Raw genomic sequence first — 72,089 nt, 5'->3', positions numbered from 1 at the left:
TCCTATTTTTTCTAACGCCAAGACTAACACGTGTAAATTTGGGTTTTTTTTATGTCAAGCAATATTGCTAGTTTTCTTCTTTAGAACCAAGATGATTTCTTTCTACGTGGTAATGTGTTCCCGTTCCCCATGTACACACATTGTTTTTCTATGTGACCTCTGATTCTCTTGTAAGCTATACAATTTTCTTTCTTCGTTTTGAAGAATTCAGGGTTTCCAGAACTACTAGATTTTCACAGAAAATAACTCAAACATAAGTATGTGTTTGAAAGAGCTCTTCCTTAGTGGTTTTGGATAGATCTACGTAATTTTTGTTTTAATAGAATTCATCGCCCCGTTGTGTCGACGCCAAAATGTATTAGCTAGAAATATCATACAACACACCAAAATATAAATAAAGCTAGTAAGATAAACACAAAGAATTAAGAGAAAGCGTGCATTGTTATTGGGAGAAGATAACTTGTTGTCTTTTGCTTAGAAGCACGAGTTCTCTATTTATAGTTATCACCAAGGACATACCATGCCCGTCAACGATCCAATGTTATACAACAGGCCAATAGGTTGGTCACATGTAGGGCGGGGCTAAGGGTTTGTACATCTTTACGGCCCGGAGACTTAAGTGCCCAAGGTGGTACCCAAGTTTTAAAGTGTAATTTTTTCTTCTTTGGGTCATATAAAATGAAACCATAGTAGAATCTCTTTGTTCTAAAAAAAAAGGTAAATTTTTTTTTTCTCTTTCCTTGACTTTGACCGGGCAATTTTCACCAAAAGGCAAGGCGATTCTGCTTCATTTTCTTCCTCAATTTTGATTCTCTGCTGGTGTTTCCTCCATCATAGATGATGATGACTGTTATAGGAGGTGTCTCTCTACCTAATTCCTTCCTTAAGGTAGAGGGATCTATTATGGTAGGACCTCAATCGGGTGTTTCTAGGGTTTTCAGGTCAAATATTGTTTGGTCTGAGTTTTTTTGTGAATAAGAAGCGTTGATTCTGGATGGTTCTCTTGAGTTTGAAGATCTTGGTAAGGCTGATGGTAAAAGGCTTGCTGATATTGTTTATAATGATGTTGAAAAGGATCTGGATCATTGTAAATATATGGTTATTGGAGCTCTTGTTGGTCGGAAATTACCTTACATGTTGGTGAAGAATACCTTACAGAGAGCTTGGGGGTTTAAAGGTGCGATCCATATGACCATTCATGGTGAGTCTCTATGTGTATTTCAATTTGAGGATGAATCAGATTGTTTAGCTGCTATTGAATATGGACCTGTTTATATCTCACAACAACAAAAAAAATTGTCGTCCATGACATGCTTTGATTGAGAAAGAAATTGCATAAACGAAATTCGTACCTACTTGGGCTAATCTCAGGAAGATTCCATTACATATGTGGAATGCTAAAGCGATCTTTAAAATTGCAAGTCTAATTGAAAAGACGATTATGATGGATAAGCTCACGGCTACTAGAGCTATAATGAGTTTTGGATAGGGGGTTGATTGATATTTCTGTGGATTATGAGTACCAATCATCTGTTCCTATTTACTATGAAGGGAAGCATGTAGTAGATGTGTAGGTGGAGTATCCATGGAAGCCACCTAAATGTTCTGACTGTAATTGTTTTGGACATGTAGCTACTAAGTGTCCTTGGGCCCAACCTAAATAAGTTCTTGTTGAAGCGACTAAGAACACCATTGATAATGATAATCCACAAGCTTAAACTGCAAAAGTTTCAAGAAGAGCCACTTCTAAACTTATTGTGGAGACTTCTAAAAGCACTGTATCTCCAGAAGGAGCAAGAGGTTATGGAGGAGGGTGTTATTTCCCCTGGTGGTAATAAGGAAAATGTCTTCATGGAGGCTGTAAATTGTTCTGATGTTCCTATTGCTAATAAGTTTGATGTTCTAGTTGAGGATAATATACAACTTCAAGCTGTCGATGGGGTACATTCTAGTGTAGGAGTTCTTCCTAGTACAACAACTTCTAGAAGTAAATATGTTGTTGGTACTGGTACTGATGGTCAACAACGTGCTCCTATAAGTGGTGTTTATTAGAGCACTGCTCGGTCGAACTCGCAAGCGTTGCTATCTCAAGCTTGTTTGTCAAGTTTAGTTTCCAAAACTATAGGTCTTGATTTCTAGTCTACTTATAGCTAAGTCTTGGATTAGGATAGAAAGTGTAGTTGAGCATTAGACTCCTCGACGTTCATCGATTGAATACGAAGAACTACTAAGGGGAGCTTGTAGAACTTCATCAACAAAAGGTATGTGGAGACTTGAACTCATCTATCACTCAAAAGTTTATCTACTTTATCTCCTATTTGAGACAAAATTCGTAGCTATATAGACTCCAATTATGCACATTTGATATTTCTAGTTGAGTTTGACTCACTTACATATTTCTCGAAATATGTGTTGGTAAGCTTTCGCTTTAACCAAGTTCATCTTATATTCTTGACGAAAGTCAAAAGATGATCATGTGAAAATCTCCTGGTAACATCTTACATGATTTGTGTGAGACAATCATTTGATGTAGACTCAAAATGTTTCGTATTGATCATTCGATCACTTGAGAGTTATTTTGAAGCTAATAGTTTGTGTGAGACAGCTATTGTCGTCTTCCGAGAATATTTCAAATGGTTGAAATGAGAGCTTAGATAAATTGGATATAAACACAGTAAGCGTACTTGCATATGTGTAATCCAAGTCCGGGAACCATGGTATGCATACCCGTAGGAGTACTGATTGGTTTAGTAGAGGTCCGGGAACTAAGTATGCATACTGGTACGCGTACTGGCGTGAGATTCAAGTTCCGGGACTTTACTGAGTTTGGTGGTATGCGTACCCGTTCGCATACTGGCGAACCCAAACTTAGTCCGCTCAGTAAGGTATGCGTACCCGTTTGCATACTTGAGTGGGTTATGTTCTACAATCGATTTGTTCATGAACTAATACATTTATAGAATAAGGAATGCAATCTTTTGCAAACCGTGGCTATAATGTTCATGACTTGATTCGAGTGAATCAAAATCGATTTTGCTTCAATTGTGTCTTGTATACTTCTATGAGAATATAAACAATTGAACAAGTCTAGAACTAGTTTCATTTGAGTCGTTTGAACTAGTTATGGTTAAGATGAATAAGGTTGATATGAAAGTGTTCATATGGATAACTTCGGTTAACTATTGTTGAGCCAACAAAGTTGTACACGTTTAGGTAGGGTTATTCATATCTAAATGAAGTCACTTTTCATTTGTGTGTAACAAGCTAAGTTTGATTTAACGATTGAAAGATATTATCTTGAGTTTAATAGGTTTTCATCTAACGGTGAATATTGAATGCTTTGTTACCAAGGTAACAATAATTGTAAACCCCGATTTGAAGACTATATAAAGGAGAACTCTAGAAACTGGGAAACATAATCCCCACACCTCCTATGTGATACTAGTTGCGACTAGAGTCGAGTCTCCTTTAACCTTAGGTTTTTCCAAAACCCTGTAGGTTAACAACTTGAAGACTTCATTGGGATTGTGAAGCCATACCCAACTATTTTCTCTATAGTTGCTTGTTCTGATCTTGTTGTTTTCTATCGTGATTGAGTACTATCTTCTCTAAGATTTGCTCGAGATTTAATCTCCCATAGGCAAAATAAAAAGTAGTCACAAACATCTTCGTCTCATCGTTTGTGATTCCAAAATATCTCGTTTCGCTACCATACGATTAAGATTATTACGAGGTGATTGATATTTCTAGGTTGTTCTTCGGGAAAATAAGTCCGGTATATCAATAGGTTCATGTTCACCTTGATTTATCAAAATACGGAACAAAACACATAGGTTTATTCGTGGGAGAATGAGTTATCTATTCAATAAACTTTTCTGTGTGAGACGAATTAGTTTACCAAGTCTTCAACTTTGGGTCGTAGCAACTCTTAGTTGTGGCTGAGATCAGCTAAGGGAATCAAGTGCATAGAGTCCTGTTAGGATTCAGAGACGTAAAGAGCGCAACTGTACCTTGATTAGTGTGAGATTGGTTAGGGCTCAACTACATTCCAGTCTGATGTTAACTTGAAGTAGGCTAGTGTCTGTAGCGGCTTAATACAGTGTGGTGTTCAAATATGGATTAGGTCCCGAGGTTTTTCTTCATTTGTGGTTTCCTCGTTAACAAAAATTCCGGTGTCTCTATTATTTATTTTTCGCATTATATTTGTTTATATAATTGAAATATCACAGGTTGTGCGTAAGTTCAATCAATTGTGAATCCAACCTTTGGTTGTTGAATCGGGCTCGCAAATTCCTATTGTTTGATTTCAGATTGAATTGAGAAATTGAGATATAACTCTTTGATATACTTTTGTTAAGATTGAGTATGACTGTCTAGTTTATTCTCTTGAAAGTATATTGGAGTTAGTCCATACAGATGGCTAAGCGAAATATTGGATGTGGTTGTTAGACCCCCGCTTTTTAAGTGTTAAAAGAAAATTCCTCTCTAAAGGGGGTAATATTTCAAATTCATCTAGTTTAGGCCCTAAGAGGGTTGTACTAAAGAACTATAAGCCTGCTAAGAGGCCACTTCTTATTTTAAACGTGTTTAAGATAGGTTGCAGAAATACTAGAGGTCTAAATGATCCTCTAAACCAGCAAGAAGTAGGTAGGTTTATTAAACATAATAAGTTATCCATTGTAGGAGTTGTTGAGACACATGTGGAGTCTAAAAATAAGGATGCTATTAGAAGCTCTATTAGTAGGAACTGGTGTTTTATTGATAACTATGTTAATAATAACTCGGGGAGAATTTGGGTTGGATGAAACCCCTTGAAATAACTGTCTCTGTGTTGCATTCTGCTTCTTAGGCTATTTTCTTGATATTACTTCTAATAGGAACCATATATTTTCTATTACTTTTGATCATGGAGAGAATGATAGTACTAAAAGAGTGGCACTATGGAATGACTTGGTGGCTTTTTTTAATAATTGTGAGATTCTGTGGTTGGTCTTAGGGGATTTCAATGAAATCTTAAACTCAAATGAAATAATTGGAAGTTCTAGCAGTTCTATTTCTTCTATGAATGATTCCATCAATTGTGTCAATGATTCCATCAATTGTGTCAATGATTCTTTGTTATTTGATCTTCCTTTTAGTGGAGATTTCTTTACTTGGTCAAATAAACAGGTTGGTTTAGGTAGAATTCTCTCAAAAATTGATAAAGCTTTAGTAAATATTAAATGGGTGACCTATTTTAATTCTTCAAAAGAAGAATTTCTTGACCCTGGTGTTTCTGAGCATTCATCTTTTAGTTATTTTTGTGCACGAAGAGAGGCATCATAGCCCTCCACCATTCCGGTTTTTTAATTACTTAACTGATGATTCAGGTTTTTTGGATATTATTAGAGAGGTTTGTAGGAAAAAGTTAAAAGATAACCCCATGTTCATCCTTGTCTGTAAACTTAAGAAGGTGAAGAGGAGATTGATTGATCTGAGAAAGGAGAAATTTACAAATATTTATGAATCAATAATTGAGGCTAAGAGGTTGATGGTTAGTGCTCAAGCTGATGTACAACTTCAACCATTGGACCCCTAATATTGCTGCTGTGGAGAAGAGGTTTGTTTGTTATTATGCTAAAATGGTAAGACATGAAGAATCTATGCTTAGGAAAAAATCTAAAGTGCAGTGGATGGAGCTGGGTGACTCTAACAATCATTTTCTTCATAATACTTTTAAAAGAAGGAGATGTAGGAATAATATCCTCACTTTAAAGGATGATTTTGATAATACTCTTGAAGATGATAACGAGACTGCTTTGGAGTGCACAAATTTTTTAACTTATTTATTTAAGGGTAATAATTATAGGGGTACTAACTTGATGGATGTTGATTTCCTGCAGTTTACTAATGTTATTGGTGATGATGATAGAGCTGGTCTTAACATAAATGGACAGTTTCACTTCTGTCTTTGTTAGTGCCACAATCTCCAAGATGGATAGTTTATGCCTTATCTTATATTCTAACAAGGCCCCTGGTCCAGATAACTTTACTAGTCATTTTTTCAAAACATGTTGGTCTATTATTGAAGGTGATTTTCTCAAGGCTAATCGGAAAATTTTCATCTCAGGAAAGCTTCTTGGTGAGGTAAACAGTACCTTTTGAACTTTGGTTCCAAAGGTTGACAACTCTAATACAAATGCTGATTTTCGCTCTATTTCTTGTTGTACTGTTATATATAAATGTATTACAAAAATCTGAGAAGTGATAATGAAAAAGGTATTGAGAGATTTAGTTAGCATGAACCGATCTGCTTTTATTTCTAGCAGATCCATACAAGATAACATTTTACTTGCTGACGAAATTATTAGAAATTATCATAGAAGTATTGGGTCCCTTAATTTTTTTTAAAGATTGATATTCGGAAAACTTATGACATCGTTAGCTGGGAAGCCATTGTTACGTTCCTTAAAATAATGGGATTTCCTGATCAGTTTACTTCACGGGTGTTTACTTGTATATCCTCTTAAAAAAATTGTTCTTATAAATGGTCGTCATATGGTTATTTATCTTCTAGTATAGGTCTTTGCCAAGGTTATCCTCTCTCTCTCTACTTATTTTTCATTGTTATGGAAATCCTTAGTTTATCTTTGCGGCATCAAGTAAATATGGGTAATTTTGAATTTCATGTAGGTTGACTCAATTTACTGATTTATGTTTCGCCGATGATGTTTTGGTTTTCTTCAAAGGTTCTTTCAAAGATGATTATTCTCTCAAGTATGCTTTGGATGATTTTAGTAAGTTCTCTAGGTTGGAATTAAACATCAATAAGACTTTCCTTTTTCATCTTTTCTTAATAGTTGTGTGCTGGATCAGATTATGTAATGTTTGGGGTGTAGTAGAGGGGAATTACCAGTGAGGTATCTGGGGGTCCCTCTTCTTTCTTCTAGATTATCTTACCAAGATTATTTGCCTTTGATTTCTAAGGTCACTAACAGAGTTAAATCTTGAAATTCCAAGCATTTGCCTTATGCTGGTAGATTATTGTTGATTAAGATTGTGCTAGATGGTATAATTTTCTTTTGGTTATCTTGCTTCATTTTACCTAAGAGATTAATGAGATGAAATCTATTTGCAAGCATTTTTTTTGGGATGGTGCTGAAATGGGGAAATAATATCATCCCATTAGTTAAATGTAGTTTGCAAACCTTATGATGAATGGGGTTTAGGAGTTAGAGATATGGAAATCACTAATATTGTAGCTAACTTAAGACGTATGTGGGACTTGGTTAGTGATAAGACTATCATCTGGACAGAGTGGATCCATGTTAACATTACAAAGATTCAATATTTCTGGACACATAATGTTCCTCATGATGCATCCTGGTATTGAAGAAGGATTCTAAAGCAGTGAGAAGTGAATAAGGACGTGTTCATGCATATTATTGGAAATGGAGAGAGAACTAAGTTTTTAATTAAATTTTTGGCATCCTAATGGTAAATTAGTTGATTGGGTTAATAAGGATACAATTGGTGAGCTCTGTTATGGTTCTGACTGTCGAGTGGCATACTTTCTAGACAATAAGGGTTGGTATTTTATTGATGGATGAATTGCAACAAACTATTTTACAACTCAAGGAGGTGGATTTTGATCTGTCTGTGGAAGATATGGTTGTATGGAAGCCTAGAAAATCTAGGGAGTTTACAATGAAAGATACTTATACATCTCATATACCTAGATATTCATTGTGTGAAAGAGTCTTATGTGGTTTAAATCTCATATGCCTAGATATTCCTTCATCACTTGGTTATGTTTGCACGGTAGACTGAAAACTATAGATAAAATGGTGAAATGGGGCTTATTATCAGTTGTTACCTGTGTATTATGTGAGGAAGGACATGAAACTGAAGAACATCTGTTTCATTCCTGCATTTTTTGTGGTGGAATCTGGTTGGATTTATTGCTTAAAATGGGAATTAATAGAAACACTTGTCGGGGCTGGAGTGAGAAAATCAGTTGGTTTGTGCAAGCTTTTGCTGGCCAGACTCTAATTGCTAGAGTGAAGAAACTGATTTTTTTAATAGCTTATTTATCACTTGTGGAGAGACAGGAATGTTAGAGTGTTTCTTGGTAAATTTTCTTCTGCTGATCAAGTGGGTTTCTTAATTCTGGAGGATGTTAGTGTTAGAGTTAAAGTTAGCTCTATTCAGTGCAAGGATGTAGATAACTTTCATTTTAGAAGCTTTATGGACAGACTTAGAGTCAGCTGTCAGTTTTTACCTCCATCTATTATTACTTATTTCTCTTGGTTGTTTCCAGACTCAGACTTAATTATAATGAACACCAATGGGTCAAGAAATGATCATTCGGGTGGTTGGGGAGTTATTTTAGAGAATTGCTCTGGCATTGTCCTGGATGCATCAAAAGGAGACGGTCCTCCTACATTTGCTAATGCTCATGAACTAAAGGGTGTGGAGATGGGATTGAACCTTGCCATTGTGAAAGGTATTAAGAAGATTCATCCGGCCATGGATTTTATGTATATCTATAATTTGATGGTTCGGAAGATAGTAAACCCTCTTGGAATTTGGTGTAGGATAGAAAAGTTAAGACCTTTTTTTTAGGTTCTAAAAATTTCGCATATTTTTCATGAGGCTAATAAAGCTGCTAACACTAGCTATCTATCACCCTCTGTTAAATGGATTGATGCCAGTGTGTAGGAGTTTTCTCCAAAGATTTGTGAGATAATTAGAGAGGATAGGGAGGGAAAGTTGTACCTTCTTAGGTAGTTTGTTGTTTTGGTTTCTTCTTCCTTTTTCCCTTTAACCCCAGCTAATTGATCCAAAAAAAAATTTTGGGGACCATGTTTTTTTTTTGGGACCATGATTTTATTTTGAGTAAGAAATTTTGAAGTAAATATAAGCCATCCCTTATCCAAATATTTATATTAATACCAAAATTACCCTTTCTAATAAACTTTGTATATTATTAGTTAGTGTAGTGATTAATTGAATTTAGTTAAGTTAAAGTGAGGTTATATTAATAGATTGGTTTTTTATAAAAAGAAGAAGAAGATGGAGAAAAGACATTTTTTGAGATTGGTGAATATGAATTGAGTTATTCGAGTGATGATAGTTCTTCCGAAGCAAAACCTTCATCTCCTAGAGTATTTGTTAATGTAGCTTGAATTGACCAAAACTTTACTATAAATGAAAATTTTCTAAGTAAATTCCGGCTAGGTCAAACAAGTTCGGATAGAATATCTAAAGAACAGGTAGTTGAACTCATTTGGAAATGCAGTTCGACTAATGTTTTCGAAGACGCAGGTAGCCGAAATTTTCTTTAATAGAGTTTTTGCTATGTTCGGCTATCGGGTTCCATGACAGGCAACCGAACTTTTTTTCTAGAGTATGTAGAGGTGATGTTCGGTTTCCAACATAAATTTTCGAATAAACCGAACTCAACACAAGAGTTCTCAGAGTGAAGTTCGGTTAAAAGAAAATTTCTCGAATAATCCGAACTCAACATATGTGTTTACAGAGTAAAGTTCGGTTAGGGGAAAAAATTTCCAACTGACCTAACCAACCGAGCTCAACATATTGGTTTCCAGAGAAGGATTCAATTAGCAGATTTTTTTTGGCGAACCAACCGAACTCAACATTTGTTGATTTATACAAGAGTTCGGTAAGGGGATAAATTTTCCAACTAACCTAACCAACCGAACACAACATATTGGTTTTCAGAGGGGAGTTCGGTTAGAATATTTTTCTTTGCAAACCAACCCAACTCAATATTGTTGTTCTATACAAGAGTTTGGTTACGAAAAAGATTTTCATTATAACCGAACTGTTCTTCGTGTTCTTGGTTTCAGAATGTAGCAAACTAAGGTTTTTTTAAACTTCTCCTAACCGGACAAGCTACTGTCACTTCCATTTATATCCTATTTTGATGATTTCTACTCAATTTTTCGATCAAAATCGAATTAAAAATGATGAGTTTTTCAATCGAACGATGAACGTTGCGAAAAGGGGGAAGAAGAAGAGAACCATTTTCTTTCAAAACTAAAAGTTTTTGCTGCCTATCATCTCTCTCACATTTTTATTTTTTATTTTGGTTAATGATTTATTTAGAGTAGACACGTATGATTAGGTTTAGGTGGTTATTAGATTAGTTATAATCTAAATTAGGATAAAAGGTAAATTAGTATTTTTTTAACTTTAGAACACCCCTTATGAGTATAGGGAAATTGACCTAATCAAATCATGGTCCCCTCACAAAAAGCATGGTCCCTAAAAGATGGTTCAAAATAAAAAATTTGGAGTGTTCTTGACAGGAGGTTTGGGTTCAATGGGCTGTGGAGACTTAAGATAAAACGATTTTTTGGGGACCATACTTTTTTTGGGGGGGGGGGGGGGGACCATGGTTTTATTAGGCCACCTACCCTACAATGTTAAGGAATGTCCTAAAATCATATGAGATTACTAATTTGGCCCTTACCCTAATTAAATTTAACCCTAATCTAATAACTGCCCTTAATCTAATAACTACTCCTGATTAAAATTAACCCTAACTTAATGTAAAACAAAAAAAAAAGTATCTAAACCTAGCCGCACAAAAAAAATCAGTTCTTCTCTACTTCTCTTCTTCCCCATTTAAACATCGTCTTTATCGATTAATCGTCGATTCATAAAATTTTCATCGTCGATTAATCAATCGACTATAAGAATGGTTCTTCGAAAGAAAACCAACAGACTCCCAGGAACAGGTCCCCCATTAGGGCATCTAGGAAATCAACCAAGTGATTTTGAGATTCATAAAGAAGTGGAACAGCCAAGTGAATCCACAATCCAGTATAATAGACGCAGTAAGAAGCCTGATTCTGCCATGGGATCGATTCGAAGGTATTTTCCAACAAACCCATTACTTTTAATTTGATTTTGATTCGTTTAATTGAATAGAAATCATCAAAATAGGGTTCAAATGGAAGTTACAATGCACTATTCGGCTAGGACGAATTTCTAAAGAACCCTAGTTTGTTAACCGAACTTCCCGAAAGGAAGAACACGAAGAACAGTTCGGTTCTATAGGATTCAAAACTAGGTCACCGAACTGCCAGTTCGGTTAGTTCGCAAAGAAGCCTAAAACTTTTTTCTCACCAAACTTAACCAGTTTTACAACAAATTGTTTTTCCACATGTAACCGAACTATCCAATTTTTCCCGCTATTTTGAGTTTTTGTGTAACCGAACTGAGCTATCTTGTTCAGTTGGTTCGCATAAAATTCTAAAACTATTCAGTAACCGAACTTTACAAAATGAATAAAAAAATTCAATGTAAGCGGACTATGCTATTTTGCCCGATATGTTGAATTTCAATTTAACCGAACTTGTCCAACTTTGTTGAGTTGCATACATGAGGAGTTCGGTTTATTCGAAAAAAACTTTGACAAACCGAACTCTTCACTAATAGTGACCAATGTTGAGTTTGGTTTGTTCGCAAAAAATCTTGATAAACCGAACACTTCAGTAGTTGCATACATGTGGAGTTCGGTTTGTTCGCAAAAAAACTTGACAAACCGAACTCTTCGCTGAGTACCCTTATTTGCATCTGATTTAGTGAATCATTTATCGGTTAAGCTGATATCTTTTGTTTTCTTGATTTGTGGCAGAGGCAAAAAATCCAACCAACCTTCACTGGAAGATCTGAGAACTCCCACGCCTCGAGGCAAAGTACATTGTGATACCGGTAAGCGTGGAGCCAAAAATGCTAAGTATGGAGGTGGGTCATTACCGATTGTTGTCATCCAAGATGGTGTCAATAAAGATAATGTTGACAACGTAATCCAACAAGTTAATGAAGAGATCGTGGAAGAAATGGGCAGTCAAGAACATAATCAAGGTGGAGAAGATGAACCAGCTCAAGGAGGAGGAAATGAGGGTGGCGATGATGAGGGTGAAAAAGATGAGGAAGATGGAGACAAGGCTGGAGATAAGGATGATGATGAATCAGAGGAGGACTCGGATGAAGAGGACGAAGAAGAGGAACAAGTAGAAATAGTGGTAAAGAAACCTAGAAAGACGCCTAAAAGCCTTGTGATAGATATTCATACATTCCTGATGACAAATTGTGTTTTCCGCCAAAGAATCCAATATATGGTACTCCAAGAGATAGCGGAGAGGTATTGATGGGCTACAAAAACTCATGGGCTTCCAAGATCTTTGCGACAAAGGTATGGTTCAATCTTAACCACCAAGATTTAGATTTCTCGGTCATTTTAATATATTTTGACATATATTATTCTTTTGGCGAGATGGCAATAACTCCAGATGATTGTTTTAGAATCACAGGACTACCAATTACGGGAACAAGTGTTCGAGAAGGCTATGATCCCTCAATGAATTATGAACGTCTTGAAAAGTTGGTCGAAAAATGTCTAGGATGGAGCTCTTCCAAGGCACAATGTGAGTTTAGAAGAGCTGCAAAAGAGCCTAAGGAAGGTGATGAGGATAATCCGTTTGGTTCATACTTAGCTATCATGTGGCGACAAGGGAGTCCCATAGACTTCGTCATGTTGCAAACACACACCTCGCCCGGCTTGGTTCCCCATATTTCGATCAAATTCACATCAACCGTTAAAAACTTAATGCAAGCATGTGAAACATTATAGTGTAGTCACTTGAAAAACCTAAGGTCCTCCATTTTCTTGATGTTACCACCTTTGTCTACAATCTTTTTGTACTTCATGATGCGGCTTTTTTGGAACTTCTCTTCAATTCTCTCAATATAGCGGTTGAAGTAACTCTCCATTGCGTTAAACACAACCACAAAATTATCGACACATCCAAAGAGATTTTTCTTCAACCGGTGGTGAGCCGATTCTACCAAACTTGTGGCTTGATTCCCAAAGTGTTTATGGTGGTTGGTAAAAGCATAAACGAAGCGCTCTTTGTGTGGTTCCAACCATTGCTCCACCACATACGTTATTATATCCTCCGGATATTCGGGGATAGACCAATGTTCTCTAAATTCGACAAGATTTAGATAATACTCTTCTTCGGTGAGAGACCAAGTCAATGCCTCCCGTTTCCCGGAGAAGGCAACCCATTTCGCATGATTTATGGTGTATTGTTTATCGAATGCCTCTTTTGCATCCGCTTGTTCATCTTCCGGTAGCTTGCTAATCTCTTCCAATCCTATCCTCTTAGGTGGACAAAGTTGAGGCTTGCACCTATTCATCACATTGCACCATATATGAAATGTACAAAGCATATTATGTGCCAATGGGAAGACTTTCTCTATTGCATTCATCAATGCTACCTCATTATCGGTCACGATAACCCCATGGATATCATCATCTCGGTAGATCGCCTTCACTTGTTGTAGCTCCCAAGTGTAACTTGGTTCTTGCTCGTCCTTAAGAAAACAAAAGGAAACGGTAAACGGTGACTTCGTCGACGTACGACCAACAATGTTCAACAATGGCATCTCTTATTTGTTTGTCTTGTAAGTGCAATCCATTATAAGAACTTCATGGAAGGATTAAGCCAATTGAACACTCTTCGGATGAGCAATGAAGAGATGAGTTATTTTTTCTCCCGGACCTACCTTCTTTTGAACCGCGTAGCCTTTCTCTTGAGCAAAAAAAAAACAATATTTGCATTACTTGTCTATCCTTCCATTCATTCCTTTTAATTGTCTCAATTGCATTGTAAATTGTTTGCAAACCTGATACGTTATTCGGGTTATCTTCCTTTAATAAGCGAAGCATAACGAAAGGTGGAATACTCATTTTCCTATACTTAGCAATTTTTTCCATTTCTTGAGGAGTGAGCCTTGCGTCCATTGCATTTCCTTCAAGATCTTCCAGACGAGGGTGGTTATGCCGACCTACCACCTTATCCACAGCTAGAAACCATTTCTTCGTTAATTTGCTCTTGCTAAATACTAGCTTGAACGGGCATTTAATTTTCTTTGAGCATGTTGTGTTCTTCCTCGTCGTCTTTCCTTTATACTCATAACCCTTCCTCTTGTGACTAACATCGGGATCTCTACTTCTCTCACAAACCATTTCAAAACGAGTTTGGCTTTCATTTCCATTCAAAACTAGGATGCAATTGACTCTCTTAGCATGTTCTCTAGCCCAACTCTTCGCATCAATAGGTAAGTCAAATACCAACTCATTAGCATAGTGATGAGATGTATCTTCGAACAACATATTAACCGGAGAAGGTTGATCATCCATTGGTATAGGTTGGCTTTCCATCTACAAGAAATGTAAAAACATCAATTGGAATTACATTAGAGTTTGGTTAATTGTAAATTTTATCGCAATAATCGAACTCAAGGTTCGGTTTATATAGCAAAGTTGACATATAACCGAACAAGTAACAAATAAAACGTTCGGTTACTTCTTATTTTATCTAGATAATCGAACATTACACTGGAACTTCAGATTTTTTTTCTTTAAGTTCGGTTATTTACGTTGTTATTTCGAGTTTGCGAAACAATTGAACTTAATACACTAAGTAAACTCTAATATTACGTAGAGTTCGGTTATCTAGTTCGTAAACATGCATTTTGCGAAACAACCGAACTTTGTACACTAAGTTAATTCTTATTTTTACGTAAGTTCGGTTAGTTATTGGTTGCGTACCAACCAAACTTTGTACACTAAGTTAGATCTAATTTTTACGTAAAGTTCGGTTTGTTAATTTGTTACGAACCAACCGAACATTACACTGAAATCTGACAAACCTCATTAATGGAGAGTTCGGTAACCTGCGTGTTTGAAGAAAGTAACCGAACAACACTTTCAGGTGAGTTCGGTTACTTCCGTGTATAGCTAAAGCAACCAAACTGCACTTCCAGATGAGTTCGGTTAGCTGTTCTTGACATAGTGTAACTGAACTAGCCCAAATCCACTTGAAAACTTTATACTTTTAGGAAAGTTTTGACCAATTCAACATACATTATCTAAGTTTGGAGCATACCTGGACACCCAAATACTCTTCCTCCGGTTGTGGTTGATAAAATCCATCATATTCATCTTGAGATTGAGTTTTGGGAAGAATAGAATCACCATCTAAGAAATAACTCATATCCGGATCATTGTGAAGATTAACAAATACTCTAGGAAAGGATGGAGATGAAGAATTAGATGAGTTTTCATCACTTGAATACCCAAACTTAGTGAATTGGAATTTTTTTTTATTTTCCATGTTTTTTTCCTTCATCTTCTCTAACTTTATTCTCTCTAAAATTCTACTCATCTAATAATCATATCATCTTTTAATATAATCTCACTAATTATTATTAACTAAATTATTTAACTAATCATAATCTAAAATTAATTATTAGGATAGTTTAGGTATTAATATAAATAACCTAAATTTACTTCTAATATCCTTACACAAAATAAAACAATGGTCCCCAAAAAAAGGATGGCCCCTGAAAAATCGTTCTTAAGATATTAGTCGTGGGCTTATATAGGATACAGATGGGATGTGGTATCCACAAGGGTGTTCGCTTAAATTCGGAAGAAATCTGTGCGACTTACAACAGTCTTAATTCGGTCAAAAAGTTCTATACTTCCAGATTGATGATCGGGAAAATGTTTTTTTTTTTTTCATGACAATTTGGGTTGAAGGTTTTACTTTAGAGGATTTACAAGCTAACTTCAATATTGATGATGAAATTCCTCGCTCGATGCAGACTCAAGATCTCATAGACAAGCACACCAAAATGTGAGGCCATAACTTGCTTCAGAACTACTTCACTCAAGAGAAAGATGAATATGATCCTCAATATAAGATCAGCTGCTGCTTATGATGATGACAAGATAAGATGGTTCTTTACTCATACTGAGCAGGCACTTCACAGTGAACTCTACTTACAATGCCATTTTCAATTGCAACAACCAACACATCATTCATCCGTTGATAGCATCATTGGTCCTCAGCTATGCTTGATTGTAAGTCTGTAGTCATTGATTAGAAAAAGCAGTCAAGTTGCCGATAAACTTGCAAAATTTGCCAGACATGATGTGTTGTAAGGTCCGGCCCCGGAGAGTTCACCTCCCAGACTCTGTTAGTTATAGGCTTGAAGTGGGAAAAGTGTGCTTGCAGCTCTCATGGCGTTTCGCCTGGTTTAATGAATATCATTTGTTTTGTTTCAAAAATAAAAGAATTTTTCTGAGAATAGGCTTACTCAGATTCAGAGAGATAAGCTTACTCTGCTGCTTCAGTTAATGTGGTTAAATTGAAAATCTGTGTCATCCTTTGCGAAAATATGAGAGGAAACTTGAGGATTACATTACAAACATCTACAAATCCGTAAGTCCCGCTAACTCAGTACAACATAGAACTCGAACTGCTCGGAAAAAATAGTGATGGCGCCTCAAAGAAAACAAACAACAACAAAAAAAAAAGGAATCGTGACTATATATATATCAGAGTTACAAGGGATTTAAACTTACAGAGTCAAAGTGGAGGAAAACATGATGTACAATGAGGGTAATCTACTTGCATCAAGCATTTTATTCTCGCTACTTTTCAATGCCTTGCTGCAAATACTGAATCAAGTCGTAACCTGCTGTGGTCCACTTGTTATAGGCATCTACACATGTACGGATCATAAAATTCGCAGCCTCACGTTCAGTCATCTCAGGATGAAATCTCTTCCGTAGGTTCCCTATTGGGGCACCCCTACTAAAGCAAGGCAACCCACTATCTAACATCATCAGTACAGTATTGATAATCCCATCCATGTGACGTCGAGCTGCTAGATACCCTTTCACGCATAAGCTGTAATAGTGGAAATGTGAAGAGATTTTATTAGCAAAATTAACTTGTATATCAAGTGCTGAGCCAGCATGATTACAAAAATTTGAAGCAAGAAGATATGAAACAAGAAAATATAAACAAACAAAGAGTTAGCCTTACCTAAGAAACCTGTTCCATGTTTCACTTTTCATTACACCAGATGGATCAAGCAACTGAGTCATTTCGTGGCTCAGCTTAAAGTGTGCACTTTCGAAACGCATATTGCCTCCAGGTGAAATTTCGAAGATAAAACCAAAATCAATATGAACGAGCCTCCCCACACTGCAATACAAACATAGATCATTAGCTAACGTTATATCCTGAATGCCTTTTATAGCACAGTGAATAAATCATACAATGGTCAATAAAAACTTACCATACATGACTACGAATAGGAATAGTTTTTAAATATTATTTAGTCAAACAAAAGTACAACTCTTATAAAGTTTTAGCACTCAAAATCGAATTTGAATGAATGCATGGGATAGAGTGAGAGAATCATATCATACTTATCGAAAAGTAGATTCCCATTGTGCCGATCTTTTGGCTGAAGTAAAAGACTGGCAACTGCATAACCTGCAGCGCTGATAATGAAGTTATCACGAGCAGCTTCGAAACTGGGAGACCCAACGGTCCCAAAGTCTTGTTGGAAAATCTCGTACAAACCACCATCAGTGGTTTCACCCATTTGACTTCTACTCCGTGTGTTGGGGACCACCTTCAAAATCAGGTTTCACGTAGCGTTTAGATAATAATATGGTAGAACCAAAAGAAAAACAAGAAAATCTACACAACCTCAGATCAACTTCTTTTTTTTGGATTTGAGATTAGATACGCAGCACCATTAAATGATGTCACCGAGGTAGCAGTTTTATACAGTTGAAGAGACAACTATACCTCAATAATGCCTCTCTCTGGACCAGTTGGGAGCACACCATAAGGAAATACATATAGATTTAGCCCAACTGCTTCAAAAATGTCTCTAAGAAGAGAAATCACTTGAAGAGCGAGAACATCTTGCCGACAATCGTCCCCAACCTATATAATATGAACAAGATTGAAGCTACAATTAACAGGAGTAATATATTGCTATATATGGTGTGAAATTGCATGATTGTCTATAAACAGAAGAGGAGGATAGCCGAAAATAAATCCCTCCATAAGCAGATAGTTGTAACTGGCCATACAAATAGCCAAATAGGCTTACCTTGAAGATACAAGCTTGTGGTTTTACATCCCTCGGATCCCCATCCCTATCTATCACGTCAAATGTGATCATTATAGGAACTTTTGCTGCTGACTGTAGTGGGATCCCGCTATCCACCTGAATACCCCGCACTAGTTTACTAGGAGCAGTAGGTAGGTAAAGGTCATCCCCGTTCATTTGAATCTTTTCTAGTTCCCTATTGTAGCACAAGAATTAAATAGTTAAATAGTTACCATGATATATACACGTGGAGCATGCAGATCCACTAAGTAAGTACAGTACCTCCTAATACCGGCTCGCCGCTCCTCCTTAAGAAGTGGATACAATGCACCAGAAATAGAAGTGACTTTATCAAAAAAATCGAACTCTCTTTCAAATATGTCACGGGCCTTTGGATTGAATCCCTCTACAATATGCTCCCTAACAACAGGCAGTAGTGCTAGAAATGCAGTATTCTGAAAGCACAGCCAGACAAACACTACTGAGCCTTGGCAAGATATGCTACTTCAATATTTTGGCTTCATGAATAGGAGCATAAGTGAACAGAAATGCAGATGTGATACAAAACCAATCATAAATGAGAATTTTAAAAATGATGCAGGTATGGTTAGCACAAAGTAATAGATTTCTAATCATGATTTTGATTGTATGCATTTTCACATTTGAAATGCTATGCATCCTTATATGCTAGTGCACGCGCGCGCGCGTGTGTGTGTGAGAGTAAGAGAGAGAGAGAGAGAGAGAGAGAGAGAGAGAGAGAGAGAGAGTACCTTCTCAATGACTGCTGGGTCTTTCACCACTACCTCTGGGCTGCATGTCTCTCCCTGCAATTTACAGCACTCAAGAATGTTAACATTCTGTTCTTAGCTTTATAGCATGAAATGATGAGTAGCATTAACAAAATTCAGCATAATTCCCATTATCATGACAACATAGCCGTGTTAAACTTCACAAATATACTACAGTACCCACCTGTAAATGCCATATCAAAATATGGGCAAATATATCACTTCTTTGAGCTGCTCTGAGCAAATAACCTTCCACTAATCTCTGCAAAATGGAGCAAAGCATTACTTTATATAATGATAACAACATTGACAACAAGTACTAGCAACAGACATGTTGAATGATATATAAAATGTACAGAAAATTTCAGACTATAAATCAATTAGGAGAATGCAGTTAACTCACCCCATCATCATAGCGGAGAGCTTGCACGAGTTGTGGCATAAAAAAGGTGACTCGTTCAGGAGGGTAAGACTCCAAAACTCTAAGGATATAGGCCATAACACGTGGATGACCCTTATATGCAGGTGTCAGGAATTCAAGAGCCTGCGTAATCGAACAAGCTGCCCAGTGAGGCAGTTGTTGCAGAAGTACTGAATTCTCATCAACTGCCTTCGGAGTGACAAAAAATGGTAGTGCTTCAGCTATGCTGCGTATCTCCACTATGTGCAACTGCAAGTATATAAAAATCAGAAACTTACTCAATCTGTGGATAGCAACTCTTAACCAGACTAACCTGGTGTCAATAGTAATTCCAATAAATACGAGTGCCATGGCCAGAATATAGATATTTGGCACACCCATCTAACATAAGATTCAAGTAAAAACCATGAAGGGGAAACTGAAGGGAGTAGGTACCCAAGCTTCATTAGTAGGCATCATGACACTCTTAAAAAGATAAGAGGAAAGTTTAGCAGCATAAGTGTCTTAAAAAATAGTACTAAAGTCACCTCACTAATCAACCCAGAAATATCAGATAAAGGAACATGCCTGAACTAACTGAGAAACTTCGGACTTTAAAGGCGAAACTGCTCGGAACCTTGTAACTAAGGAAAAGGCAATGCGAGGATCCACAGAAAATGCAGTCCTAGCATATTCAATCCATTTTTCAGAACTAACTTTCGGTCGAAAAGATGTGTTTTCCCTGAGAAGAGAACAAGAAGATATGAAATAAATGACATTATCAAGAATTTGCAAGGAACATTCCATGAAGATCAAAATAGGCTAATACTTTGTATTTACAGGAGTTGCCCAAACTTCAAGTCTATCGGCCTCATGCTGGCATAGCATTAACAGTAGCTGTTTCCTTTTTTCTCTTCCAGCTGTGTAGTTATCCATTTTACCCCAAACAGGATGATATTGATCCTTCTTGAAAAGAAAAGAAAAGAAAAAATGAGGAAATAAGCCGCCAATACTAGATGTTCAAAATCTAAGGATATGAGAAAAGTGAGAGAAAATTGCTTCCACACTAATGCAAAACAAAAGACAATCTGCTACGCATTCCATTTCGGTATTTCATGGAAAAAATATTCATACCATGTCACTATGAGAACTTCCATTCTCACGCACCGAGCCTTTTGAAGAGGAATCTGATGGGAGAGCATCCACCCGCTCATTTGAAAGATGATGCACGAATAAGGAAACAGATTGAGCCTCACTCTGAGCAAAGTTCTTGTCGCACATGTCAAACCATTCAGGTTCATTAGCAAACCAACCCAGGGCGGCTCTGTATTATGCACGAGGAACTAACTTGAGCAATTATTTTTCAATGTTAATACATAAACTATTTGTGTAAACATTTAGTCATGATCATGCACCAAAGATATTAATTATCTTTGACAAATGCAACAATTGACCAATACAGACAGCGATTACAGCTCAAATCTTTTTGCACGCTATGAGTCATCAAGAATTAACTCAAGCGATTGAAACATGTAGAGAAATCACAAGAAGAAAGCAAAAATGCCGGTTTAAGAAGTTTCAAATCAGGAGGCTATTCAAACATGGCTGAGGGGATTACGATGATCAAGGATACTAATATAAAAGGATAAAGTTGTACAGAGCCGAAGACTGCAACTAAAAAAGGAAATAAATTGAGAAGGAAAAGAATATATAGTCACCGGTATATACAGTCTTCTAACAATTGCAGCCCTGATCTGAAATTCTGCAGATTGCCCTGCCACTGGCAAGAGCAGAATTTAAAACCAAGAAGCATCACTGTGAAAAAGGTTCCAGTAGCAACAGGATGCCGTGAAAATTGTGAAGGGAACTTGATGGTTCCTTGTAACAGCCGACCAAGGAGCAGGAGTTGCTCAACGCTATCGTGACGAACCACCTACATAAACCAGAAAGCAGAAGTCAGAAATAAGACCTCGCATCAGAAAAGTCCTGCGGTGAAGTATATAATACCTCCACAAAAGCTAATAAATGAGGGCTTAATTTTTACATAACTACCAAAATTGAGATGAACAAAATGCAACCCACAAAGTGAAATAGTTCACATCCAAGAGACATGTTCAGAACCGCCACAGAAAATTGACACAGTAAGAAAGCCACTGTTAGAAAATTTGACATTACAATGCGTGCGCATTAGCATCTTGTGTTTTTAGTTGACAGCTAATATCATGAGGGTTTCAACTGAGAGCATTGAGGAATTACACAGGTGATAAACCAGCATATAGCCCCTAATAACTCCATTGCCAAGGGGGAGAAAAGAAAGGAAAAAAAAAATCTATAATCAACTTGTGCATAAAATTAATTTCAAATGATTACGACTATTCACCTCAAAGCGATCAATAAAAAACCCAAGCCATAATCTATGAGCAATTATTCCTTCGACGGGATCTTTAGCAGGCAACATTTCCGGCTCCCCAGGTGCAAGCTGAGGCCTCAACTTTGCTGCAGGTCCAGAGTACCGAACCTCATACGCAAATAACCCTCTTTTGGTATCTATTGTCCACAACCAAGCATCAACAAGCTCTGCAAGGACAAGAGACCCCAGTTGAGGCGCAGCAGAGACTAACCATGTCCAAATAAATATGCCAGTCTCCATCGCGTCGGGTGTTGATATGTAAGCTGGACACCAGCAAAGAAGTCGTAGGAGCTGTGAAAACCCCTCTAAGTTTGATCTTGAATCAGAACCCTGGAAAGACCATTACCAGATTAATACATAGCTGTAAAACAAAATATAACGAAACAGATATACAAATAAAAAACACTGCGGTAATGTAGTAGTAAAGCATATACTGACAAGATTTGATAGTAGTAATGCAGTTGCTCTAGAACATGCTTCACGAAACAATGACTTATCCACCGCTTCACCTCTCTCGGCAGTGTTAACAAATTGTTGAAGTTGCACCACAAACTTTTTAAGGAGCATTTCATTAAACGACTCACTTGGAGGTTCCGGTTGAGGAGACACACCTGATCTCAACCTCTGAAGGCCGGCACCCAACCCCCCAAAACCCATTGGTGAAGAACCATTTTGAAACCCGCCAATGCTGTTATAAAACTTTCTCATCCCAGCAATTTCCCCAGCATGGTTGCATTTAGTAGTTGCACTATTTACCCCGGTGGAGAGCACCTCAAAGCTCAGAGCTCCAGTCAAGCTTAAGTTCGCTCCTCCTGAAGCTGCAGCAGCAGCCGCCATAACGGCAGGAACATTGGCAGTTCGTATACCCATCCATCCATCATTCTTTCCAGTACCAATACGGATCTCGGATAAAAGAGAAACCACATCGGCATTGTGCTGAGTATTCTCTCGCGTGTTTGCTTTACAAATCTTTTCCTGAAAGAAATTTGAATACCAATAAATGAAAGCTTAATATAAACTGACAACATGTCTTTCCTTCCTAAGAAAGGAGATATGTAAAAGTGATGTTCTCCATCAAAAGAAAAAGTGTGAGAAACAGAATTAACAGCCCTGAAACGGGATAAAGACGACATTTGTACAGAACTTGAAAAAGATGTTATAACATTGCAGCTGAATAACACTCAAATACTGAGGGTTGTCAACAACTAGCAGAACTTTCAAATTATTCGAAATTAGAAAAAACAAATAGTTATTAAACAAACAAAAAAAGAATAGGGAGCACTGGGAAAACACCGTTTTAATTGACAAAATGCAATATAAGTCTCCATTAGACTCAATTCTCATGAAAATCAAAAAGATCATAGCAGAGGGAAGTAAATAAATTCTAGTTCTCTCATGAATAAACTGGGTATGTGTGAGAAGAAAAGAGCCCCCTTGGTGGAACTCTCAATATTGAAAAAAAAGAAGTGGTAATGTATAATAATAAACAATGTGTCAGACCACTTTATACAGCAAAAAGAAAAATAGAAAAAAATAAAAAAATGTTGTTAGCAAACCTGTAAAAGACCTTGGCTAGTACATGGAGCATATGAAAGTGAATTAGTAATCCATTCCCGAACAACTTTCTGATATAAAGAACGCACTGTAGCTACTGAGGCAGGATCGTTGACTAGTGTAGAAGGCAAGTTATTGTTAACCGAAAATAGTAGTGAATCCAAACACGACGAATTCCACAAAACCTGTTTCCATAAATATCCACTTAGTTCAAGTACAGAAACAACTTTTTACAAAAATAATTAGGGGGGGAAGAACAACATAATAGATCAAATTTACCTGCGGAAACCTATCTTTAAGTTGACTCAACAAACTAACAGAGATATCACGAAGATGCTCCTCTCTCTGCGACATGCTTTTTATGAGAAAACAAGTATGAGCAGAGAGGGTTGCCTCCCTTTTCTCAGCTTCATTGCCAGTTTCAGACACTCGTTCCTCCTAGAAACCCAGTATTTTAAAATTGATTAATATCATTGTATCTGTAACATATCAATAACAAGCACAAAATGCAGGTTCTCCCCTGAGGTTATTAATTGTAAATTTTCCATGATAACTATTAGAAGTGCAAGTGATAAAAATGAGGAGATCAGCGAAAAAAAATTATATCCAGTACACTTAATCGTGCAATTTTTTTCTTGATCTTCATAAGATATATTAATGGTAAGGGAGAAGGAACAAGAAAATGCTGAATTATTATGATCTCGGGGACAATCAACCATAAGATCTCAAATCCTACATTCCTAATCCCCTTGGGACCCTTGAGATAAAACGTAAGAACCCTCAATGCTATACTAGGTTATACAAAAATTGAAGACTTTTTACCACCCAGCATTACATTGATGAAGAACAAAATAAGATGGAGACGCTGAGAACCCTAAATGCTTAATGCATCTTTAACACATCATGTAGTAAGCTAAAAAGAACTGAATTAAACAAGGGGGGCATTAATTTGTAAGAGGAGAAATACCAGCCATGAAACTGCTGTTTCGAAAGCTCTATGGACAATAGCAGACAAACACTGGAAGACAGCTGGCATCAGATTGGGAGTCTTCAGATATTCAAACACACAGCTAAAGGCACTTCTAGCTGCAGTGACACTATTGCCCCCATTAAGGATGCCACCATTGCTGCTGAAACGTATAATCTCCAAAAAAGCAACCGCAAGTAGATATGTTGCCTTGACTCCTGCAAAAGATTTTATGGGAAATGGGAAACATATAGTCAGGGCTTATTGTACTACAAAACTCCAATCGTAAAAGTTTTGCCAGGAAGCGACAACCAACTAGATTAAAATATTTCGTAATCGAGTTTTACGTGAAAATATTATCTGTCTCTAGAATTTTACTCAACCTGTGATCGAGCTCATTGCTGCAACCTCAACTCGGCCTCCCAAAGCAGCAGAAAGAGCAGCTCTTTGGGTTACTGCAGCTTTCTCATTGCCACTACCTCGACGACTACCAGGATTGTGAAGAGCATTAAGTTCCAACTCATCCTCAAGCCATTTAACAGAGCTAACAACCTGAAAAGCACGTAGCAATTAACAAAACTATCACATTGTCTTGGTTCTAGTAAAAAAGGTAACAGAATCATCTATGCTAATTAAAGTCTCGGATTACCCAACACTCAGATAACGTGAGATTATCATCCAACTTACAAGAGGTGGGGTTCCTTGAGCAATAAGCTGAACAGCTACACACCATTGAGCATTAAACATATAAGGTCCACCGACTGCTTGAAGAGCCATTGCGCTCATGCTTCCCACACTATTAAGTGTAGTAGAAATTGACTTTGTAGGAAGTTGATTTTTCTGAATGGGAGGTGCCAATCCAAAAAGAGCAATATAAAACCACAAGTTGCGGAACAACTTCAAAAGTGAAGGCTCAACATCTGCTGTCGGATCAAAATCAGAACATATTTCAGCAACAGTTGGAAGAAGAGGTCCCAAAAAATCTGCTCCACTCCTGCAAAAATTAGAGTATAAAGAGTGGTGAGTGTCGGGAACCGCATTTATTGGATAACATATACAGACTGCCATGTTAGTAAATGCTGGTGTTTCTTAGGTGAAAGAACCTCTATAAAATATATTTCACTGGCTTGTTCAGAAAATTCAAAGCTAGAAGGATAATCAATTATAGAGAAATAGCACTAAATTAGCACAGGAGAACCACACAATGGGCTTTGAACACAACAACATGGAGGGATTTATCAGGCTAATGGGTTATCACCTTCCACTTTTGGACTCCGCAGCTAGCCCTACATCCGAGCATAATGACAGCAAGCGGTGACGATAGTCCAATCGCAACTTAGGACTCTTAATACCACCAGCAATCAGAAGAAAACCTGCAGGAAGAGTCTAGAATGTGATTGAACCAGTGAGCATACCATTAGTAGGATAAATCATCAAGAAAGTTATATGTTACAGCTCAAAATTCATCTCCCTAGACCAGACAGTCCAAGATCATATATGTACCTCTACACGTTCTGTAGTTGCTTCTGGAGCTAATGTTTTGCTTTCAGCAGATCCTATAGTCGAGAGCTTATTTAAGTAGCTTCTTGTCATCAGAACAACTGTCTCACGGTAGGACTTTTCAAACCCCAAGCAGGCCATACGTGATACCGCATCGAGAATCTGCAGTAGTTGATATAACAGAAATTGTTTCAGGACCTCTGACTCTTGCTCATCAAAAGCCTAGTTCTTGGAACTTTTATCATAACAAACTACACAGAAGAAAAAAAAAAAAAAAAAAAAAAAAAAAAAAAAAAAAAAAAAAAAAAAAAAAAAAGAGAGAGAGAAAAGAAATGGTTATTTCAATAGCAACACTCATTCCTGGTTTTACTTCTCTACTCCCCTTCCATTATCTGACCCCTCACCCCACCCTCCCGCTCACTCACACACACATGCCCTTTTCGTCTATTAAAATATTGTAACTTTCCTAGAGGAAAGTAGAAAAAAAAAACTATTCAAACGCATGTGTTCACGGAAAAGCATTCCATACTTGAAGTCGCAATAAACTCGGAGCTGATGCATCACCCTCTTCTAAGCTTTCAATAAACAGGGGCAATATCATATCTACCACTTCCGACTTATTAACAGTAACATTTATATTTGCAAGCAAGCGTATCACATTAAGCTGCTTGACTGGGACATCTTGTTTCTCTTTGCCTTCCTGAAAACCAAGAGAAGAAAAGTAAATGAGCATAGGGATGTTAGAAAAACTGTACAGCAGATATACAGACTAAAACCACCATACATATATATCCACAGTATATTTTTATCCTTATAGATAGCAGGATTCATTGGTTTACAATGAAATAAAGTAGGCCACTGTATAGTTAACATAGGTTTACTGTCTTGAAAACAAACTTTCGCCCAATGCGGGACTTGGTATAGTATATAGCTGATAAATATCGCATCTACCCATATTCTTCCTGTTAAAAAATAGTTCACTTAAAATCGTTTCGTCTTCTGAAATAATATCAGATTGGTGACTTATTGGATCCTAGGAATGAGTTGGTAACAGGTCTCACTCCATTCAAGTTCTTGAAGTGTTCTTTAAGAGAGATATAGCAAAAGTTTCTAAGGCTGTCGGCGGACGGCGGAGGTCAAACTGATTACTTTTGTGGTTTTCTCCATTGAAGTTGAGATGTGTCCACAAAATCTAGGTTTTTCTCTAGAGGATGTTCAGGGTGTCCACTCAACAAACTAGTTGTGAGGTTCTCGCTTGCCCCTATTTTACTAATAATCATCTGTTGGTAATACATCAAAATTATCATTCATCTTATAGTAATTACATCAAAATTTATCAAATAACTGTGTATGGCGTGGAAACAAAACTAACAGACTAACCTGTTCCTCATAATCATTTCGTTCCCGAATGCATGCAGCTAATCCCATAATAAAGGTTTCAACTGGGGCACGGTCCTTACTCCAGCCAAATTCAATAATTTCACAACCGGTCTTTGTGACACTCTCAAACATGGCTCCTTGGCTGTTGCTCCCAGTATCTGCCTGTTTCAGCACATGGTACAAGAAAGATCATAAATCTTACTGAGTTGCTCACACCTTTATCTCAAAATAGAATAAAGCATAACTGAGACGAACCTGGGCACATGTCGTGAGAACAAGAGGTTTCAAGCGAATAAGCAGAACCCTTAACAACTGACCCCCACGACTAACAGCAACTTGTGAAATACCACTAAGCAACGAACTAAATAAATCTTCACAGATTCTCAGCTTTCTCCATATTGAGTATAAACAAGACTCTGCAGCATCTATGAATAAAGCTAGTGTCTCGAGCAACAATTTCTTAGATGATTTTATATCCGGGTCAAGAGAAGCAAGACATTTAACTTGGACCCATGCTGCGGCTCGGTAAACAGATAACTTAGTATTGATTCTTGCTTTTAGTGCTGCCCCTTGTTCTGTCCAGTCACGCTTCCGTATCTGCAAAATATGCAACTATTAATAAAACGAATTGAAGACAAATTATCAAATGCTGAGAATGTGCAATTTCACTGGATGCTATTGTAAAATGAACCATCTGAATATACATGTTATGGCTACTCTCACTCATTTCACATTTTAATGAACAGTGCTGCAGTAATTAAGTTCACAGACTAACAAACACAATCTCTATATGTTTCCCCTAATCTAATTTCTATAATTCTTTACAGTGTAAGTCTCAGGAATATAACAATATTTAGTTCAAAAAGTGTACCAAAAAAACTGATTAAATTAAGGAACTCAAATATGTTGAAATACCTTAAGGAAAACGACTGAAGTTTGGAGCTGCTTCTTGGCAACGAACCTAACTTGATCCAAATCTCCTGTTTTCATTGGAATTTTCTCAGCTATATGCCCTAACAACCTCAGAGCAATAACATTCTTCTCCAAACTCTCAATTGACTCCTCCTCAAACAAAGCAACCTGTTGTTTCAACGTAATTTGTCCAGCATCATTATACACGAAATTTGATCCAGATTGATCGACACTACTTCTTGGCACAATGCTGCCTCCATTAACCACTATGCCTCTCGAATTCACACTACCGGATGACCCAGAAACATTACTAATTTCATTCCCAGGACTCGAATTATCGTTAAATCTTCCCCCGTGGTTACCATTATAAGGTGAACTATTAATTGATGATGAACCTGAATGCATCTCCCTAGGAGAATTAGGATTAACAATAACAAACTGTTCTAATAAATAACCGACCAATTTTTCAGCATCCTCTTGCAAAATTGGTGGACAATATTGAGAAACACAAGTCAAAAAAACTCTAGAAATCAAAGTTTCATCACCAGAAGCATTAATAGCTGAAATCAAAATACCTCCAAAAAATTCCCCAACCTCATCTCCAAAATCCTTACAAAGTTCACAAGCTTTAACAACATAACTTAATAAATCAGAATAAAATGACGCAATTGACTCAATTTTATAGGATTGTGGCCAAAATGATGAACGAAACGATAATGGAATCGATTGCAAAAACTCAAGAAGAAGTGATTTAGGTCGAAGTTCTGCTTCGTTTGGACATTTTGAGATGAATCTGGATATAGCAAGTACTGCATTGAGTTGAGATCTTGTAACTTTCATGGATCCATTAGAATGAGAACCTCCTGGTTGAGGACAACGACCACAAATCCATGAAAGTTTTGATGTAAATTGAGAGGGGTTTTGAACAATTAGGTCGCAAAGCTCGATTAAAGCTTCCATTGATGAAGATCAAAAGCTCAAAGATGGAAGAAAATTTAATTGATTTTTTCTCTAGGGTTTTACAATACGATCTTTGTGCATTTTGTTTCTTCTCCTTTCTTCTTCTTCTTCATCATCATCATCGCCTTTGGGGGTTGATTTTTTCTCCCTCCCTTTTTCTCTATTTTACCGTCCCTTCTAACCGATTCGGGATCATGGTTTATATTGTGTATATGGAACGAGTTGATGTGCTTGGAAATACGGGTTGTCGGCCGACTCGGCCCATTGTGGGACTTGGCAAACTCACTTTCACGTTGGGAAGAGTCCTGATGTGACGAGTTCATCCTCGTGACATCTTCTATAAACATGCACAAGATTAGAAAGACCTGTTTGACATACCAGGTGGCATGATAAATGGGTTAAACCATTAAGGGAAAACCACTGAGCGATGGAGTTTCTATCGACAATTATTACTACAGCGCTAGCAATAATATGAATATTATTGACGTCATAGTTTCCATCGCTCGGTTGACATTATATCGCTCAACGGCTATTTTATAACAACTATTTTCCCCCTCTTTAGTCATATATATACGACCCTATATTTCTTCAAATTACTCATACCTACTTCTATTTTACCAATTTATGTATTTGTATTCGCAATTTTAAATTTCATAATCATCGATGGCGAGATCCCATAAACAGGGGAATATTATTATGAATCGGTTTAAATTAGGGCAACTTCTATGATATGGAGGTAAAATCATTAGTAACTTAATAAGTATCCACATATATGTAGACCCTCAGCAAAGAGTGGAGCAAAAACCCACTATGGAGAAAAATCAAGAAAGTGAGTCCAACCGGTCATTCAGTGGTCAAAATGAAAATATGACATCTTGCAACGCTTATAAACGTTGCTAATTGGGGTGAAACGCTAAATTGAATCAGCAACGTTTATATCCGTCCCTAATTATTTTCAATCAAAAAATATAAAACCGCATCCAGACATCCTATGACCGGATGGACTCTCCAATAACACCCGTCACATATTTGAGGGGTTCCCTCTTGACTCCACTAACATATGGATGTTAAAATCATCCATAGTAGCATTTATTGGTCCATAAGGTATCGACTATCACAAAGATATGGATGACTTTTTATTCCATATGAGTTTCCTTTACAAAAAAAAAATGCATGAAAGGAGGTTGCAATACAACTTGATGATAAGGAAGCCGAAGATAAACAACTAATGGACACTCTGATACTCGTACATTGGGGCCAAATACCTAGAGTTCCAGTTTCAAAAAAAAGTATTCTCAAGAAGATATACGTATCGAGGAAGGGAATTTTACCACCAGAAGCTGATGCACGATTATTTTCTTCCCAATTATGTGTACTCTGATCAAAATTTCCAAGGTCAATTTTGCATGCATCGGCACCTAGTGAAAAAGATTATTGAAGAGCCTTGTCGGGTAGAACCTCAATTTAATTATCAGTTTGATGCACTAAATATTAGGGGTCATAGTCCTGAACAACAAATTATTTCAGCTTTAAGGATTATAGGTTATGACAAACCAGCGGATGCGAGTTAGTATGTTCATACGGGTAAAACAACTTCATTCGCTTACCTTTCATTGTTTTTCGAAGTAATAGTTAATCATTTTGGTCCAACATATTTACGAAAACCAACAGAGGAAGATGTTAGACAAATTTTGAGGGAGAAGGAGGATAGGGGATTCCCAGGAGGTAGTCTTGATTATATGCATTGGGTATGGCAAGGATGCTCTTTTTGTTGGTCCGGTCAATGTAAGGGTCATTATCTGAAACCAACCGAAATCCTTGAAACTAATGCTTCTTATGATTGTTGGATATGGCACGTTTTTTTTTGGACTTCCGGGTTCACAAAATGATATTAATGTTTTGCACAAGTCTCTTATGTTTGAAGATTTAAAGTATGGAATTTATCGCTAAGCCCGTCTTACAATTAATGGCCATCAGTACACTCATGGGTATTATCTTACGAATGGTACAATATCTATCCAAAATGGTAAACATTGGTTCAATGTTACCGTCAGCCCCCTGTTCGTGCATTGGGCCATTCATACCGGAATTTTAACGAACGCCAAATGGCGTTGAGTAAGGATGTGGAACGCGCTTTTGGAATTTTGGAGAGGAAGTTCGCTATCATTTGTGGTCCATATCGTGGTTTAAGTCCTCGTGAAATGCACAAGACTATACTCACTTGCATAATTCTCCATAACATAATAATTCAAGAAACCCGTCGCCGTAAGGAGTGGACTAACTACGAAGATGAAGATCTGGAGCCTGAGATCCAACCACAAAGAGGCGTGCCTGCAAAAATTATGGAAAATGACTAATTACATTCAAAATCATAATTTGTACGAAAGTTTAAGAAGATCAGAGAGTGAATCTTTGGGCATAATATGAAAGACCGGGTGCGCGTAATTATTAAATTATGTATTTTAGTTTAAACATTTAATTGTTAATTTGTTTGTAGTTTGTTTTTTCAATAAAAAGTTAATGAGTAGTTAAACTTATTTAAGTAGAATGCAATAACATTTCAAATTAATCAACTTTTCATTTCAAACTAATATCAAATAGAATGCAACAACAACATTTAAAATTAAAATGCAACATTTCAAATTAAAACTTAATTTAATATTTATTTCAAACTAATATCAAAGAGGATGCAACAATAACATTTAAAATTAAGATGCAACATTTCAAATTAAAACTTAAATTAATACATCAACTATCTAGAGGTACTACTACATCGAACTCACCTTGATCATTACCACCAGCTTGGTTGTTATTAATTCAGTTGTTGTTCAATCCGTGCTTGAAGCCTGTCAAATTCGATTTGCCACAGATGTTTTCACTAGGGGTTCATAATTGAAGTGTCAGCTTGAATAATGTTTACGTGATATTCATTTGAAAAGACGGGGGTATAACAACCACACCCAATAATTCGTTCGGAAATCTATATGAACGAAACTCCAATATAATTCTGAGAGCACCAACTTAAAAGTGAGACTCAATTAAGAAATATATCAAAGAGCTTTATGACTTTCTCAATTCAATCAGGAACTCGAACATATATAAATCCGTAAGCCTGATTGATGTGGGAATAACTTGGACGGTACCAAAGGCCAGTGCCCAAGTGTCAATCAAGTTATATCCAACAAACAAGGTCGGATTTATCAACTGTGATTGAACTACGCACACCTGTGGTATTTCAAGTATATAAACAAAAATAGTGTGAAAAAAATTACACAGACACCAGAAATTTTGTTAACGACGAAACCGCAATGCAGAAAAACCTCGGGACCTAGTCCATATTTGAACACCACACTGTATTAAACTGCTACAGACTCTAGCCTACTACAAGTTAACTTTAGACTGGAATGTAGTTGAGACCTAACCAAGTCTCACACCGATTAAGGTACTGTTTAAGGTTGAAAACAGTTTCTGCTGATTTTGGTAATTTCGAGTGTGTGGGTGAGAAACGAGTCTAAACCCTAAACAATGTACTGCAAGGGAGTACTTTGATTCGAGAGATCAATCTGTACAAATCCGTCCTAAACCAAGAAATGGTCGTTCCATACTTGCTTCAGTTACAAAGTGAAGGAGAAGGGTTGGTCTTAGGGAAGGAAGCAAAGAGAGTGTTGAGACCAGAATAGTTGTTTGACGACTTGTATCAGAAAGTGGAAAGCTAATAGATGGGAAGCTAACAAGTGATTTCTGAGTGTTGTATTCTCCCTGACCAAAAACTTGTCCTTTGGTGGAAATAGGTGAGACCTATTTATACAAGTCGCAACGAAACGTACCCTGATCTCGTAAGAAGTGGAAACGGTTGAGTGAATGGAAGAAAGCTGTAACGGGTAACGTCTGGAATTGATGTTTCCATAATGAAGGAAACGTTTCACCATTACTTCTTGTATTTACTAACCGCCTCACTCTTATGACACTTTCTTGTAACGGGCGTAGTTAGGGCTGTCAATGGGTCCGGGTCCTCCCGGGTATCACTAGACCCGGACCCGAACCCTACTTATAAAGGTCGGTTCCGGTTCCTAACGGTTCCGGGTCCGGTTCCTAAATTTGTGGACCCAGAACCGGACCCGTTCAAAGTCACGGGTACCCGCGGGTTTCAGGTACCCGTTGGGTATTAAAAAAACTATAACGAAAATCTTAAAAACTTAATTTCTTTTTTTTTAACTCGAATCTATATTATTTTTATAAAAAATATTATTATTTCTTTATTAATGTGTTAAATAAAGATTAAATGTAAGGAAAAATGAAAAATGAAAAAAAAATCAAAGCCGAAACTAGCAAAATACCTATAATTTTGCTAAAAAGATGAATAAAATGATAAATAACCGGGTACTCATTACCCGCGGGTATTACCCGTTTGGACCCGTTAACATTCGGGTCCAATCGGGTAATTATCCGTCGGGTCCTAAGTTGCTAATGGGTCCAACTCTAGGACCTAAAACCGGACCTGAATCTAGCGGGTCTGGTTCCGGTTCCGTGTAATGGGTACCCATTGACAGCCCTAGGCGTAGTGTACTTCGCACGATGTAAACCGCCAGACCAATACCATGATGAGCATCCCCCAGTTTGTGACATGTTTTGATGTCTCGAGTGTTTTGTGTAGCATGTTGCTATTGTTTGGCAAGTTGATCTTGGGAGGCTTTCCGGCTCGGTGATAACCTTCGACGGTCGAGATTTTGCATCTTGAGAGGAAGGTTAGCTGTTGATTGTGGTTACCTTCTGTTGGTAGCCAGTGGCATGGCCACATTGCTGGCATGGCTTGCGCATGCTCTTGACGTGGCTAATTAGGGTTTGGTGCCGTGACCATATAATTGGCATAGCTAAGTGTACGTCGTGGCCAAAGAGTTGGCAGCGTAGCCAAAAGTTGCCACAAGACGTTTGGTTTAGTGGCGAGCTTGTACGGCTGAGATTTGCATCTCAAAAGGAAGGATAGTCATTGATTGTTGCAACCTTCCATTTGGAAGCCAGCAGCATGGAGGCATGGCCGACATGGCTTTGGCGTGTCCAAATTAGGGTTTTGGCACCGTTGCCAAGAGTTGGCACCGTAGCCAAGAGACTGCCACAAGTCGTTTGGTGGCAAGTTTGTACGGCTGAGATTTGCATCTCAGAGGGAAGGGTAGCCGTTGATGGCTTTGGCATGGTTTAGGCGCGGCCAAGCTAGGATTTTGGCATAGTTTTAGGCGCGGCCAAAATTAGGGTTTTGGCATAGTTTAGGCGCGGCCAAAATTAGGGCTTGGCATTGGGACAAAAGTTGGCATGCGTTTGGTGGCGAACTTGGACGGATGAGATTTGTATCTCAGAAGGAAGGGTGGTCGTTGATTGTTGCAACCCTTCGTTTGGCAGCCAACGACATGGAGGCATGGCCGGCATGGCGTTGGCGTGGTTTAGGCGCGGCCAAGCTAGGATTTTGGCAAAGTTTTAGGCGCGGCCAAAACTAGGGTTTTGGCATAGTTTAGGCGCGGCCAAAATTAGGGCTTGGCATTGGGCCAAATGTTGCCACGCGTTTAGTGGCGAACTTGGACGGCTGATATTTGCATCTCAGAAGGAAGGGTGGTCGTTGATTGTTGCAACCCTTCGTTTGGCAGCCAGCGGCATGGAGGCATGGCCGACATGGCTTAGGTGCGGAGGTGTGGCTGGCATGGCATGTCATTGGCACTATGGTGCGGCTGGCCTGGTTGGTATGCTCTTGGCACGGAGATGTGGCTGGCATGGCATGTCATTGGCACGGTGGTGCGGCTGGCATGGTTGGCATTCCTTTGGCGCGAAGATGTGGCTGGCATGGCATGCCATTGGCACGGTGGTGCGGCTGGCATGGTTGGCATGCCTTTGGCGCGGAGATGTGGCTAGCATGGAATGCCATTGGCACGATGGCGCGGCTGGCATGGTTGGCATGCCTTTGGCGCGGAGATGTGGCTGGCATGGCATGCCATTGGAACGGTGGTGCGACTGGCATGGTTGGCATGCCTTTGGCGCGGAGATGTGGCTGGCGTGGCATTCCATTAGCACGGTGGTGCGGCTGGAATGGTTGGCATGCCTTTGGCGCGGAGATTTGGATGGCATGCCATGCCATTGGCATGTTGGTGCGGCTGGCATGGTTGGCATTCCTTTGGATCGAATATGTGGCTGGCATGACATGCCATTGGCACGATGGTGCGGCTGGGATGGTTGAGATGATGCCAGTCAGTACCGAGGGATCTTCCGTGGAGCATGGCATATAAAAAAGGTACCCCGGTAATTTTACGCAGACATTTTGAATGGTTCAATAAATGTGCTAGTGGCGACATTATTACTCAAGTGTGACGTCCCTGTCTGACTAAGGTTTTATGATTTTAACCCTAAGCTAAAAACCACCATCAACATTAAGTCCCCTGCTTAGCTCGGAACAGGGGCATTGTTGTGAGGTAAGCATAAGATGGTGACAGACAAGGAAAAAATTGAAATGGCAAGTCATGATTATTGTATTATTGGCTTTGCGTAGATTCTGCTCCGGGTGCTGCTAGCTAGGCCGCAGAGTGGTAGTGGTAGTTGTTGTCCGAGATGAAAACAGTTGGCTTCAGCTTGGCTAGGATGGGGAACACGGAGTTGTTGGCGTTGCTGGCTTGGCTTGGCAAGCCGTTGGCATGGTGTGGCTTAAAACGAAGCCGCTGGCGTTGGTCGGCTTGGAATGAAGTTGTTAGCGTTGGATCGGCTTGGGATGAGTGCTGGCTTGGCACGGTGTTGGCTTGGCGTGGCGCTGGTTGTTGGCTTTGTGTGGCGAGGACTGTTTTCGTCGCTTGCAGGCCCGGTTGCCTCTTTCTATGTGTGGCTCAGATAGGAAATCCTTTCCTTATTCATATCCCAAAGTATCACGTCCATTTGAAAGGTGTTAGCTCTCCTCCTCATGTTATACTTCCGTTTTCGCTTCCAAGTTCCGGGGATGGCAGTAGAGAAGGAGCGATAACATAGGCCATCGTGTTCCAAACACGTACTTCTACGTTTTTTTATCAAACCTGAATTGACTCGCATAGACAAATATCTTTTCCAGCCGATATCAGGCCTTAATTCACGACTAGTAGAAAGTTTTCCTTTTTCGGATTTCATCGCTCTGCTAAATATAAGAGGCGATCTTGAATTCTTCGTTCGTACAGATCGTCTTGAAATCACGTCTATCCTCTTTACAGGTATCGTCTCATGCTTTCTCCTGGTTCCTCACTCTGTTTTCTTGTTCATGTAGATTGCTGGTGCAGATAGGGCGAAAACTTATCCCATCTTTTGATTTGTAGTACATAATGGGATCTTCCAGTGACAACCGTACCTCTGACTCTTCGGAGAGAAGCTTTGGGATCGACGAAAACTGGTTTTCTTCTCATGAGGAGGCATTGGACAAAATTAATTCTCTATTTCGTGAAGCTGGTGAAATCATTCAGGACATGCCTTCCACCTATTTATGTGGAGTGCGGATGCATGCTCAGACTTTTATGACTCTGGTGGACATGGAGGAAAAGCGGGGAGATGGTGAAGCATCCCAGTGCGTTGAGATACCTCAGGGCAACAAAACTTCTTCACAGCCCAGTGTTAGGGCTGAACGACTCGCCTCTCGGTTGAAACGGCAGAAGACTGAGTCTGTGAAACTTCTAGGGGAGCGCCAGCTTAATTTCCCTGCCCGAGATGGTGTCATAATCCTTGATTCTGATGCGGATGAACCGGGATATCCTCGAAAGCCCGCTGAAAAAGCTTCCGAGGAAGACGCCGCTGTGGTTGACGAAACTGAAGTAGCTTTTGGAGTGGACGCCGAAACTGCTGTCAGGGACGTTGGAGAAGCTGTGGTGGCATATGCTGAGACGGTTTTCGAAGTGGGTGTTGGACAGGAGGTGGAAACTGTTGCTGCTGAGGCGGTTTCCGGGTGGGATATTGGAGTTGTTGTTATGGAGGCGGCTTCTGAATGGAACGTTTGTTGTCTGAAAGATTGTTGGGGAAAGTGCTTGAAAGGGATCTGACATAGGCGTTGGCGATCCGGACGTCTGCTTTCGATGACCAGTTTCTCTTTTTGCCGTTTCTCTTTGGCTTGTAGCCGATTTGATGTTTCACTAACTCATTTTTATCTTCTTTGTATTCATGGCGAAGTTAGGGTTTTGCCAAATAACATCCCGTTTATTTAGCTTCTTTGAATAAAACCTCTTTTTCGAAAGGATCCAAAATCTTCATCAAAATAAGTTGTTTGGTATTCCATACCTTTCCTGTCGTATGATGATTCCTTGTATATTCTTCCCTTTAAAGTTTCGAGTAAAGTATTTTTTCGCAGGGTTTCGGCTTTTCTGGTCGTGATTTGATGGGTAATGGTTTCACGATGTTTCGGGATTTATTTATTTATTTTGAGATCCAAAAAACTCGTTTGAAAGGAAAAGTATGCTTCAAATAGAAATCGGAAACCTAATTAAGAATACAAGCGGTGCATTCATCTTGGAAGGAATACAAATATTGAGTGGAAAGGGAAATCGCTGAAGAAAATACTAAAGGAAGAACGTTGGAGGAGGAAGTAGCACCGTGCTTTAGGTATTGAAGGTCTTGAGCCACCGCAATTGAACTGTTATGCCTTCCAACTTTTCAGTGTTGATGAGTTTACAGTAACCGCCCAAAAGAACATCTGCCACCAGATATGGCTCGTCTTCCTTTTCTTCAGGTGAATCAGTCCGAACAGCTATCTTCACCGTTATATTTCCGACTTGAAATGAGGTTGCCTTGACTACCATGTCTCCAATTTGAAACTTTGTGCATCGTGTAACCGCTTGACTCTTGGTCTCGTCATCTTCGATTGCAGCTTCCAAATTCTTGGTGAAGCGCTTGAAAGGCCCAGCATCCCACTCACATCTCTTAACAATGTTCGTACTGATAATCGGACCAAGTCCCCATGACGGGCTAAGAGAAGAAGTGACTAGTTGTAGAGAAGGTTGTTTGACCAGACTTACTTGTGTTTGGAATCTATGAGCAAGCGCCAGCGGGCTTTCTCCGGGTGATCGATTTCTATTGGTAAGTTGTTGATACGACAGCAGGTTGGACGGCTTGTTAGAAATCTTTCGGGTGTCAACACTGGCAGAGGGGATGCTCCCAATTTTGCTTCGTTGTCAAATACCCACAAGCGTCCCAGGATCATGTCATAACCTAGTTCTTTGACAATGTGGAATTTGTTATGCGTTATAACGTCTCCCACCTTGATCTCGAGGTTAATGTAGCCGTATGCGATCATTGCTTCTCCTTCCGAATTCTTGACCATGGTTGGGGAGTGGGTAGCCTCTTGCTTCAAAATTTCTGCAGCTCCCGGAGTCTTGATGGTAACGACATTGAAGTCAAAGGCCGTGTCGATCAGTGCGTTGTCGAGCTCAGTGCCTCTTAGATAGGCCGTGATCAGCAGTCCCCAGTTGTGTTTTTCGGCATCGTTCCCTGAAATATCTTGGGCTTCTGGAGTGGATTCTGTAACAGGAAAAAGTTGTTTGCCCGACACAACACGATTGAGGGATGTAAAGATATATTGACGTTGTGCCTTGGAAAGGTAGAGAATTTCGCATACATGCTACATCATGGATTGTACAGTCTCGTGTACGGAGTCCCCAGAGATCCCGCAATTCCTGACTGGAAGTGGATCTCTATGTACTCATTCATTTCCCAGCTGAAGTTCCCCTGCTTCGACTTTCTCCTTGAAGATATGCTTCAGTCTGTTGCAGTCACTGGTTGGATGGTGAACAAACCTATGGCAGCGGAAGTATTCGGGGTTTTCCATCTCGGCTTCGGTCGGTGGGCGCCTGGGAGGTGGTAGTCTGATGACATCATCCTGGATCCATACCTCTAAGAGTTCAATCACCTCCTCGATCGGGAACGGGAAATCCAGGATATCTTCTTCAGCTTCGTGATGACGCATGGGAGCTTTGGCGGCGGCCCTCCGTGGCGGAGCCGCCCGTCGTGCTGGTGTCGCGCGCTTAGAATGTTGGTCTGTCGCTGGGGCCTTCCTTTTTCCTCCTTCGTATACTACGCTCACAGAAGAGGACCGACGTTGTATTGCTTGCTGACGAGACGCGTACTTCCTCGACTTTCGCGTGCATCTTCGCCTCTGGTTGACCTGGTTCTTTCTAACAATGCTGGTGCTGTCGTGGCCGATCGTTTGGCTGCCTCATGGAGTTCAGAGAACGTCTGGAACCGCAGGTTCTCTAGTAATACACGATATATGGGATCTATACCGTTGATGCAGGAATTCACCAATTGTTGTTCGGTCACATTTGGGTCGTGACAGTCTAGCGGCTTGAACCCTGAATCTCTTGACAAAATCATTTGGATGTTTATTATCTCGTTGGAACATCCTTCCTAGATCCGAGAAGGTAACTTGCTCAGATACGAAGAAGTACTTCTTATAGAAAGCCGTAACAATGCCATCCCAGTTGAGGATGTTGTTTGGTGTGATGCTGTTGTACCACGTGTATGCTCTTCCGGTAAGCGACTTCGAAAACTCCCTCAGACGGAGAACGTGATTGTATTCATGTTTGCCCAGGGACTCCAGGAATCGAGAGATATGTCCACATGCATTCCCGGTGCCGTCGTATAAAGTGAATTGAGGAGAAGAGTATCTTCTTGGAAGAGGAATTCTTTCTATTTCAGGCGGGTAAGGGGGTTGATGCTGATGCATGTATATATCATCACTTTTGATTCGATTCCGAAGAAGTTTCTCCAAATCTTCTCGCATGACAAAATTGGACGGTTGATTTCTCTCCAATGGGGTTCTGGCGCGAGTTTCTTCGTCTGCAAAGGTGTGCCCTGTTGAGGTGCCGACGCCATGGGTATTGGAGGTGTTCCTCATCGGCTATGGATGTCGTGACTCCCGTGGTAGCCGCTCCGTTAGAGTCTTGGGAAAGACAAGTACCTCTTTCTGAGTCGAAACCATGTCCGTCTGGGCTCTAGAAAGAACCTCCTGTCTTTCCATCAAATCAGCGATGGTGACATGGGGTCGGCTTCCTCTGGATCCTCCGGTTTCTCGTCCTGATGGCGGAGTAACTTGAGGCGCCATACTCGATGAAACATTAAGGGCGGTAGCAACTGCTCTGGCCCTGGTGACTGGTGGTGTAACACCTTAAGGAGCGCTTTCCGTGCTGCTGGGATTAGCAGGCTGCGTAGAAACATTAGGGGCGGCAGCAACTCTGGCTCTGGTGATTGATGGTGTAACACCTGGAGGAGCGATTTCCGTGCTGCTGGGATTAGTAGGTGACGTATTGATGTCACAGGAAGGAGTGTCAGTACCAGGGAAGGGTTCTGTGCTGGTGTTCTCAGGGCTTGTTGCTGACTCGGATCTGAGTTCTACCATGTTGAAATTGGAATTGAAAGGTGAAACTCGAAATTGGTAATCGATATTCCAACCGAGAGATTGATCTTTCACTGTGGTCGCTAATTGTTTGAGGGTGAAAACAGTTTCTGCTGATTTTGGTAATTTCGAGTGTGTGGGTGAGAAACGAGTATAAACCATAAACAATGTACTGCAAGGGAGTACTTTGATTCGAGAGATAAATCTGTACAAATCCGGCCTAAACCAAGAAATGGCCTTTCCATACTTGCTTCGGTCACAAAGTGAAGGAGAAGGCTTGGTCTTAGGGAGGGAAGCGAAGAGAGTGTTGAGACCAGAATAGTTGATTCAGGAAGAGTAGTTGTTTGACGAACTGTATCAGAAAGTGGAAAGCTAACATATGGGAAAGCTAACAAGTGATTTCTGAGTGTTGTATTCTCCCTGACCGAAAACTTTTCCAATGGTGGAGGTGGGACCTATTTATACAAGTCGCAACGAAACGTACCCTGGTCTCGTAAGAAGTGGAAACGGTTGAGTAAATGGAAGAAAGCGGTAACGGGTAACGCTTGGAATGGATGTTTACATAATGAAGGAAACGTTTCACCATTACTTCTTGTATTTACTAACCTCCTCACTCTTATGACACTTTCTTGTAACAGGCGTAGTGTACGCCGCATGCTGTAAACCGCCAGACCAATAACTTGATGAGCATTCCCCAGTTTGTGACATGTTTTGATGTCTCAAGTATTTTGTGTAGCATGTTGTTATTGTTTGGCAAGTTGAGCTTGGGAGGCTTGCCGGCTCGGTGGTGACCTTCGACGGTCGAGATTTTGCATCTTGAGAGGAAGATTAGTCGTTGATTGTGGTTACCTTCCGTTGGTAGCCAGTGGCGTGGCCACGTTGCTGGCATGGCTTGCGCATGCTCTTGCGGTGGCTAATTAGGATTTGGTGCCGTGACCAAAAAATTGGCATAGCTAAGTGTGTGCCGTGAACAAAGAGTTGGCAGCGTAGCCAAGAGATTGCACAAGTCGTTTGGTAGCAAGCTTGTACGGCTGAGATTTGCATCTCAGAAGGAGGGTTGGTCGTTGATTGTTGCAACCCTCCGTTTGGCATCCAGCGACATGGAGGCATGGCCATCATGGCTCGTGCATGCTCTTGGCGCGGCCCAAATTAGGGTTTGGAACAAACCGTGGAACTTTGGCATTGCAGCCAAGAGGTTGCCACAAATCGTTTGGTTTGGTGGTAAGCTTGTACGACTGATATTTGCGTCTCAGAAGGAGGGGTAGCCGTTGATTGTTGCAACCCTCCGTTTGGAGGCCAGCGGCATGGAGGCATGGCCAGCACGGCTCGTGCGTGCTCATGGTGCGACCCAAATTAGGGTTTGGCACAAACCGTGGAACTTTGGCGTCGCAGCCAAGAGGTTGCCACAAATCATTTGGTTTGGTGGCAAGCTTGTACGACTGAGATTTGCGACTCAGAAGAAGGGGTAGTCGTTGATTGTTGCAACCCTCCGTTTGGCAGCCAGCGACATTGAGGCTTGGCTGGCATGGCTTTGGCATGGTTTAGGCGCGGCCAAGCTAGGGTTTTGGCATAGTTTTAGGCGAAGCCAAAATTAGGGTTTTGGCATAGTTTAGGCGCGGCCAAAATTAGGGCTTGGCATTGGGCCAAAAGTTGCCACATGTTTGGTGGAGAACTTGGACGGCTGAGATTTGCATCTCAGAATAAAGGGTGGCCGTTGATTGTTGCAGCCCTTCGTTTGGCAGCCAGCGGCATGGAGGCATAGCCGGCATGGCTTTGGCATAGTTTAGGCCCGACCAAGATAGGATTTTGGCATAGTTTTAGGCGCGGCCAAAATTAGGGTTTTGGCATAGTTTAGGCGCGGCCAAAATTAGCGCTTGGCATTGGGCCAAAAGTTGCCACACGTTTGGTGGCGAACTTGGACGGCTGAGATTTGCATCTAAGAAGGAAGGGTGGTCGTTGATTGTTGCAACCCTTCGTTTGGTAGCCAGGGGCATGGAGGCATGGTCGGCATGGCTTTGGTGCGGAGGTGTGGCTGGCATGGCATGCCATTGGCATTATGGTGCGGCTGGCATGGTTGTGATGCCTTTGGCGCGGAGATGTGGCTGGCATGGCATGCCATTGGCACATTGGTGCGGTTGGCATGGTTGGCATGCCTTTGGCGCGGAGATGTGGCTGGAATGGCATGTCATTGGAACGGTGGTGCGGCTGGCATGGTTGGCATGCATTTGGCGCGGAGATTAGGCTGGCATGGCATGCCATTGGCGCGATGGTGCGGCTGGCATGGTTGGCATTCCTTTGGCGCGGAGATATGGCTATTAGGGTTTAGCGTGTCGAAACCCTAGTTTAAAATATGTGGCACGCGTGATTGTCACGTTTGGCTAGCATGCGCGGCTGGCATGTGTAGAGATGATGCCAGTCAGTACCGAGGGCTCTGCCATGGAGCATGGCATTTACATAAAAAAGGGTACCCAGGTAATTTTACGCAGACATGTTGAATGGTTTAATAAATGTGCTAGTGGAGACATTATTACTCAAGTGTGACGTCACTTTTTGACTAAGGTTTTACGATTTTAACCCTAAACTAAAAATCACCATCAACAAAAACCTAGGTTAAGTAAAGGAGAATCGTCTCTAGTTTGCAGCTAGGACGCACGGAAGTGTCGAGAGTAGGTTTCCCAGATGTTAGAGTTCTCCCTTATATATCCTTTCAAATCAAGGTTGCTTACAATCAAAGCTAAGATAGCTTAGTAACAAAGCATTCAATATTCATCGTTAGATGAACTCCTGATTTAAGATTCAAGCTAATTCTGCTTAGAAATTAAGCAATCAATCTCCACTGTCAGATGGTATTAGCTTGATACACACAAATGAAATATACCTATATCTAGATATGGATGAACCATACCCAAACGTGTATACTCGGTTGGTTTAATAATAGTTAACCGAAGTTAGCCATATTAACACTTATAACTTATCCATATTCATCTAATACTTCTAAATCAAATATGATGATCAATCAATCATGATAGATAATCAAATGAATCTAAATGTGTTTCAAGAGAGTTGTTCAAATGTTCATCATCTTATTAAAATATGTATATGAACCATTTGAAGCAAAATCGGTTCGGTTCGTAATTATACAAAATACTTATACAAGAACCAATTCATGAACATAATGTCGCGGTTTGTAAAACTAGTTCACATACCTTAATACATTAAAGTTACATGGACTTAGTTCGCAAACAAATTCATGAATACGAAAGTCAGACTTTACCGATAACCGCTATGTTCAAAAATTGGGTACGCGAACAAGAGTTCCCGACTTTGGCTTTGTCCAGCCGTTCGCGAACAGCGTACGCGAACAGGAGTTCTGGACTTGGACTTGTCTAGTTTGTTCGCAAACAAGGTACTCGAGCATAAGCTCCGGACCTTTTCACAGGTAAACCAGTTCGCAAACAGAGTTCGCGAACAATAGTTCCGGACCTGAACTAGACTTGCATAGTTAGTATACAAAGTATACAGCCTGTATTATATCCATACATGGTAGTTCTAAAACTCTCATTTAATAATTGAAACATCCTTGCAAGACAACAATGGTAATTCACATGTACCACTAGCTTCAAGTAATTTTCAAGTGATTAATCGATGAATACGAAACGTCCCAAGTCGACATCAAATGATTATATCACACAAATTATATAAGATGTTTCAAGGTAATTTTCACATGATCATCTTTTGAATTAATATTTAGTTTCCAACAAATAAATTGTCTCCAACTAAACTCGTCAAGAATACGATGAACTTAGCTAAAGCTAAAAGCTTCCAACATGTATTTCAAGAAATAGATAAGCGAGATAAACTTGGCTCGAAATATCAAATGTGTATAATGTAAAAGTCTATATAGATATACGACTTAGTCTCATTAGAAGATATAATAGAATAAACTTTTGAGTGATATATAAGTGTTAGTCTCCACATACCTTTTGTTGATGAAGTTCCTCCAAGATCTTCAGTAGATCTTCTTCTTCAATTAGTGAATGTTGTGAAGTCTAAAGCTCAACTACACACTTCTAACCTAATTTGAGACGTAGCTATATCAAGTATATAGTTTTGATCAACTAAACTTGAAAAACAAGCTTGAGATAGAAACTTGCAAGTTCGACCGAGTAGTGCTCTAACATCATTCATAAATTTTTCTTGAGAAATGCGACTTTTTTTAGTCTCCTTGTTTTGAAATTTCCTGTCAACTTCTCTTTGCTTCTCGACAGTCTTCTGATGTTCCATAAACTCCATCATATTAAAACCATCGGAGCTCCTTCCTTCTTGAGCTAATTTTCTAGCCAGTCTTACATTGTTTCTCCCTAATAATTTTCTCTCACCACCATCATTGAGAAGTAAGTTGACATTGGGGTTTTTCGTGATATATGGTGAATAATTGGGATTTGATGGACGACTGAAAATAGTGAAGAATTTGGTGTTGAGGGAGAATATGGTGACCTTTCAGGTACTTGTTGATAAGCTTCTAACACGTCTAGATTATATTTGTTCAACACCTTCAAAATATGATAACAACTTTCGAATTGGAAATTTTGTCATTTCGGCGCTACCACTGTACAAACCTGTCTTTCAACATCACCATCCACAAGACCACTCTCCCGGACTCTCTTGTCTTGCATTATTGCAGCAACATAAGAGGCGACTTCCTTATTGATCGTAATGAAGCGTTGTGACAACCCAGTCGCATCACGATCATTGGTGTTCATGGTTTTCTCTTGATATCTCAAAAATATGTTATCCGACATGGTGTTACCATGCTAATCTGCACCATCAATACAATCTTGGGTAAAACAAACATAATTACGACAAATACATTCATCTTTTGTGATGTTAAGTTTTTGACTTCAAACTTTCTTCTTTTTACCTTTACCTTGACTTTGAGATTGTGAATCCATATTACAAGAAATTAAGAAGTGTAGAGAAGGTATGATTAGTTAATCTTGTTTTAGATTATAAGAAGATTGAGAGATTGAGAAATTCTAGAGAGATTTAGAAATTCTGGTGTGAGTTGAAATGAGTTTAAACTTGGGACCGTGTTTGGGAACCTGGATATCCTAACCTAAGTTGGGTTATCCATGTAAAAACGACTATTTTGTGTTTGTTTAATACATATCCTAATCTGGGATTGGGATATCAAAATCTTCCGTGAATTTCGAACACCAAAAAACCAGGTTTACGGTATCCTCCCATAAACTCGTTCTCTTTGTTTCCTAGCCTGGAATAGTGCAACTAAAACCCATTATCACGACTACTAAAACCACGAAGGGTTTTAAATACTCTCCTTTACTTACTGTTACAAGCATTCTTCATACTCCTCCTCTGTAGAAATCAAGGTATCTAAAAAACAGAAACGATATACTCCCTCCGTCCCTATTATGTAGGCGGAGAAGTTAAAATCTCGTAGAATAAGAAATTGTTTGGTTTTCATAAATTTTCATGTTTTTTCCAGTTTTTACCCTTTGTCTTATTCTCAATACAATTTCCAATACAACATAAATAAGGTTATATGGATCAAAAGGTATCTTGGAATTAGAATTCCGCCTATTTAGTGGGACTAGAAAAATCCAATATTCCGTCTATATAATAGGGACAGAGGGAGTAATAAGTATCGATACGTTTTTCATTTACAGATTTGATTAATCTTTTTTTTTTTACAGAGGTTTACAGAGGTTCTTCTTCTTCCCCTATTGCTCCAGGTACTATATCCCCCTCTATTGAAAATCCATTTTCCATTCAAAATAAATTTTATGATCTTTTTCCTGAAAATTAAATTGGGTTTGTTGATATTTAGAATTTACTTGATAAAAATTGTGGTTGTGTTTGGGTGTTATATGTTGATTGAAAGTATGACTGGAACCTGCTCCGTCGAGCTAATTTTTGATTGAATAGTGACAATGCAATGTGAATTCTATACTGAAATATGTTCCTGGTAGATGTTAATGGACTCAAATGATACACCATACTTGTTTGATAACATTTCTTAACCGAAAATTTCTGTTTTTCTTTCATAAATGATTATGTATAAAAAAAAAAAAGCAGCACAAACTCAGTCCATTAATTCCAAGTATTAAGTGAGAATAGTTAGCCAATTATATTGGACTTGTACATTCTTATAAATCTACACGTTTTCTACAAATCTATGTATGTGTGTGTGTGTGCAGTTGTTGATATGTCCACTTAATCTTTAGTTAGTGAAAGCAATTTGACTCGGTATACTTAAAACTCGATGGTAGTTTATTTATCCAGTTTCTCTGGACGTTAGAAAGGTGATAAAAAGGTTGTTGAGTAGAGCTGTAGAGAGATACATTCTCCCTTTGTTTTATTTCCATCCGTAAAGAATATCATTGTTCCATGTGAAAGTGTTTCTTAGAATATAACTTCAGTTGAGGTATTAGTGGATTTGTAGACTTGTCAATGCATGGGTTTAGCCCTTGTGTAGTTTTATTACAAAAGTTTAATACTTAAACAGTAGTAGGTTAAAGCTAGGTTATAGTACATCATTCATTTCATTTTAGTGCTTGCAGGAACATTTTGTTATATATTTTTATCCGGTCGAACCCTTTCTGTGCCGCACGTAATGTTGTACTTACATTCATTTTAGCTGTAGCTTATAGGCACTCTAACTTTATCCCACTCAACTTGTCATGAAAAAATATGGCTGCAAGAATTCGGATAATAGGCACTCGTTTGGTAAAACGTGAAAATGCTTCAAATATCATCCCTACTGTACCAAAAGAAAATATTTCCAAGTAATTGCGATCATCGCATAGGAAACCTTACCTTTTGCATACTAATTCATCTATTTCTTTATGTGATTTCAATCTCCGCTGGGAAAATCCCGACTAAGCAATACAAGTAACCGGTTAGGGCTAGGTTCTAGTACATCATTCATTTCACTTTAGTTCTTGCAGGAATATTTTGAAATATCTGGTCAAATTCTTTTCAGTGCCGCATGTAATATTGTGCTTACATTCGTTTTTTTTCTGTTAGCTTATACTTGTTTTTATCTTTCACGTTTTAAATTTTCTTTATAAAACTTACAGAGAGTGATTCATCGAGTGCTGCAAATGGGAGAACCACCTGGACTCCTCCAATGGATCAACTGTTCATAGAACTTATGGTAGAACAAGTGGTTGATAAACAATTACTTGATGGTCAATTTAGCAAAACTGCCTGGGTGAGCATCGTCACCAAATTCAAAGAAAGCTTTCGTCCTTCTTTTAATAAGGAAGTGCTGAAAAATCGTACGAAAAATTTGAAGAAATTTTTAATGTTGTAAGTAGTCTTAGAGGTCAAAGCGGTTTTGGTTGGAACGATGGAAAAGAAATTGTGACTGCACCTGATGTTGTATGAACAAAGCATATCGAGGTTTGTGGTTTTATTTAATCTTTTTTATCAACCTTTATTATATAATCATCATATTTCTAAGTAATTAAATTATAACTGGAACTTGCAGGAATATCCAGAATGCAAACAATGGAGGACAAGGTCTCTTCCACAATATAATGAACTAGCTATGATATTTGGTGACAGTAGGGCCACTGGAAAGCATAGCAGGTTTAGGGATGATAATAATCGGGACAATAATGAGGTTTATGAGGACCGTGAAGATAATACTCAAGACCAGAATGAGAATCTTGAAGGCCAGAACGAGTATAGTATGGAAACGACAATGTTAGTGATGATAATATATCATGAACTGCCAACAAAATCGAGAACATCAATAGGATATAGTTCTCGTTCGTTTAGAAAGACAAAAAAGAGTACCGGAGAAGGGATGGTGGAAGAAATTAATTTGGCAAGTGCTGTTAACATTATAGCGACCAAAAAAGAGGAAAATGGAAACTCTTCTCTAGAGAAAAGTGTAGTTGTTGCACTTGAGGAAATAGTATCAGAATTGGATGAGTTTTTATTCATGCAAGCTTTAGAGTTATTGGAAGACGAGAAGAAAGCAAAGATTTTTATAGAGTTGAGTGGGGATAGGAGACGACGTTGGTTATTGTCGAAGCTTAACTATTCTGATTACTATTAAAGTGGCATAAGTGATTAGGTTGATGGTTTGAGTTTAGTTTGTGTTTATATGGTTTGGTTTATATTTTGAGTTTTTTCTGGTTATTTTTAGTTAACAATTTTATTCGACAATATGTCATCATAATTTTATATGCATTATGAAACCTTGTTATGTTTACTTTTTTAGATTTTGGATAAAATTTAAAATTTTCATTTATTTGATTTTTATTGTTTATATTTCTTTTCCATTATTAGGTATATATATATATATATATATATTAATCTATGGCTAGTTCTGAAGATGATGAGGACGCCATAGCAGATGTCATAGCAGCTACAATATCATTGATAGTATGTTATTATCAATACTTTGTGGAGAAAACTGTGTCATGATTCAATACTCAGTGGCTCAGCTCACGTAGATGAAATTCTAAATGGACATGATGCGCGATGTCAATAATTTTCGGATGGAGAAGCATGTCTTTTTGTTATTATGTGAATTGTTACAAGAAAAATAGTTGCTTCGCCGTAGCAAGGGAGTTAGAGTTGAGGATAACGTGGCGATATTTATGCTTGCTATTGGTCATAATGAACGCAATAGAATACTCCTAGAACATTTTCAACATTCGGGTCAGACAATCAGTCCACACTTTAACGTTGTTTTGGATGGTATTGTGTTATAGCATTGCTCGGTTGAACCCACCAAGCGTTGGTATGTCAAGTTTGGTTGTCATATTTAAGAGAATCAAAACTCATGTTAAGAGTCGCTTGATTATGTACTAGAGTTAAACTTCGTATAGGTTAGCTTTAAAGCATTAGGATATGAGACATTACAAGTATTGCGAAGTCTTGAAGATGTGAAGAAGCAAGGAGCTACAACGACAACAATCATCCTTCCACTTGAGGTTAGTGATATTTGACTTGAACTGTTTCATTCCCTAACAAATCTTTCAAGTCGTGCATATTGAAAACATAACTGCGAAGCATATATGAACTCTAGATAGACATAATATTAAGGAATACAATACGAGGTTTATTGCTTAACCATTAAACTTTGTAGATAAGACATCGCCATAATCATTTGAATGCTATTGTGATTATGTATGGGTATGAGGTGAGGATTTCATCCTAGGGAACATTGTTTACATGTGTTCTAAGGAAGTAAGTTCATAAACTTGTTTGTGAATCGAAAAGGAAATTGCCAGGAGTTATTGGTTTTGTTATTCATTACATATCTTATGAACAACCAATATGTGTGATAGAGTATAACCGCTCACAACTTGTTGTGTTCTTGGTAGAACTATTCACAAAGTCCTGACTTTTTTATTGGTATAACTTTTATTAGTAAAACCAATCTTAAGTAATCACCTGTGGTATGATCGGATTATGTCTGCCTTGGGGAAAGGGAACTGATCCTAGTAAGGGAAAGGGAACCGATCCTTGTAAGGTAAAGGGAACTGATCCTAGTAAGGGAAAGGGAACCGATCATTGTAAGGGGTGCAGTACATCAAGGGGAACCGATCCTTGTATGGGGTGCATCAAGGTTTATAGCAGAAATGGGAACCAATCCTATGGACATGTGCAACACATATAAGTTAGATACCATATATATGTGGGGAACCGATCCTAGTACCTAGTCAACCGAATATTTGGGAAGCTAGTGTGAATATGCATAGTACTCACATGGAGGTAGAACCGAAACTTGTTTTGGTAGAACCGTAAACCCATGATTGTGATTGAATGTTGGTTTGATCAATCACATAGTTCTTGAAAGTCAGATGAAACAATGCTAAACTTGTTTGGAAGTGTGGCAAATCGGTTTCAAGGTTGTAAGTGTGAAAGAGAACTTACAAAGTAAAGATGTCGACAAACTTTGAACACGTGCTGTGAATGTTTATTTCTATAATTGTTCAAAGATATTCCTCAACGGCTAAGGGAAGAGAGTCCCAGGATCGAAACATAAGTAAGTTAAGAATCTTTTAATTAAGGTTATTAATTTCACTTTGTAGGGAAATTACAGAATTAGTAATATGCATTTACTAATTAAATTTTCCGAGAGATTTCGATTGTTATTTTTGGACAGAGCATTTCCAGGAATTATGGAAACCGAATTTGTGCTTTAATGAATATCTTGAAAATATTTTCGGTTTTGGAAATTCCTTGGTGTCCAAACTTCCTTGTCTATAAGTACACGAAGTTTGCCTTTCTATCAAACTAATCCTTCGTAACAACAGACTTCCTCTTTTGTCTTTGTTACTGGTGTAGCCGCCTATCGGAGAGGAGAGTAATCTAATTAGGTGAAATCTCTTACGACCGCTCGTTTTAAAGTCTTCTTTGGGATTGAGAAGCTCTAGCACGACCCGTTGGTGGGAAACTAGATAATTGCGGTTTATCTTTGTTTTCGATTGATTTGATTGACTAACGGTGGTTGAAATCTGATTGCACCTAGTTTATTTATTCTTGAGAATCTTCTCTTCTGATATAAGATTCACTCAAACTAGTTCAGAGTTTCGACATGGATCTTTAGACTGTTGTTAGTTCTAAAGACGATCTTGTGATAATCCATTGTTAGTTCTGTGCGTGATTGATCACAAGAGATTCAAGCGATTGTGTGCAGGTTTTTATTGAAGATTTAAGAAGATTTGAAGACAGAGAATATATTGAAGATCTTACTTGGGTTTTATAATCTTTGGTGTGCACAATACTTGTTTGGGTAAAAGAGGATCCAATTAATAATCGGTTTATCCTTGTGGTAGATTGGATTGATTAATTGAGTAGATCGGCATCAACACTGTTCTTCGGATTAAAGGTGTTGTTGGCTTAATCTTAATCGATTACCTTTGGGTGATTGAACATAAGATAGATTTAGGCCTGACGAAGGAGTTTATGTTAAGATAAACGGAAGAGCCTTTGTCCGACTCATATCACTTAGTTGAATAGAGTTGATACCAAACAGATTTCTCGTTCCTTTACTGTTTGGAATACGAACTAAAGGGATTGTTCCAAGTACGTGACTTATTCATAAGTCGGAGGCGTGGGAATACAGACGTAACTAGGTGAACTATAGGGTTAGTTACTTGGTCTTGACTATGCGAAGTTAAGTGTAATTTGTGTAGCGGCTTAATCCTGAGAGTATTCAATTCTGGACTAGGTCCCGCGGTTTTTCTGCATTTGCGGTTTCCTCGTTAATAAAATCTTGCTGTGTCATTTACTTTTATTTTCCGCATTATAATTGTTTTATTATAATTAAAGTAAATTATACAAACGTTAATTCCTATTTACTTGATAATCCTATTGTGTTTGGTTAAGTCCGAACCTTTGTATCAAGTTAACATACTTCGTTGTTGTATTGTCTCGATCTCGTATCCATAGATGATCACAAGAAGTGTGAACCGATTAGTTGTATTGTCTTGACTCAGTCCACAGACAATCACTTTCGGAGAAAGGACTTATAGGTAGGAAAAGTTTTAGCTTGAGGTATATTTTGGTACCCTCGCTTTTTCAATTGGTATCAGAGCAGGAAAACACGAAAAGATCTAACAATCTGTGTTTGGTGCGATCCAACCTATAAGAATGAATCTAAAGGATGACTCAGTTAAGTAAGTCAAGATATTGAGAATAAGATCTCAAGGAAAACCAATGGAAATTGGTCTCGAAAGTCTTTTCGAAAATCAAAGAAAAAGTCTATGACTAATAATTTGATTACGAATCAGATTCCTGATCAAAAAGGGGTGAGTTCGAAACTCAAGAAACATGGTTTGGACTCGTCTCCAACTCATGGTGAAAAATCTTCTGAAAAGGGATTCGATTCACTCGTTAGCCCGAGTTCTGAATTTGCTAAGATGATGGAAAGATTTTTCAAACATATTGACAAAATTTCAGAAAAGGGTAAATTCATTGACAATCTAGATGATGTCCTAGAACTTATTGTTCAAATGAAAGTAAGAATTTGTGAAGGAAAGCGAGAAACACTTAGTCTTCAAAATAATCTGATAGATTATGAGGAACAAAAATTGGCTTTATGCAGTGAAGTTCATCAACAGACTATAGAGTGTGAAAATCTTACTCATTCGCTGGAACATTCACAGATAAGGAATAAGGCCCTTATTGAGAATCTTCTTACAATAATATTCCAAGAGGTATATGTGAACAAGTGTTTAGAAAAACATTTCCAACAAGGAATGAAAACCTTAAGAGGACATATAGAACGTCTTGAACAAGAGACGTTAGCAAACTGTCGACTGGCAGATCTAGACGAAACGGGTTCAAGTTCAAGGAACATACCATCCTGGGTACAAAATGTAATTAAGGATATTGTATCTCACAATTCCCTTAACAAAAGGGATGGGTTCAGAACCCACGAAGAAGAACATGATTATGTTCAAAAGGGAGAAAAATCTCCTCCTGAAATGTATGATGAGGATTATCCTCATCCCAATGCTTAACCGCATTGTATTGTGCATCCTTACCTTGACCAATCCTCGGATATAAGGAAGCACACATACCTGGGCAGCTGGTATCCAACTAATATCTCTTATTCAACATAGAGAGATTACACAATCTACCTTAAATACATAAATCATCTCACTGGTAGAAAGGTTGTCTTACAACAACTTGTGTAAAAAGGATAAGCTAGTATCTATTGATACAGGGTTTTTTTTTGAGATAACTTTTTTGAAAAAAAATATTGTGTTGCTGTAACACATTAGATGCGAAAATATTTTTCAAAACTTGTCAGAATTATTTATTTAAGGCTGATATCTAAGTTAGGAATGTGTTAAAAGTATTCCTTGTATTAGTACCCAAAGTTTCAGAGAACTTATACAAAAGAATGAACTCTCAAACCAGATCTCAAGCACAACTTCTGAAAGCCTTAAGTGGAATGAATTCTAAGGAAAAATTTACATCTTGATAATACCTTCAAGAAATCTGGTTGTGACAACATCGATAATGAAAAGGATGATATGACTCATCTTCTTGTACAAAACAGTTTGGATGCTAAGGTTGATATTATCAGTCTTCGACAAGTCCTCCTCAGTACCATCGAAACTCATCATAGACATGCAACATTACTAAGAACTGTTATCTGTAACCAAAGGAAACTTATTAAACTTGGAATCGGGAATAGGGAGTATGCAAGAAATATTAATCGGAAGGTTAATGCTTTAGCCTGTGCACATAACCAAGGTACTGTGTGCAGAATCCGAGATATCAGTCGAGATGCTGTTGTTGAAGATCCTGAAAATTTTGAGGAAATTGAGGATGACCTTTGAAAAACTCATAAGGTCACTAGAGATTAAGTTATTTGCTGTATTACTTAATCTAGTATAATAGACATCATTTTTTTTATTTCTTTCATTAATTGTATTGGTCTATTATGAATAAAATTATTTGATTAGTAATTTTTCTTGTGATAGTTTTCGGTTTACATAGCTTGTGCTTAATTGCGTTTATCTTATTGCTATGTATGTTTATGGGATGTTAGATTTCGGTTTTACTACCTTAATATTTGATCTCATATATGGTGAACCCTCATGGTTTGGGTGACTTTTTTATTTAGCGAAATTAAGTTCTAGCCCTAGTAAGTAGGCTTTATCAAAGGATTATGAGGGGTTCTAATAGAAACAATATGTGAAAAAGTCACAATATGTTGAATCGGTTTTGGTTTATCATAAAAGCATATGTGTTTCGACGGTTTTCAACTTTTGCTTGCAATTGTCAAAACCGGTTTTCAGCCTTTCTCTGGTAAAGGTTGAGGTGTGGTGTTATTCTTTTGTTTATGCATAAGGATGACAACATAGTGATATTTCGATAACAATTCTCCCTAGATGAAGATGCTATCATATTGGAGAAGTGGATGCGAAATTTGAGGTAACAATCTTGTTAGTTAATTGTTTTCCTATTTAAGAAAAGCCTGAGTTTATATTATATATATTTGTTGCTTTTGCTTAACAAAATTTAGGTTCAATTGATATTTAGTCCATGATGTGTGTGTGGATGTGTGAATCAATTGGTTCCTGTTAAGAAAAACTATTGTTATCTTGCTTTATTGTATGGTATCAATCGTTTAGGATTACAAAATTTCGGTACAATTTATATGTGCGTGATTCAATTGGTTCCGGTTAAGAAAAACTATTGTTATCTTGCTTTTGTATAGTTTCAATAGTTTAGGCTTACAAAATTACGGTACAATTGCGGTGCTTTTAATGTCTATGTTGTTTCAATTGCTTCCGGTTGAGGTGAATAATTATGCAAGTTGATTTATGTTGGTTTGTATGAATTATTATGGCTTACCGAAATAATTTGTGTACGAGATGAGTTGTTTAGTCCAATTCGATTCCGGATAAGAAACTAAGTTAATTCTGATCTTAGTTTGTCTTATCAAAGTGAGGTTTCGGTTATTTAAGTCTAATCGAATGCCTAAACAAGGAAATGCTAGTTAACTAACCTAGTATTTGGTTTGTTTAAAATTGAAAGGTCTAAGTTTATGGATAATTAGAACCTGATGAGAAAAATGGAGTCTATCTTTATTTTGGTCTTATCGAATTAAGCGGTTGTTTTTGAACAATCGGTTTAGCAAAGGAACTAATGTGATTAGTTGTTTTTGGTTTGCTAAACTAAATGGGAAAAATTGTTTCGGGAAATTGTTTCCTTGGTAACATATTAAAATAAGACTACTTGTAGTTTCGGTTTTGATATTGGTTACCAGAACATGATGTATGGAACCCTCGTGCCTAACTCTACAGGTTTGCAAGTCTATTCTGAGATTTGTAAGATTCTTTTCGTGTTTTCCTTTATTTTTTCGTTTATTTGTCATTTTTGTGATAAAAAGAGGGATAAATATATGGAGTAAACAAGTGATACTGGCATTGATTACATTAATTGGTATCACTAAGGAAAAGAACATTGGTACTGAATGTTTTATCCAACGAAAGAGTGAAAGCACAGACTAAGTGGGAGTAACATGTCATATTGATTAGTATAACAAAGACGTGCGGAATGAATATCTACCTATCTTCCTTAGGGGGAGTATTAGTTTGTTATTATAATGTCAACAACGACATTTTCAAGGATTGAATGTAAGCAGTTTTACTGTGCTGTTGAATCGGGAATCAAGCGGAGTGTAATGAATTCTTGTAATTTGTTTATACATATGATGTAAGATTTTTGTCTCTAACATTGACAAAGGGGGAGATTGTTAGAGCATTGCTCGGTTGAACCCACCAAGCGTTGGTATGTCAAGTTTGGTTGTCATATTTTAGTGAATCAAAACTCATGTTAAGAGTCGCTTGATTATGTACTAGAGTTAAAATTCGTACAGGTTAGCTTGAAAGCATTAGGATATGAGACATTACAAGTATTGCGAAGTCTTGAAGATGTGAAGAAGCAAGGAGCTACAAAGACAACAATCATCCTTCCACTTGAGGTTAGTGATATTTGACTTGAATTGTTTCATTCCCTAACGTATCTTTCAAGGCGTGCATATTGAAAACATAACTGCGAAGCATATATGAACTTTAGATAGACATAGTATTGAGGAATAAAATACGAGGTTTATTGCTTAACCATTAAACTTTGTAGATAAGACATCGCCATAATCATTTGAATGCTATTGTGATTATGTATGGGTATGAGGTAAGGATTTCATCATAGGGAACAATGTTTACATGTGTTCTAAAGAAGTAAGTCCATAAACTTTTTTGTGAACCGAAAAGGAAATTTCCAGGAGTTATTGGTTTTGTTATTCATTGCATATCTTATGAACAACCAATATGTGTGATAGAGTATAACCACTCACAACTTGTTGTGTTCTTGGTAGAACTATTCACAAAGTCCTGACTTTTGTATTGGTATAACTTTTATTAGTAAAACCAATCTTAAGTAATCACCTGTGATATGATCGGATTATGTCTGCCTTGGGGAAAGGAAACCGATCCTAGTAAGGGAAAGGGAACCTATCCTTGCAAGGGGCCCAGTACATCAAAGGGAATCGATCCTTGTATGGGGTGCAGCAAGGTTTATTGCAGAAAGGGGAACCGATCCTATGGACATGTGCAACACATATAAGTTAGATACCATATATATGTGGGGAACCGATCCTAGTACCTAGTCAACCGAAACTTTGGGAAGCTAGTGTGACTATGCGTAGTACTCACATGGAGGTATAACCGAAACTTGTTTTGGTAGAACCGTAAACCCATGATTGTGATTGAATGTTGGTTTGATCAATCACATGATCCTTGAAAGTCAGATGAACCAATTCTAAACTTGTTTGGAAGTGTGGAAAATAGGTTTCAAGTTTGTAAGTGTGAAAGAGAACTTACAAAGTAAAGATGTCGACAAACTTTGAACACGTGTTGTGAATGTTTATTTCTATAATTGTTTAAAGATATTCCTTAACGGCTAAGGGAAGAGAATCCCAGGATCGAAACATAAGTAAGTTAAGAATCTTTTAATTAAGGTTATTAATTTCACTTTGTAGGGAAATTCCAGAATTAGTAATGTGCATTTACTAATTAGATTTTCCGAGAGATTTCGATTGTTACTTTTGGACAGAGCATTTCCAGGAATTATGAAAACCGAATTTGTGCTTTAATGAATATCTTGAGAATATTTTCGTTTTCGGAAATTCCTTGGTGTCCTAACTTTCTTGTCTATAAATACACGAAGTTTGCCTTTCTAGCAAACTAATCCTTCGTAACAACAGACTTCCTCTTTTGTCTTTGTTACTGGTGTAGCCACCTATCGGAGAGGAGAGTAATCTAATTAGGTGAAATCTCTTACGGCCGCTCGTTTTAAAGTTTTCTTTGGGATTGAGAATCTCCAGCACGACCCGTTGGTGGGAAACTAGATAATTGCTGTTTATCTTTGTTTTTGATTGATTTGATTGACTAACGGTGGTTCAAATATGATTGCACCTAGTTTGTTTATTCTTGAGAATCTTCTCTGATGATATAATATTCACTCAAACTAGTTCAGAGTTTCGACATGGATCTTTAGACTGCTGTTAGTTCTAAAGACGATCTTGTGATAATCCATTGTTAACAGACTCCGTTCTGTGCGTGATTGATCACAAGAGATTCAAGTGATTATGTGCAGATTTTTATTGAGGATTTAAGAAGATTTGAAGAAAAAGAAGATATTGAAGATCTGACTTGGGTTTTATAATCTTTGGTGTGCACAATACTTGTTTGGGTAAAAGAGGATCCAATTAATAATCGGTTTATCCTTGTGGTAGATTTGATTGATTAATTGAGTAGATCGGCATCAACACTGTTCTTCGGATTAAAGGTGTTGTTGGCTTAATCTTAATCGATTACCTTTGGGTGATTGAACATAAGATAGATCTAGACCTGACAAAGGAGTTTATGTTAAGATAAAAGGAAGAGCCTTTGTCCGACTCGTATCACTTGGTTGAATAGAGTTGATACCAAACAGATTTCTTGTTCCTTTACTGTTTGGAATACGAACCAAAGGGATTGTTCCAAGTACGTGAATTATTCATAAGTCGGAGGCGTGGGAATACAGACGGAACTAGGTGAACTATAGGGTTAGTTACTTGGTCTCAACTATACGAAGTTAAGTGTAATTTTGTGTAGCGGATTAATCCTGAGAGTATTCAATTCTGGACTAGGTCCCGGGGTTTTTCTGCATTTGCGGTTTCCTCGTTAACAAAATCTTGCTGTGTCATTTACTTTTATTTTCCGCGTTATAATTGTTTTATTATAATTAAGTAAATTACACAAACATTAATTCCTATTTATTTGATAAGAAATCCTATTGTGTTTGGTTAAGTCCGAACCTTTGTATCAAGTAAACATACTTCATTGTTGTATTGTCTCGATCTCGTATCCATAGACGATTACACAAAATGTGAATCAATTAGTTGTATTGTCTCGACTCAGTCCATAGACAATCACTTTCGGAGAAAGGACTTATAGGTAGGAAAAGTTTTAGCTTGAGGTATATTTGGGTACCCTCGCTTTTTCATATTGTTCAACTTGCAGATGATTTTTCGCAACCAGCAGGGCCTTGTACCCCTGATGAGATAAGAGAAAATATGAGGTTTTATTCATATTTTAAGGTACACAGATTTTATTATTGTTTATCACTTAACATGAATTTTGTGTTTCTTATAAGTACATTTATATTTACATAAAATGAACCAATTAATTATATGTATTCAACCTAGAACCGTGTTGCAGTGATAGACGGAACACACATACCGACAATGGTTAGCGAGGAAGAACAACCTCTTTACCAGAACAAAGAAGGATCTATTTCTCAAAACGTTTTAGTAGCATGCTCATTCGATTTGCAATTTCATTACGTTCTTGCTGGTTGGGAAGGTTATGCTCATGACGGACGTATATTGGATTCAGACTTAACAAGAACCGATAAACTAATAGTACCAGAAGGTATGATATATATTTTTATTTTTTTTTATTTAATTTTATATAAATGTTTCTTTTACCTTTACAATTGGGGTAGTATAATCTTAAAATTTTATTTGCATATGAAAATATTATCTCGGAGACGTAGGTTTCACCCTTAAGCCAAGTTTTATTACTACATACCGAGGCGTTCGTTATCACTTGAAAGAGTATGAGACAAATCGCCGAAAAGATGCCAAAGAATTATTCAATCTTCAACACTCATCATTACAGACTGCAGTTGAACGTATTATTGGAATACTTAAAAGACGATTTATTATTTTACATGTACAACCTCAATATCCGTATGAATCACAAGTGAAAATTGTGCTAGCATGTTGCATCATCCATAAACACATTCACATGGAGTGTATAAATGATTTGTTTCTTGATGATGAAGATGTTGTCAATGTACCAGAAACTGATCCTGGGATACCATAAGACAATAACGAAGGTGTTAGACTCGGGAGAAATAGAGAACGGGATTTAGTGTACTTTGATTGCTAACGCAATGTGGAATAATTATCGACGTCGTCGTCGTATTATTTAGTTTTTTATTATTAATTTTTATCGAACCCTTATTTTAATATTTCTATTCTGGGATATTTTTATTTTTTTTGCTGTATTCTTGTTTTGATATTTCTATTTTAAGATACTTTTATTTTTTATTGAATTCTTATTTTAATATTTCTAATTTTAGAGATTTTTATTTTAAAATGTCGGACATCAATATATTGGATATTTAAACTTGGGAGTTTGAAATAAATATTATTTATATTAACCTACTACTGGACATCGTGTCAAACATACACAATTTAAGTTAACCCATGATAGGAAAGAATTTCAGACAAACATCACTAAAACTGATCAGTCTCAAGGTTATCATAAATTAAATTAAGATAACCTTTTCTTGGATATGTTATCCTATTTCAAGCTCCCAAACAGACCCTAGGTATTTATAGAGGGGGAAATTGTAGCCGTTAGATGAGGAACTACTGAGTGATGATCTTCTTAGCGAGCGACAACATGACCTTCGCTTAAATTCTTCTTAGGGATCAAGAAGCTTTTAGTTGTACAGTTGGTGGGAAACTAAATTATATGGTTATTTTTAGTTTTTCAGTCCAAAATCAGACAAAGTTCAAGGTCATGTGTCTACAAAAAATTGAGAGAGACAAATTTGCTAAAAAAACAAGAGGTGGGTGTTATGAAGTTGATTTTTTTTTGGGTGAAAACCTAATGTTTGAGGGTGAAAACAGTTTCTGTTGATTTTGGTAATTTCGAGTGTGTGGGTGAGAAACGAGTCTAAACCCTGAACAATGTACTACAAGGGAGTACTTTGATTCGAGATATCAATCTGTACAAATCCGTCCTAAACCAAGAAATGGTCGTTCCATACTTGCTTCGGTCACAAACTGAAGGAGAAGGGTTAGTTTAGGGAGAGAAGCGAAGAGAGTGTTGAGACCAGAATAGTTGATTCGGGAAGAGTAGTTGTTTAACGACTTGTATCAGAAAGTGGAAAGCTAATAGATGGGAAAGCTAACAAGTGATTTCTGAGTGTCGTATTCTCCTGACCAAAACTTGTTCTTTGGTGGAAATAGGTGAGACCTATTTATAAAAGTCGCAATGAAACGTACCCTGGTCTCGTAAAAAGTGGAAACTGTTGAGTAGATGGAAGAAAGCGGTGACGGGTAACGTCTGGAATTGATGTTTCCATAATGAAGGAAACGTTTCACCATTTCTTATTGTATTTACTAACCGCCTCACTCTTATGACACTTTCTTGTAACGGGCGTAGTGTACGCCGCACGCTGTAAACCGCCAGACCAATACCCTGATGAGCATCCCCCAGTTTGTGACATGTTTTGATGTCTCGAGTGTTTTGTGTAGCATGTTGCTATTGTTTGGAAAGTTGAGCTTGGGAGGCTTGCCGACTCGGTGGTGACCTTCGACGGTCGAGATTTTACATCTTGAGAGGAAGGTTATCCATTGTTTGTGGTTACCTTCCGTTGGTAGCCAGTGGCGTGGCCACGGTGCTGGCATGGCTTGCGCATGCTCTTGGCATGGCTAATTAGGGTTTCGTGCCGTGACCATAGAATTGGCATAGCTAAGTGTGCGCCGTGGCCAAAGAGTTGGCAGCATAGCCAAAGGTTGCCACAAGTCGTATGGTTTAGTGGCGAGCTTGTACGGCTGAGATTTGCATCTCAGAAGGAAGGATAACCGTTGATTGTTGCAACCTTCCGTTTGAAATACAGCGGCATGGAGGCATGGCTGGCATGTCTTTGGTGTGGCCAAATTAGGTCTTTGTCACCGTGGACAAATCAGGGTTTTGGCACCGTGGCCAAGAGTTGGCACCGTATCCAAGAGATTGCCACAAGTCGTTTGGTGGCAAGTTTGTATGGCTGAGATTTGCATCTTAGAGGGAAGGGTAGCCGTTGATTGTTGCAACCCTCCGTTTGGTAGCCAGCGGCATGGAGGCATGGACGGCGTGGCTTTGGCATGGTTTAGGTGCGGCCAAGCTAGGATTTTGGCATAGTTCTGGCATGGCATGCCATTGGCACTATGGTGCGGCTGGCATGGTTGGTATGCCTTTGGCGTGGAGATGTGGCTGGCATGGCATGCCATTGGCACAATGATGCGGCTGACATGGTTAGCATGCCTTTGGCGCGGAGATGTGGCTGGCATGGCATGCCATTGGCACGGTGGTGCGGCTGGCATGGTTGGCATGCCTTTGGCGCGGAGATGTGTCATCAGCAGCAACAACAACAACAGAGTTTCATCAACTCTTGATTTCTGCTTCTCTGGACCTCTTCTAGACCCCAAACTCTCGACACCCCTCTATGCTAACCCAAGAGTTATATTTATACACCTTTGGACCAAGAATAACTTCTCATTAATCCAAAAAAAATCTTCCCATTACTCGGCAGTGAATGAAAATATTCCCGATATTTTTTTCTTTAATTCTATGATTTGTTACGGATTGTTACCTGTTTTATCTCTTCTCACGCGTCATCCCTGAGCTGTAGGGATTGTTTCCAGCCAATAGAATCAACCCATGCACGTCTCTTCCATCCAAGAATTCCAAGAATAGAATATTTTTCCTATTTTAGAATATTTTCCTTGATTTGATTCCCACCGGTTATCTAACCAATTTTGACCGAATCCAACACCCATACCAGCTCTATCTAGGCCCTAGTAACAAACCCATTTAATTTGGGCCATTGAATCTCACTGGAACACCTTCAAATCCTCAACCCTAGTCACGGCAGTTCAAGAACAATTTTTCCCGCCAAAATTTGAAATTCAAAAAGGTTGAAGATGATATGCCCCCTATCCTGATCTGGGGTGCGAATAGCAGATGCCTTGGGGGTGACCTGGGGATGCCCCTTAGTAATTAGGTTACCCCTTATCCAAAAGTGAGAGTCCGAATAACACTTGTCCTCCGGGTGCCAAAATCAACTTTTCGAGCCGAATTTTCCAAAAATGTTTATTTCCTAAAAATACATAAAAACAAAATATTAGTACAAAAATAGAGTTCCAACAATACGGACATTGAGGACAAATTAGACACAAAAATGTGTCTATCAATGTGGCTGGCATGGAATGCCATTGGCACGGCGGTGTGACTGGCATGGTTGAGATGATGCCAGTCAGTACCGAGGGATCTGCCGTGGAGCATGGCATATAAAAAAAGGTACCCCCGTAATTTTACGCAGACATGTTGAATGGTTCAATAAATGTGCTAGTGGCGACATTATTACTCAAGTGTGACATCACTGTATGACTAAGGTTTTACGATTTCAACCCTAAGCTAAAAACAACCATCAACATTAAGTCATTTGCTTAGCTCGGAATATGGGCATTGTTGCGAGGTAAGCATAAGATGGTGACAGACAAGGAAAAATCGAAATGGCAAGTCATGAAAAGATGGTCAGGAAGATCCGTCTAACCTTTTCGAGAGGTAAGGAGAATTCGTGATTCTTGTGTTGGTGGATTTGCGTAGATTCTGATCGTGGTGCTACTAGCTAGGCCGTGGAGTGGTAGTGGTCGTTGCTGTCCGGGATGCAAAAAGTTGGCGTCATCTTGACTAAGCTGGGCAACGCGGAGTTGCTGGCATTTTTTGGCTTGGCTTGGCAAGCCGTTGGCATGGTGTGGCTTAAAACGGAGTCGCTGGCGTTGGTCAGCTTGGAATGGAGCCGTTAGCGTTGGATCGGCTTGGAATGAGCGCTGGCTTGGCACGGTGCTGGCTTGGCGTGATGCGGGCTGTTGGCTTTGCATGGCGCGGATTATTGGCGTCGCTTGCAGGTCCGGTTGCCTCTTTCCATGCGTGGCTCAAATAGGAAATCCTTTCCTTATTCATATCCCAAAGTATCACGTCCATATGAAAAGTGTTAGATCTCCTACTCATGTTATACTGCCGGTTTCGCTTCCAAGTTCCGGGGCTGGCAGTAGAGCAGAAGCGATAACGCAGGCCAGCGTGTTCCAAACACGTACTTCTACGTTTTTTCTTTATCAAACCCTAATTGACTCGCATAGACAAATATCTTTTCCAGCTGATACCACGCCTTAATTCACGACTATTAGAAAGTTTTCCTTTTTCGTATTTCATCTCTCTGCTGAATATAAGAGGCGATCTTGAATCCTTCGTTCGTAAAGATCATCTTTAAATCACGTCTATCCTCTTTACAGGTATCGTCTCGTGCTTTCTCCTAGTTCCTCACTCTGTTTTCTTGTTCATGTAGATTGCTGATGCAGATAGGGCGAAAACTTATCCCATCTTTTGATTTTGTAGTACATAATGGGATCTTCCAGTGACAACCGTACCTCTGACTCTTCGGAGAGAAGCTTTGGGATCGACGAAAACTGGTTTTCTTCTAATGAGGAGGCATTGGACAGAATTAATTCTATGTTTCGTGAAGCTGGCGAAATTATTCAGGACATGCCTTCCACCCATTTATGTGGAGTGCGGATGCATGCTCAGAATTTCATGACTCTGGTGGACATGGAGGAAAAGCGGGGAGATGGTGAAGCATCCCAGCGCGTTGAGATACCTCAGGGAAACAAAACTTCTTCATAGCCCGGTGCTAGGGCTGAACGACTCGCCTCTCGGACCTCTCGGTTGAAACGACGGAAAACTGAGTCTGTGAAACTTCTAGGGGAGAGCTAGTTTAATTTCCCTGCCCGAGATGGTGTCATAATCCTTGATTGTGGTGCGGATGAACCGGAACATCCTCGAAAGCCCGCTGAAAAATCTTTCGAGGAAGACGCTGTTGTGGTTGACGAAACTGAAGCATCTTTTGGAGTGGACGCAGAAACTGTTGCGAGGGACGTTGGAGAAGCTGTGGTGGCATATGCTGATATGGTTGTCGAAGTGGGTGTTGGACGGGAGGCGGAAACTGTTGTTGCTGAGGCGGTTTCCGGGTGGGATGTTGGAGTTGCTGTTACGGAGGCGACTTCTGAAAGGAACGTTTGTTGTCCGAAAGATTGTTGGGGAAAGTGCTTGAAAGGGCTCTGACAGAGGCGTTGGCGATACGGGCGTCTGCTTTCGATGACCAGTTTCCCTTTTTGCCGTTTCTCTTTGGCGTGTAGCCGCTTTGATGTTTCACAGACTCATTTTTATCTTCTTTATATTCATGGAGAAGCTAGGGTTTCGCTAAATAACATCCCGCTTATGTAGATTCTTTGAATAAAACCTCTTTTTCGAAAGGATCCAAAACCTTCATCAAAATAAGTTGTTTGATATTCCATACCTTTCCTGTCGTGTGATGATTCCTTGTATATTCTTCCCTTCAAAGTTTCGAGTAAAGTATTTTTTTGCAGGGTTTCAATTTTTCTGGTCGTGATTTGATGGGTAATGGTTTCACGATGTTTCGGGATTTTTTTTTTGAGATCCAGAAAACTCGTTTGAAAGTAAAATTATGCTTCAAATAGAAATCGGAAACCTAATTAAGAATGCAAGCGGTGCATTCATCTTGGAGGGAATACAAATATTGAGTGGAAAGGGAAATCGCTGAAGAAAATATTAAAGGGAGAACGCTGGAGGAGAAAGTAGCACCGTGATTTAGGTATTGAAGGGTTGAGCCATCGCGAGTGAAATGTTATGCCTTCCAACTTGTCAGTGTTGATGAGTTTACAGTAACCGCCCAAAAGAACATCTGCCACCAGATATGGCTCGTCTTCCTTTTCTTCGGGTGAATCAGTCCGAAAAACTATCTTCACCGTTATGTTTCCGACTTGAAATGAGGTTGCCTGACTACCATGTATCCAATTTGAAACTTTGTGCGTCGTGTAACCGCTTGACTCTTGGTCTCGTCATCTTCGATTGCAGCTTCCAAATTCTTGGCGAAGCGCTTGAAAGGCCCAGCGTCCCACTCACATCTCTTAACAATGTCTGTACTGATAATCGGACCAAGTCCCCATGACTGGTTCAGAGAAGAAGTGACTAGTTGTAGAGAAGGTTGTTTGACCAGACATACTTGTGTTTGGAATCTATGAGCGAGCACCATCGGGCTTTCCCCGTGTGATCGAGTTATATTGGTAAGTTGTTGATACGACAGCAGGTTGGACGGGAAACTCTTTCGGGTGTCGACACTGGCATAGGGGATGCTCCCAATTTTGCTTCATTGTCAAATACCCACGAGCGCCCCAGGATCATGTAATAACCTAGTTCTTTGACAATGTGGAATTTGCTATCCGTTATAACGTCTCCCACCTTGTTCTCGAGGTTAATGTAGTCGTATGCGTTCATTGCTTCTCCTTACGAATTCTTGACCATGGTTGGGGAGTGGGTAGCCTCTTGCTTCAAAATTCCTGCAGTTCTCAGAGTCTTGATGGTACCGACATTGAAGTCAGAGGCCGTGTCGATCAGTGCGTTGTCGAGCTCAGTGCCTCTTAGATAGGTTGTGATCAGCAGTCTCCAGTTGTGTTTTTCGACATCGTTCCCTGAAAGAGCTTGGGCTCCTGGCGTGTCTTCCGTAACAAGAAAAAGTCATTTTCCCGACACAACACAATTGAGGACTGTAAATATATCTTGACGCCGTTCCTTGGAAAGGTAGAGAATTTCGCATACATGCTGCATCATGGATTGTACAGTCTCATGTACGGAGTCCCCAGAGATCCCGCGATTCCTGACTGGAAGTGGATCTCTATGTACTCCTTCGTTTCCCAGCTGAAGTTCCCCTGCTTCGACTTTCTCCTTGAAGATATGCTTCAGTCTGTTGCAGTCACTGGTCGGATGGTTAACAAACCTGTGGCAGCGGCAGTATTTGGAGTTTGCCATCTCGGCTTCGGTCGGTGGGCGCCTGGGAGGTGGTAGTCTGATAACGTCATCCTGGATCCATGCCTCTAAAAGTTCAATTACCTCCTCGATCGGGAACGGGAAATCCAGAATATCTTCTTCAGCTTCGTGATGATGCATGGGAGCTTTGGCGGCGGCCCTCCGTGGCGGAGCCGCCCGTCGTGCTGGTGTCGCGCGCTTAGGATGTTGGTCTGCCGCTGGGGCCTTCTTTTTTCCTCCTTCGTCTACTACGCTCACAGAGGAGGGACCGACGTTGTATTGCTTGTTGACGAGACGCATACTTCATCGACTTTCGCGTGCATCTTCGCCTCTGGTTGGCCTGGTTCTTTGTAACAATTTTGGTGCTGTCGTGGCCGAACGTTTGGATGCCTCATGGAGTTCAGAGAATGTGTGGAACCGCAGGTTCTCTAGTAAGACACGATAGATGGGATCTATACCGTTGATGCAGGAATTCACCAATTGTTGTTCGGTCACGTTTGGGTCGTGACAGTCTAGCGCTTGAACCTTGAATCTCTTGACAAAATCATTTGGATGTTTGTTATCTCGTTGGAACATCCTTCCTAGATCTGAGAAGGTAACTTGCTTAGATACGAAGAAGTACTTCTTCTAGAAAGCCGTAACCATGCCACCCCAGTTGGGGATGCTGTTTGGTGTGATGCTGTTGTACCACGTGTATGCTCTTCCGGTAAGCGACTTCGAAAACTCCCTCAGACGAAGAACGTGATTGTATTCATGTTCGCCTGGGGACTCCAAGAATCGAGAGATGTGTTCACGTGCATTCCCGGTGCCATCGTATAAAGTGAATTGAGGAGAAGAGTATCCTCTTGGAAGAGGAATTCTTTGTATTTCAGGCGGGTAAGGGGGTTGATGCTGATGCATGTCTATATAATCACTTTTGATTCGATTCCGACCGTGACAAAATTGGATGATTGATTTCTCTCCAATGGGGTTCTGGGGAGAGTTTCTTCGTCTTCAAAGGTGTCCTTGCTGAGGTGTCGGCGCTAGGGGTATTGGAGGTGTTCCTCATCGACTCTGGATGTCGCGACTCCCATGGTAGCCGCTCCGTTAGGGTCTTGGGAAATACAAGTACTTCTTTCTGAGTCGAAACCATGTCTGTCTGGGCTCTATAAAGAACCTCATGTCTTTCCATCAAATCAGCGATGGTGACATGGGGTCAGCTTCCTATGGCTCCTCCGGTTTCTTGTCCTGATGACGGAGTAACTGGAGGATCCATACTCGACGAAACATTAAGGTCGGTAGCAGCAGCTCTGAACCTGGTGACTGGTGGTGTAACACCTGAAGGAGCGCTTTCCGTGCTGCTGGGACTAGCAGGTTGCGTAGAAACATTAGGGGCGGCAGTAGCTCTGGCTCTGGTGATTGGTGGTGTAACACCTGGAGGAGCGCTTTCCGTGCTGCTAGGATTAGTAGGTGATGTATTGATGTCACAGGAAGGAGTGTCAGTACCAGGGACGGGTTCCGTGCTGGTGTTCTCAGGGCTTGTTGCTGACCCGGATCTGAGTTCTACCATGTTTAAAATTCGAATTTAAAGGTGAAAATGGAAATTGGAAATCGATATTGCAACCGAGAGATTGATCTACCACCGTGGTCGCCAATTGTTTGGGGTGAAAACAGTTTCTGCTGATTTTGGTAATTTCGAGTGTGGGTGAAAAACGAGTCTAAACCCTAAACAATGTACTGCAAGGGAGTACTTTGATTCGAGAAATCAATCTGTAAAAACCCGGCCTAAACCAAGAAATGGCCATTCCAGACTTGCTTCGGTCATAAAGTGAAGGAGAAGAGTTGGTCTAGGGAGGGAAGCGAAGAGAATGTTGAGACCAGAATAGTTGATTCGTGAAGAGTAGTTGTTTGACGACTTGTATCAGAAAGCGGAAAGCTAACAGATGGGAAAGCTAAAAAGTGATTTTTGAGTGTTGTATTCTCCTGACAAAAACTTGTTCTTTGGTGGAACTAGGTGAGACCTATTTATACAAGTCGCAAAGAAACGTACCCTGGTCTCGTAAGAAGTGGAAACAGTTGAGTAAATGGAAGAAAGCGGTAACGGGTAACGCCTGGAATTGATGTTTCCATAATGAAGGAAACGTTTCACCATTACTTCTTGTATTTACTAACCGCCTCACTCTTATGACACTTTCTTGTACAAGCGTAGTGTACGCTGCACGCTGTAAACCGCCATACCAATACCCTGGTGAGCATCCCTCAGTTTGTGACATGTTTTGATGTCTCGAGTGTTTTGTGTAGCATGTTGATATTGTTCGGAAAGTTAAGATTGGGAGGCTTGCCGGCTCGGTGGTGACCTTTGAGGATCGAGATTTTGCATCTTGAGAGGAAGGTTAGTCGTTGATTGTGGTTACCTTCCGTTGGTAGCTAGTGGCGTGGCCACGGTGTTAGCATGGCTTGCGCATGCTCTTGGCGTGGCTAATTAGGGTCTGGTGCCGTGACCATAGAATTGGCATAGCTAAGTGTGTGCTATGGCCAAAGAGTTGGAAGCGTAGCCAAAGGTTGCCACAAGTCGTTTGGTTTAGTGGCGAGCTTGTACGGCTGAGATTTGCATCTCATAAGGAAGAATAGCCGTTGATTGTTGCAACCTTTCGTTTGGCATCCAGCGACAGGGAGGCATGGCCGACATGGCTTTGGAACCGTGGCCAAATTAGGGTTTTGGCACCGTGGCCAAGAGTTGGCGCCGTAGCCAAGAGATTTCCACAAGTCGTTTGGTGGCAAGTTTTTACGGATGAGATTTGCATCTTAGAGGGAAGGGTAGCCGTTGATTGTTGCTACCCTCCGTTTGGCAGCCAACGACATGGAGGCATGGACGGCGTGTTTTGGCATGGTTTAGGCGCGACCAAGCTAGGATTTGGGCATAGTTCTAGGCGTATAGGGTTTTGGCATAGTTTAGGCGCGGCCAAAATTAGGGCTTGGCATTGGGCCAAAAGTTGCCACTCGTTTGGTGGCGAACTTGGAAGGCTGATATTTGCATCTCAGAAGGAAGGGTGGCCGTTGATTGTTGCAACCCTTCGTTTGGCAACCAGCGGCATGGAGGCATGGCCGGCATGGCTTCAGCGTGGTTTAGGCGCGGCCAAGCTAGGATTTTGGCATAATTTTAGGCGTGGCCAAAATTAGGGTTTTGGCATAGTTTAGGCGCGGCCAAAAAATTTCTTGGCATTGGGCCAAAAGTTTCCACGCGTTTGGTGGCGAACTTGGACGGCTGAGATTTTCATATCAGAAGGAAGGGTGGTCGTTGATTGTTGCAACCCTTCGTTTGGCAGCGAGCAGCATGGAGGCATGGTCTTCATGGCTTTGGTGCAGAGGTGTGGCTGGTATGGCATGCCATTGACACTATGGTGCGGCTGGCATGGTTGGTATGCCTTTGGCGCGAAGATGTTTCTGGCATGGCATGCCATTGGCACGGTGGTGCCGCTGGCATGGTTGACATGACTTTGGCGTGGATATGTGGATGGCATGGCATGCCATTGGCACGGTGGTGCGGCTGACATGGTTGGCATACCTTTGGCGCCGAGATGTGGCTGGCATGGCATGCCATTGGCACGGTGATGCGTCTGACATGGTTGGCATACCTTTGGCGCCGAGATGTGGTTGGAATGGCATCCCATTGGCACGGTGGTGCAGCTGGCATGGTTGACATGCCTTTGGCGCGGAGATGTGGCTGGCATGGCATGCCATTGGCACGGTGGTGCGGCTGGAATGCCTTTGGCGCAGAGATGTGGCTGGCATGGCATGCCATTGGCACGGTGGTGCGGATGGCATGATTGGCATGCCTTTGGCGCGGAGATGTGGCTGGCATGGCATGCCATTGGCACGGTGGTGCAGCTGGCATGGTTGAGATGATGCCAGTCAGTACCGAGGGATCTGCCGTGGAGCATGGCATATAAAAAAGGTACCCCCGTAGTTTTACGCAGACATGTTGAATGGTTCAATAAATGTGCTAGTGGCGACATTATTACTCAAGTGTGACGTCACTGTATGACTAAGGTTTTATTATTTTAACCCTAATCTAAAAACCACCATCAACACCTACCTAATGGTGTTAAAACTATTGTCGATAAATTTAATTGGTTTCCTTTGTATTATATTGATGTGAAGAAACATCAAAACAAATTATTGTTGTCTAGGTGGAAGTTTGGTGGTGTACTACACACATTTCATTTTGAAAACTTTAAAATAGGTATTAAATATTTTGATTTATAATTTTCATGCAATCAATACGAAGATATAAATGAAATTAAGAATGTTAATATTTATTACAGGAATAACACCATTAGATTTGCTTTTTCTTCTTGGGATACCTTGTGGTTTGGGAGATGATGTTCCATTTGACCAAAAAGGTTGGTTGGCAGAAGACATATAGAAACATAACCTTCCGCAGTATTTTCGCCTAATAAGAGATCTGAATCACGGGAACTTTAGAGGTCACAATTAAATGTAATGATTTATATAACTATATTAGTTTTAATTAAGTTATGTTTGATTAATATAAAAGATCTGAACAAGATAAATATTATTAAAATGGTTTACATAAATAAACAATGATGATGCATACCTAATTGATTCGTCTCGACAACTGGGATAAAAATAAAAACGACAGACTAACGCTATTTTTTTTGTTTTTCTTTTGATTGGTAAAAAATTGGTGCTAATAAGTTTCGAACTCTGATCAATAGTATCGTCTAGTATGGCACAAGCGGAAGCGATCGAAAAAGTAACAAAACAAGGAGAATCCACTCCTAAAACGGTAACACTCACTCCAATCCAGGAGCTACGATAATCTCTAATCCAAGAGTTAAGATGATAAACAATAGTATAAATTAAATAACTCGAGAGTTTTCATTAATCTGATAAGTAAGCTAAACCAAGATAGATTATAATGACCGATACAAAGACTACTTATACCTGAACTACACATACGTGTGTAGTTTACCCTAACAACTCAACTCCTAAATATCATCGTGAATAAGTCTGTTGACTTATCTTTAGAGTTTTGATAACTTATTAGACTCTTTTAACTTATCTAATCACCTAACAAAACTAAGTAAATCCTAACAAATGGAACTAACCAATGAATATAGATCAACAACCAGAATAGCATAAGATGCTCCTAAATCGTCCCGTATCATCGTCACTCAATAACTACCACTGTACTATAATGACATCGGCAAACCTAACGTCAAACTAACGCTAAAATTAAAAGAAAATAAGAGTAGTAAATGCAATTAGATGTAATATTCAAATGAAGTGTATTTAGGCAAATCATTAAATTAAATTAAAACTATTGTGTTCCGGGTGATGTGTTGATGGTTCATATGTTTCTTCAAATATTTGTCAAATTATCGGTAGTAATGTGGTGCTCGATAAAGGAAAAACTAATTGTTGGATGCTCGGGTTAGGAAATTCCTTCTGAGACGTGGATTGAAATCTTTGTATAACTGGAACCAACAAATCATGTTTGAGTTCGATCTATGGATAATTTTTCATTTGGGTGGGCTTTAGTGCATATCCAGAGATCTAGTCAAATTATTGGATAAATAAATGGCTATTTAACGGATGGTACCCAGCAAATGACCAACACTTTAGTTTAGTATCCAGCATTTAAAATATTAAGGGTTGGTACCTAGATTCGTCATAGACCACTAAATCAAACCATTGATTAACAGTCGGTTATTTAAATAATAAAAATTAATAAATTGAAAATAATCACAGTTTTAGTGGTCACCCGCCCATTAATATCCCCAAACCCTCACCATATCTCAAATTCAAGTGGGTCAAAATCAATTTGGTTACCAATTAGTTAAATTAAATCAACTCCACAATTACACCAGAGAGAAGTAAATCTACCACTAAATACATGAGAGATAAAGTTAATTGATAAAGAAATCAGATCGGAGAACTTTAAAACTAATGATTGACATCGATGGCATGCCAGAACTAGAGAAATAAATCCTTCGATTAGAAGTATGGATTGTACCGTAGAGACCAAGAAGATCTTCGGATCTGGGGATTCGATTGTTCAGTCGT

General features: G+C 39.2%; 3 protein-coding genes across 4 annotated transcripts; 2 read left to right on the top strand and 1 right to left on the bottom strand.

Annotated features, from left to right (window-relative positions):
* Positions 1-16,519: 16,519 nt before the first annotated feature.
* LOC113276378 (phosphatidylinositol 4-kinase alpha 1-like) lies at positions 16,520-29,046 on the bottom strand. Of its 2 annotated transcripts, none has more exons than XM_026525978.1 (26): positions 27,921-29,046; positions 27,261-27,602; positions 27,006-27,167; positions 26,155-26,325; positions 25,629-25,787; positions 25,384-25,511; positions 24,813-25,119; positions 24,509-24,677; positions 24,126-24,343; positions 23,438-23,596; positions 23,161-23,343; positions 22,043-22,579; positions 21,575-21,934; positions 20,913-21,127; positions 20,329-20,518; positions 20,024-20,160; positions 19,783-19,936; positions 19,198-19,464; positions 18,979-19,056; positions 18,777-18,830; positions 18,289-18,461; positions 18,007-18,202; positions 17,697-17,837; positions 17,309-17,517; positions 16,920-17,081; positions 16,520-16,781 (listed from the first exon to the last, which is right to left on the bottom strand). In XM_026525978.1, the coding sequence occupies exons 1-26, from the start codon at positions 28,875-28,877 to the stop codon at positions 16,523-16,525; spliced, it is 6,087 nt and encodes a 2,028-aa protein (XP_026381763.1). In that variant the 5' UTR covers positions 28,878-29,046; the 3' UTR covers positions 16,520-16,522. The 2 variants fall into 2 exon arrangements, with proteins under 2 accessions (XP_026381763.1, XP_026381764.1); XM_026525979.1 differs by having other exon boundaries at positions 20,024-20,157.
* A 1,237-nt stretch (positions 29,047-30,283) lies between these two features.
* On the top strand, positions 30,284-31,234 carry LOC113273022. The gene is made up of 3 exons (XM_026522797.1): positions 30,284-30,443; positions 30,549-30,625; positions 30,932-31,234. The coding sequence occupies exons 1-3, from the start codon at positions 30,284-30,286 to the stop codon at positions 31,232-31,234; spliced, it is 540 nt and encodes a 179-aa protein (XP_026378582.1).
* Positions 31,235-40,162: 8,928 nt separating this feature from the next.
* Positions 40,163-48,337, top strand: LOC113273021. The gene is made up of 4 exons (XM_026522796.1): positions 40,163-40,271; positions 45,963-46,001; positions 47,349-47,482; positions 47,762-48,337. The coding sequence occupies exons 1-4, from the start codon at positions 40,163-40,165 to the stop codon at positions 48,335-48,337; spliced, it is 858 nt and encodes a 285-aa protein (XP_026378581.1).
* The last annotated feature ends 23,752 nt before the right edge of the window (positions 48,338-72,089 follow it).

Source organism: Papaver somniferum, chromosome 4 (assembly GCF_003573695.1).
Source record: "Papaver somniferum cultivar HN1 chromosome 4, ASM357369v1, whole genome shotgun sequence".
Taxonomy (NCBI): Eukaryota; Viridiplantae; Streptophyta; class Magnoliopsida; order Ranunculales; family Papaveraceae; genus Papaver; species Papaver somniferum.
The sequence above is the reverse complement of the archived record's forward strand: the minus strand, read 5'-3'. Positions and strand labels throughout refer to the sequence as shown.

What these genes read in the sequence shown, in the direction of transcription:
- LOC113276378 (XM_026525978.1), bottom strand. Translation starts at nt 28,877, where the DNA reads ATGGAAGCTTTAATCGAGCTTTGCGACCTAATTGTTCAAAACCCCTCT. An exon ending in CAACTACAGAACGTGTAGAG is followed by an intron (nt 25,512 to 25,628) that starts GTACATATATGA and finishes ATCACATTCTAG; the next exon opens with ACTCTTCCTGCAGGTTTTCT. An exon ending in TTTTTATTGATCGCTTTGAG is followed by an intron (nt 21,128 to 21,574) that starts GTGAATAGTCGT and finishes TGGTTTATGTAG; the next exon opens with GTGGTTCGTCACGATAGCGT.
- LOC113273022 (XM_026522797.1), top strand. Translation starts at nt 30,284, where the DNA reads ATGCATCGGCACCTAGTGAAAAAGATTATTGAAGAGCCTTGTCGGGTA. An exon ending in TGACAAACCAGCGGATGCGA is followed by an intron (nt 30,444 to 30,548) that starts GTTAGTATGTTC and finishes GAAAACCAACAG; the next exon opens with AGGAAGATGTTAGACAAATT. An exon ending in GTCTTGATTATATGCATTGG is followed by an intron (nt 30,626 to 30,931) that starts GTATGGCAAGGA and finishes TGTTACCGTCAG; the next exon opens with CCCCCTGTTCGTGCATTGGG.
- LOC113273021 (XM_026522796.1), top strand. Translation starts at nt 40,163, where the DNA reads ATGTCACAGGAAGGAGTGTCAGTACCAGGGAAGGGTTCTGTGCTGGTG. An exon ending in GTTGAAATTGGAATTGAAAG is followed by an intron (nt 40,272 to 45,962) that starts GTGAAACTCGAA and finishes TTTTTTTTACAG; the next exon opens with AGGTTTACAGAGGTTCTTCT. An exon ending in AATTTAGCAAAACTGCCTGG is followed by an intron (nt 47,483 to 47,761) that starts GTGAGCATCGTC and finishes TGGAACTTGCAG; the next exon opens with GAATATCCAGAATGCAAACA.